This window comes from Mytilus edulis, chromosome 11 (genome assembly GCF_963676685.1).
Source record: "Mytilus edulis chromosome 11, xbMytEdul2.2, whole genome shotgun sequence".
NCBI lineage: Eukaryota > Metazoa > Mollusca > Bivalvia > Mytilida > Mytilidae > Mytilus > Mytilus edulis.
In genome coordinates, this window is record NC_092354.1 from 62,014,888 (window position 1) to 62,086,976 (window position 72,089).

The 72,089-nt window shown below is 33.0% G+C and overlaps 3 protein-coding genes across 3 annotated transcripts; all 3 read left to right on the forward strand.

Annotated features, from left to right (window-relative positions):
* The first annotated feature begins 1,166 nt into the window (after positions 1 to 1,166).
* Positions 1,167 to 5,482, forward strand: LOC139496031 (uncharacterized). The gene is made up of 5 exons (XM_071284461.1): positions 1,167 to 1,297; positions 1,799 to 1,920; positions 2,488 to 2,567; positions 4,283 to 4,397; positions 5,298 to 5,482. Exons 2-5 carry the CDS (start codon positions 1,806 to 1,808, stop codon positions 5,438 to 5,440), a joined length of 453 nt encoding a protein of 150 aa, XP_071140562.1. The 5' UTR covers positions 1,167 to 1,297; positions 1,799 to 1,805; the 3' UTR covers positions 5,441 to 5,482.
* Positions 5,483 to 7,594: 2,112 nt separating this feature from the next.
* Positions 7,595 to 40,849, forward strand: LOC139496032 (uncharacterized). The gene is made up of 20 exons (XM_071284462.1): positions 7,595 to 7,701; positions 8,719 to 8,795; positions 10,053 to 10,186; positions 11,195 to 11,275; positions 12,600 to 12,740; positions 17,379 to 17,488; positions 18,462 to 18,562; positions 18,974 to 19,068; positions 21,276 to 21,388; positions 23,385 to 23,509; positions 24,185 to 24,271; positions 25,714 to 25,886; positions 30,007 to 30,102; positions 30,709 to 30,837; positions 33,385 to 33,531; positions 35,482 to 35,569; positions 36,675 to 36,772; positions 38,092 to 38,242; positions 39,580 to 39,711; positions 40,688 to 40,849. The coding sequence occupies exons 1-20, from the start codon at positions 7,658 to 7,660 to the stop codon at positions 40,696 to 40,698; spliced, it is 2,133 nt and encodes a 710-aa protein (XP_071140563.1). The 5' UTR covers positions 7,595 to 7,657; the 3' UTR covers positions 40,699 to 40,849.
* A 16,543-nt stretch (positions 40,850 to 57,392) lies between these two features.
* Positions 57,393 to 61,032, forward strand: LOC139495969 (toll-like receptor 3). The gene is made up of 2 exons (XM_071284396.1): positions 57,393 to 57,520; positions 58,542 to 61,032. The coding sequence occupies exon 2, from the start codon at positions 58,554 to 58,556 to the stop codon at positions 60,696 to 60,698; it is 2,145 nt and encodes a 714-aa protein (XP_071140497.1). The 5' UTR covers positions 57,393 to 57,520; positions 58,542 to 58,553; the 3' UTR covers positions 60,699 to 61,032.
* The last annotated feature ends 11,057 nt before the right edge of the window (positions 61,033 to 72,089 follow it).

Here is a 72,089-nt window from a genome sequence, read left to right on the forward strand (position 1 = left end):
CCTTATTGGTTTTTAGAGTTTGATATATATATATAGATTATAAAATGGCATTTTTCATATCAGATCTATGTCATGATATTATCCCTGTTTTATGAATGATTATTAACCTATATGAACTTTCTTTGGTTGGCATCAGAACATTAGCAAACTTTGATGCAGTAAATATCCGAAAACTGTTTGATAATGGAATTTTGCTTTGCGTTTTATTGATCATGATAGTTTTACTAAGTTTAAAAGACAAATTTTAGACCCTTTCTTTACAAATAGAATCAGTACAATCTTACATGTAGATATTGGACACGGTCCAGCAAAATAACCAAATAATAAGCTTTCGTCAAATTTCTTCTCAAAAACCATCATGAATGAATACTTGGAAACAACATACCCGAAAGTAATGTGGGAAAATCTTGATAAACATAGTGGAAATTTTGAAAAAATACTGCTGTAAATCACTGAAGCGGTCTGTTTTACAAGACCTCATGCAAATTGTCAAATACAGTGTATGCAAATAAAGTTAGTGTATATATATATATCAAAGAGACAGAAGATATACAAGGAAAACAAGTCTAGGTCAAACTGACAACCCACTAAAAACCGGGGAGATTGCAGGTGTTCCGGAAGGGTAACAGGTACCGATCCACACGTAAAACACTTCACATATTGGAATATGGCAGACACAGGATTCAAATAGACACTAGGAGCATACATATACAATCAACGCTGACGATTTATACAGTGACGTTGACAGACATTTGATTTAATTGATTTTATGTTGTTTGCTTATAAATACGCAAATATTGACAATTATTTTATAAAGGTGACTTCTTGTACTAATTTGTCTGTATTACTCATCTTACCTGTTGTCCAAATTCGTATTATTAAAAGTCAATCTGTCGTCATCCTGTGAAATTGGCCTAACAAAGTTGCATATTGATTGAAACTATTGAATGTTTTAAGTTTGGTACATGTATTACAGTCCCTATTATAATCACTTCATTTAAATTTGATACCTTTTAAGTTTATCAGATGAATCTTATCATTGTAAGCAGATTTATCAATGCAAATATACACCATCTGTATTTGAAACTTCGATCTGTAATTGTTTTACCCTTTGTATAGCATGCTGTGTAGGTGTAACTATGTCAATACTTATCATAATAGGTGCACCATTTATAAGTTGATTCGTTTGCACAGAGACAGTTGACTCTACTCATCATAATAGGTGCATCACTTATGAGTTGATTCGTTAGGGAACGGACACAACAATCTTCAACTCTTTAAGAATTAAGGACAAAACGTAAGTAACTTCTCTAAATTTTATCATCTAAAACATATGCATGCATTAGCTTTTATTTTAATGTTCTATACCACATATATAAAAACAATTGTTTATATATGTTGACTGTTGTTTGTTTTATTTTCGGTAATTTTCTGTTTTGTCATGGTGTTGTCTGTTTTTTCTTCTTCTCCGACTTACTGTTTTTGATTATAAATATACTCGAGCTCTCTATTTAAAAACAAACATTAATTTTTGCTCGAAGGTGCTAGTTTTCGTTTTTTTTAAAAGATGTGCTGTGGCGGATTAATCCGGCGCTTAAATGCATGGGCTTTTAATATATTGACTCTGCAATGCAATGCTTTCGTTTAATTTACATATTGACGCATATATTTTAAAGTAAATAAGGGTACCGGTAAAATTACAGCTAGGTGACATTAGAGTTTAATAATAACCAAAACTTAATATAAATGGAAGTAACATCGTCACCGTCAATTGCAGATGTTCTACTTTTATTTGTAGAAGGAAAATGTGCTCGCTATACGTGTTCGTGTCAGTGATCATCAGTACTATAGCAGTATCAGAAGCATGCGACTGTACTAAAACATCATTGAAAACAGTGCTTAAAGACAACGACTCATTTTGTAAGTAGCCTGCTTAAATGATAGTATTTACTCGTTTTTCAGACACAATCTTGGGTTCACTGTGAAATGTTAAGTTTCGTAATTTTTCGTGATTCATTTTCAAATTCATTTGTATTGATGATTTCTCCTTTCCATTTTATCAATATTTCCCCACTGAGTAAAATTGAGAATGGAAATGGGCTAAAAGGGAATAGAGCAGAAAACAGCCGATGGTCTCCCATTGAGTACCTTCATCTCATATATTCCAGAAAACTTGATTTAAGAATACAATTGAAAGGACTGAAATGGTATCTGCATATTTATATAAAAACAAACAAACAAAAAAACAAGGTATTTTCATATTGTCGTTGAACATGTTGAACAATTTTTATGAGCTATCATCCAACCTTTCAAACGTTTGTTAGATACCAAACACTGGAAAAATATATCAGTTAGAATAAGGACTTATCAGATCAACACGAAGCACAAAAGTCAAATAGCAAAAGACCAAAAGCACAAACACAACATGTCAGGTTAAGACAACTCGGAGTTACTGTTCTTTAATTTTTTTTATTTCTATTTTAACAGTGATCAAAGGAAAAGTTCTGAACTCTGCAGAATGGTTTACAGGATTGAATATTGATTTTGATATCGAACAAGACTATAAAGTGAGTATTTCAGGCAATCATTCTGCAAATTTGTTGGGTAGTTTAAGTAAACAATGATATCAAATGCACTATTTTTTGTCCGAGTAGGCCTACTTTCACGTTCTAAATTTGGGGGAGTAATTGGTGGTGTGACACTTAAAGGTAAATTATGTCCCGGGAGCTGAAATCTTATATAATATCTTTATAAGTTAATAATGTATAAATGTATGATTTTAGAAAGGTTTGTTATAAATCATATCAGTACCGAAATATACTGACCTTTGAGCTGATGATACCGTCGGGGATTGATAGTGAGAAGTATCAGGACAACCGAATAGTTGAAAGTCAATGGTATAAAAGATCCGACACAGTGAAGAACTATATGAGCATACTGGCGTTTTTCCATTTTGTAGTTTTATCCTAATAGTCTATTTCTGTAGAATTCTAATAGAAAATAAAGGATACAGGGTATCCATACTGGACAAAAAATTAGTATGTGTATATACACACAAAAAAAGCAGCAAAAAAGCGCTTCTATGGCCGTTTGTCATCTTAAAGTCACAGTGAGGCTTTCGACACAGAGGAAACACTTTTTTTTATTTGCTTGGGGATTTTTTGATATTTTCTTTTCTTGAGCACTTACTTTATGTTGTACTTATTTCCTACTATTCTCTGTTCTGCAAGAGACCAAGACCCTCTTGCATTAGGTTTCGTGTCTTGATGATTTACACATATATAAAAATGCATATATATACCTACATCTTTTTTTCCTACATAATGTACAGAAGCAAAATTTAGAATAACAGGTACAATTTTATGAAAATAAAAAAAATTAAAATATTCATAGTATACCTGTTTTCTTTTAAAAACAATAAATCAAATAGGAATGAACAGCCCATAGGTTAATATAGTGCTATGGTACTGATATGATTTATCAGATGTACAAATGTACTTAACATCTGGAATATTGCCATTTACATATTTTATAAATAATTAAGAAACTTACTAGGTTCGAAGTCCTTCTGGCAAATCCATTTAAGGTCAATTTTACACACAAATTGAATATTGAATATGGTAGATTCATTAAAAAAGCAAAAAATGAAAGATTATGTATCTTATGTAACCAGGGTGACATCGAGGATGAGTTTCATTTTATTTTAAAATGTCCAAAATATGACAATATTAGAAAAATGTATATAAAAAGGTATTGTTATACAAATGCATCTGTTTTTAAATTAGTTCAATTATTGTCAACAAAGAATGTTTCGGAATTATCTAATTTAGGAAAATATCTAAAATACGCCACAGATATAAAATTTTCATGACAATCTTCTGAATGATTTATACTATGTAGTCTTGCCTCCTATTGCATTTAAAATGTTCTGTTATGATATACATGTACATATTTATGATATACCTATAAGCTGTATTGCTTTTGGTTTGAAATAAACTAAATCAAGTGAGTACCGAAGCACTGACCTATGGGCCGACCAACCATTTTGATTGATTGTCTATAAATTTAGAAAAAAAGGTATATGGATATCCCATATTGAAGTAGTTAATACAGTCTTCGGCTTTCAAATTTCTGTGTTTTAGTGTTTCTGATCAATGTAAATCCAGAAAAGCTCGTCAGGACTGTGAACAGTATATCTGAAATTAATTTATGTGTTCCTAGTCGAACTCACCAAAGTAAAGGTGTCATTTTCATCATTTAAGTTTTTGTTTGTGATTTTCAGAGCAATGTGAAAGATATAAATGGTACTCCTCGTAAACAAGTCGTTTTATTGTCACCAGTTATTCAGATGCATTGTGGCATAAGTCTCGAGGTTGACAAATGTTATTTTATATCGGGTAGGTATACAACATAAAAGCAAATAAGGCAAAATGCATTTATTATTTAATTTGACAAAGATAGCATCTAAGATTGGAATATGTGTGTGGTGATAGTCAGATTGACAATATATATGCACATGATCTGACACTCGTCAAAATGAATCACAAGGAGTTAGGAGTCAAATTCCGGTACAAATATATGCTAGGTGAAATGTTAGATAATGTTAGGGTTTAATAACAAAACAGGGAAGCATAGATACAAGGTGTTGAATAAACTATAGATTAAGAATGTACAGATTGTTTTAGGTTTTTTAGTTTTAGTGAATTTAAATATCAGTATAGCTAACTGAGTTAGGTTGTTGCTATCCGTATTGACTTTAACAAGGCTAGAAGATGCCCGAGAAATCGCGATACAATTGAGCAAGTGTTAAAGCAATAATTTTTGAAATTTTCGCAGGCTTTAAGTGGACTGAGAATGCGCGAAAAGCGTATAAGACAGGGATCGATAACGGTGTCAGAATTTGGATATTTTCTAAAAAATTTGCTTTTTCGGTGGAAAAAAATGTAATTTCAAAGAAAAATTTAGGAAGTACAAAACACTAAATTTATACGTCATATCTCAAATAAAACTGACTTTGTACGGTTTCAGAGGTGTTGCGGCTCCACGAAATAGCTCTCTCCCTTCAGAAGTATAGAAACCCAAAGTTAAAAAAAGAAGTTAACCGTATAATTGCTTACATATAACTTTAGGAAAACAATTAAGAAATATATGGTTACTTTACATCATTAAAGGCTCGTCTATGCTTATGATGATAATTTCTTAAACTTTACGTATATCAGTATGCGCATACTTCGAAGGCGATTGCTTTATGGTCGACAGCTTTGCTTAATACAACAGTTACTGTATTTATCTTGCAGGAAAACTTCAGCGTGAGACTCATGACATTTATTACAGAGTAAACTCTTGTGAGCTTCTGGTTGAATGTGGTAAAGCAAGGAAAGTTAAGAGAATGGAGAAAAAAGTTAAAATTTACCAGGGTTTAGCTAAGCTATCTGGTTAAAATATATTTATGGACACAAACGAACAAAAATGAATGATTATATTATTGCTGTTAAATTATATATAAAATCTGCATCCACGCATTCAGGTACAAACAGGAATAGTTTTGTTATGTCTTAAGATTTTTGTGCGATGCTTTGTTATTATTGGTTTGTCCTTTTCTTTTAAATCATGATATTGTCCGTTTTATTGTATTTTTTATTTCCCAAGTGCATCGTATCTTCGCTCTGTTTTACTTCTACAAGCAACTTGTTTATCTTTTCACTACTCGTCAATACTTTTTTTGAGCTACTTGTTTGTTAACGTTATGCACATACTTTTTCATGTTCCACTCCTAACGGTCCCTAGTTTGCGACCCCTTCAATATTCTAGTCTGACAATCACTTCAAAATAAAAAAAAAGCATGTAATCATTCAAACAAAATGTTCTTCCTTTGTAAATATAGCCCTGAGATTTCAAGTTAATTATTTTTTTTGATTGCACGTTTAATTATTAATGATAATTAAAAGTCACGCTAAATATGAAAAAGGAAGATGTGGTATGTATCCATTGAGAAAACTCTCCGTACAAGACCGGATGACACGGAAATTAACAAATAATAAGGTCTTCAACAATGAGAAAAAACACACTATGTAGTCAGCTAGCTAGAAAGGCCCCTGAATGGGAAATGTATTTGAACGATTCAAACGAGAAAAATTAGCGGCAATATTTTTGTACAAAATAATGAAAGAAAAACCAATATATATATATCAACAAACGAGTTGACAACACTGAATTACATGCTCCTGACCTGAGGTGAGAGTTTGTTTTAAGCTAAGCTGAAGGCACAGACCCTCCCCTTACATGTAATAGTGGTGTAGCAGTACAGCATAAGAACAAGCATATATATAGAAAACAGTTGAAAACGGCCGAACTAATCAGATCAATATAAAGCAAAAATACATCTAACAAAAACACAACCCGTACGTGGCACAGTACTTATACATCACCACAACAAAAAAGGCACCAGGTACATTTTTTTTTAGAGTACTGTACTTGCAACCACTGACAGCTAGTACAAAGCGAAAACAACTAATAAAAATATAATGCATCTAACTAGACTAAACTGATAGTACACATGCAACATCCATGGCAATGTAAAGACGTCATTAACAATTAGACCTTGTACAATGACAATCGACAGATTGTAGACTAGCTAAATGCCCAGTTTGGAGTAAAGAGGCGTATGATCTTTTTGAAACTAATTGGGTGTTTTTCTTTTTCCTTTTTAATATTTTATACTTTGATCAGTACCTTAGTTTAAACAGTAGCTATTATACTATTTAAATCTTTGTCTTGCATCCACTACAATTTTTTTTAAGTCGATGAAAAAAAATTCACTGCGAAAAGCAAACGATTTGGCATTCACAAATAGTTTTTATTTTTGGTTGAATTATCTTTTTAAATTCATATTAAAGAAAATTTGCTTGAAAAAGTAAACACTGAACGGAAAATGAGGTTGACATTAATGTTCAATAAACAAAACAGAGTGAGGGGAAATAAACAAACTTAACTTGAACACTGTGGTTACTCAAACATTTCAAAATTCTCAAATCTAATATAAAATAAAGTTTTCTGAAGCAGTTGAACATGTTGAAATGTTTGCAACTATAATTCTATCATTTCGGCCTTAGACTGTCATTATCATTATTCTTAATTTTGAATTTGTTAGCATTTTCATAAATTGTCAAAAACTAAAATTTTGATTTACTCAATGTAACAATGCGTAAAAACGAAAATTGACAATTTTATTGAATAATTATAGTCCAGTTATAAGTAAAATAAATGTGGTATATATAGATAAGAGTCCAGAGCTCGAGGACATATCTCGAACATTGACCAGCAGATGACATACGGTGAAATTTTAAAATAACGCAATTTAACTTTGATTACGTTCTCCATCAACAGATAAAATCTTATTTTTAAAAACAAAGTACTTATATAGGTTTGTAGGCTATAGTTTTGAAAATGCCTGCGGAAATTATCATCGATACCGCTCTTCTCCGTCAAATGATTAAAATATATTTATGCTTATATATATAAATATACTATGTGGTTTTCGAAAACAAGAATAATTCCGCATAGAGGAAACATGTATCTCTCATTAATTTTCATGTCTTTAATAATTACGAGTTCCGCCGAGTACTCGAGATGGCGATATTGGAGGAGAGCGAAAACAATGGATATCTATGTAAGTCCGTGTGGTTCGGACAAAAATAAAGGGTAAGCAAAATATTCCGTAATTCAAGATGAAACTGCGCAGGCGCTTGTTATATACATTTTTCTTGGCTAATGTTTCTTATTATATTGTATATGTTTTGTCAAATTTTGCAAAACAAGATGTTGAAGTTTGTTTTCAAAAGACGACACCTCCAAATATAGTGGGAACGTCTGTTAAGATTGAAAAGATATAGATATAAAAAGATGTAGTATGAGTGCCAAGGAGACAACTCTCCACCCAAGTCACAATTTATAAAAGTAAATCGTTATAGGTTAGAGTACGGTCTTCAAAACGCAGCATTGGCTCACACCGAATGTTTAACAAGCTTCAAAGGGCAAACAAATAACTAATGTAAAATCGCTTTCGTGTACTTGGGACACATTCTTGTTTCTATCATGTTTTATAGATATTTTTAGATCAGCACCCTTAAGGTCAAGAAGATTTTTCTTTATTGTCCGTGTACATAAAATATCCATTCAAAAATATATTTATTTAAAAGAAGTATAATGGGTATATGCAATATTCATCCACGACACAAAATCAGTACATGCATAACAAAACACTTAAAAAAGCAAAGCATTGTTGTTTATCATGTCAAAGTCACAGTGATGCCTTCAACAAGGAGTAAAAACTGTTAAAAATAAACTCTACCACACTGCAAGTTTTAGACGACCCCAGCATCGAATAGGATGGAATTCGTATTACAAAATGATTCGGATTGACTTTGTCAAACCTTTGTAAATAAATACACACTTCCTATCTACCCTCCTTTTTGTTTAACAGGAGACAGGAACAAGCACACATATTTCATCCTAACCAACAAAATGCATATAGTCACTGGATTATTCTGCACTAGTATTGAAATATTGTCTGAGATGACAGCTATACATGCATGTACAGCAAATCGTGCAGCCCGTATATTGCGCCATTTAAGTTTTTTGCGTTTGTTTTGTCAATAACAACAAAAAACAATATTATATTATTCTATTTGAAATATGTATTTGATCTAATTTACACAGAACGAGTAGCGGGTCCCCTTTAAAGACAATAGAACATGCGCTGTCATTAATAAATACTGATAATTACAAAGGAAACGGTGAGTTAGAATTAAACTTTAGTAAAAAACAAAATAACAACTAATCTATATGAACCTGCACTCTGATAATACATGGGATACAATGGGAGATAACGAACATTTTCCTTTAGGCGTGTGATGTATCATTCGTGGAGCACAAGCCCTTGCTTATGATACCCCCTTTATTTTGGTGTTAATTTAATTCAGAAATTGTAGTTTTTGAATATGCACTTGCTCTTATCCATGCGATATCATTATACATGAGAAGTGTGTGGAACTTACAAACTTAATTTTATTACTATCACTGGGTCGATGCCTCTGCTGGTGGACTATAAGTTCCCGAGGGTATCACCAGCCCAGTAGCCAGTACTTCGGTACTGGCATGAAAATACGTATTTTTTTGTGTTATTGAAATTTGCTGTTACAAAATGATAGAAATTATTATAAATTAAGGAATGTATCTCCCTCATGCAAAGCTCTGATTCCTTTCACGGATTTGGCTATACTTTTTGGACCTTTTGGATTATAGCTCTTTATCTTTTATATAAGCTTTGGATTTCAAATATTTTGGCCACGAGCATCACTGAAGAGACCTGTATTGTCGAAATGCGCATCTGGTGCAAGAAAATTGATACCGTTAATTTTATTAAAAGAGATTTCAAACTCACAAGTCGATTAGAAGTATCACAACTCGGCGAAATACAGAAAAACGACTAATTGACAAATAAAAGTTTGCAGCACACACATAATTCAGAAAAATTAAGAACCCTACCAAAATCTTGGGTTTATTCCGTGTACTATGGTAGGGTTAGAAGATCCAGTTACAAACTAGGTACCTATCGTGTTTCTCATTTAAGTAGAAATATCAATAGTTTTATAGAAGAGGGGAAAAAGATACCAAACTCATAGATAAAAAATAAACTGACAACGCATAAGTTCTACACAAGACACAGCATAGAAAACTAAAGGACTAAGCAACACGAACCCCACCAAAAACTGGGGGTGATCTCAGGTACTCTGGAAGGATAAGTAGATCCTGTTTTTTCTTTGTTGTTGTGCTATTCGTTAAATGATAGTATGACTTTTTTCTTGTATTGATAGTTAAATTTGATAAAAAAAAAAAAAAAGGTATTAAGACAGACAAATATGTTCCGTAGTAATTGTCCACGGTGTAATATGTACTTTTTCGGAGAATAGAACAATGATATATTTTACTCAAGAAAACAAATTGATCAGGTAATGATGAAAATGAGGACCAACTATGCCTTCTTTTTTCAGATATTGTAATAGAATTGATGTGTGGAACTTGTGGATCTACATGTTACTTTGATCTAAAGTCTACTTTAGTCATCACAAACAAGGAGTCCCGAAAACTAACCATCCGAACAAATAAAAAAGATAAAGTTCGAGTGGTGCGTATATTCGAAGACTATCTTGATTTGATTATTTATTTTGATTAAATATTTCATTTAAATAACCTGAAAAAAGTGCAAAAATGCATAATATTGCCAATTTGGATATTTGTTCCAAAACCACGGTGCTCGTTTTCATACACGTATCTTAACGACTAAATACAGCCAGAACAGATCAAAGCAAAGAGTACTCGCAGTTACTGTAACGATTTCATAGCACATTCAGCAACTAGAATTTTATTTGATTTAACTTGGCATTATATTACTTTCAACAAGAATCGATGTGTGCACAAAGCGCGATCCTGTTTCATTTGGTGAGATGTATTCGATTATTTTAACTTTCAGACAGGAGGGCAACGGATACCTTGGAATTTGTAAATTTGAAAAGTGTATTTATGTAACCTCTCTTCCTTTCGAAAATAATGATGGAACGTAAAATCACAAAATACCGATCACCGAGGGAAATTCAAAACGGAACGTCCCAAATCAAAATATATATAAAACACACCAATATAATTAAATTTGGTGTATTTACTGTCTTCTGATTGGTTAAAAGAATTAGCTTTATTTTATTTGATTTAACTTGGCATTATATTACTTTCAACAAGAATCGATGTGTGCACAAAGCGCGATCCTATTTCATTTGGTGAGATGTATTCGATTATTTTAACTTTCAGACAGGAGGCAACGGATACCTTGGAATTTGTAAATTTGAAAAGTGTATTAATGTAACCTCTCTTCCTTTCGAAAATAATGATGGAACGTAAAATCACAAAATACCGATCACCGAGGGAAATTCAAAACGGAACGTCCCAAATCAAAATATATATAAAACACACCAATATAATTAAATTTGGTGTATTTACTGTCTTCTGATTGGTTAAAAGAATTAGCTTTATTTTATTTGATTTAACTTGGCATTATATTACTTTCAACAAGAATCGATGTGTGCACAAAGCGCGATCCTATTTCATTTGGTGAGATGTATTCGATTATTTTAACTTTCAGACAGGAGGGCAACGGATACCTTGGAACAAATTTAAACCAGTTAAATACCATGAAAAAATATCGCCAGCTGCTCTTAAAGCGGTAAGTGGAACAAATTTTAACTCGCTACCAGCCATTAAAAGTTGTTGTCTGTTGCACTGAAAAGGTCAGTGGAACAGGTTTAAACCAGTTACAAGTCATGCAAATTTTTTGTCTGCTACTCTGAAAACGGTACTTATTACTTCGTAGTATCTATAGAGTATCTTTATTTTCGACCGGTATCATACTTTGTGATAGGACGTTCTGGCACTCTGTGAATTAAGAATAACCAAAAGAAGTTTAATCAAGCGGTGCAGTTTCGGAAAAAAATATGTTTTATGTGTTATGTACATGAGTAAATCAAAATAAGATAATTTAAAGATGTCAGGAATGTAGACAAAAAGACTCCAAACAAAAGAAATTAGTCTCCTTAATTAAAACAATGAACAAAAAGATTAATAGGCGTTTGTCTTGCACAGTTATGTTTTATATTCTCATCTTTTTTCTTCTTTGTCAAACTTATATTGTATTACAGTGCTGCTTTATTTACTCATTTCACATATAATGTTTTTTCCAGAGAAGGGACGACAGTCAAGATGCCGTGTGCAAATTTTGTTCTTGTCACGTGGTTCGATTTCAGCTTGCGTTTGGCAATTTCAAATTTTGTAAAAGATCGATTAGGACATATTTTAGAATAAAATGTTCTCTACTACATTGAGAAAGATTAATTGTAAAATCACTTCTACGTAAAAAAAAATTAATGTTTTACTCTTTTTTGGAAAATTTTATCTTTGAAGATTATATTCCGTAATGGCTGGAATTTCATTCGATGTCTTAAAAAATACAAGACTCAGGCTGTTGTTAATATTCCGTTAGCTCGCCAGTAGAAATAATTGAAAATTGTAACAAGTAAAGAATATTGTTCATACAACCTAATACATAAAGGGTCCCCTTAAGTCTCCATCCGTTGCTGACTAGTACGGCACTAAAACGACGATTTTCTAATAAAATCTTCAAATTTATTTGTCAAATACGCGAGTAGAAACAAACCTTTCGCCCAATAAAAACCATGCTATGAAACAGCTTTTAACACTTTTTTAAAATTGTGTATTATTTGTGTATTGGTAGGCTTCTAATAATATTTGTCAGATGATGTTTTACTTATGTTGTATGAACATCAGCATCTTTGCTGACCAAGAGGGAATTGGTCGTAACCTTTAACCAGTGAAGATGCTATGCGCCTGACAAAATCCGCTGCCGATAGATGGAAACGATTAAAAAAGATTGTTCTATTTAGCTCTCATCACTTTTCTTAAATTGTTGTGACAGTAATAACTTATTCCCGTAAGAATATACTTATTTCTGACATTTTTCTTTTTATGTTCAGGTACAGCAGGTGTCGTTACCGGATGTTGGCATTACAGACTTGGGAGAAATGTCTACATTCGGATATTACACCAGGCGTACGTCTTGGTTGGAAATCTTTGAAAATGATCGACCTCTGACCTTAGCAAGATATCCAAATGAGGTATGTTAAATATATCTATTTGTCTCTTGTTTTTATTTTATAAAAGTATTTAGGTATCGTTAAGGCTGCATTTATCTATGCTCATTTAAAAATATTTTAAGGATGTACTTAGGTGAGGTTAGGTGAAAATTAATAAATTAAGAAGTTAAAATTGATACTTTAAGCTGGTAGAGCATCAATTAAGGATACAAATAAGCTAACAATATTGATAGGTCATGGACCTCCTTTTCGAGATAGTTGAGAATTAAAATATGGCGGGAAAAGGCTGACTCGGACTTTTACCCTATATTTGCATTGGTATTATTGTGTCTCAAAACAAAAGAAAGAAAATTAAGAATCTTCTAAAATTTTGGTAAATGACCTTTCATGAGCTATTTAGTCATATTTGAAAAAATAAATGGGTGTTATGGGGCAAAATATTTTACATTGTATTGTATGGAAAAACACCAAGGACTCCGAACATTTGACACAAGTTCCAAAACCTCACCTAAGTACATCCTTAATCTTTACGTCAGCCTCAAGCTAATTTGATATTTGTAATGATTTTCATCAAATGATTATGTATTCCACTTTTGTACGACTTTGCCCCCCGCAGAGCTATAGAAAAACAGTACATTAACGGGTGTTACACGGACTCTTTTTAGACGATACACGGACTCTTTTTAGTTGTTACACGGACACTTTTTATAAATAGAATCACTCGTGCATGATAAGTGAGTTCATGGACACTTTAACTTTCAATTAGATTTGAACTTTTTGGTTCACCGACTTATTTCCTGTCTTTTTATTGAACAAAGTATTAACGTTAGCATCAATATCTTTTTTTTAAAACATTTCCAGTTAAATACTATTCATATCAGTACACTAAGGGATTAGACATTTAACTTAAAAAAAAGGGGGGTATGGTTTTCTCCTAAAATAGATATTTTGATCCCAAAATTTATGAGAAAAAAATTATTATAGTCAAGCAGATGACAAATTAATGTTTTGCATGATTCCTGATTTTCCGAATACCGTTAATAGTGCTAATTTAAACAAAAACATTTGGGTGATGGCGTTGAAAAGTAAATAGTTAATATACTCAAAAAAGAACATACCGCCCCCTTTATGAAGCAAAATATTCGGTCAATAAATTATGGACATGAATAGTATTTTGGACAATGCTGAAAGTAAAGAAATGCTAATACTTACGTGTATATTTCAATAAAAATAAGACAGGAAATAAGTAAATAAAAATCAAAGATCTAACATCAAAAGATAAAGTCCCTATCAACTCACCAACGATTGATCCTATAAACTAAAAGTGTTCATGTAATACACGTCCAAATAAGCAGCAGATCTAGAAAAAATCATTCAACTTATGTCATCAATTTTGGGCGGTAAGCTGCGATTGGATCATATATTAACACGTGTTTAATCCCGATCAACACTTGCAAATCTAGAGACCAGCATGAATTAAAAAAAAATCAAAATATATGCCTGAATATATATAATATTAAGACAAAATCCATTTTTTTCATAAACATTTCATTCACTATTGAAGTAGGAAATTCATTCTTTTGATACATTTATATTGTTATCGAATTTATATCAGTGGCGGATCCAGGACAAAACAGGGGGGGGGTCCAACTTTATGTCTGCATTTAAATGCATTGATCGTCCAAAAAAGGGTTGTTCCAACCCCTGCGACTCCATCACTGAATATTAAATTCATGCATTTTGCAACAAATGGGCGATTTTTACCATTTTTAGCTCACCTGGCCCGAAGGGCCAAGTGAGCTTTTCCCATCACTTGGCGTCCGGCGTCCGTCGTCGTCCGTCGTCGTCCGTCGTCGTTAACTTTTACAAAAATCTTCTCCTCTGAAACTACTGGGCCAAATTAAACCAAACTTGGCCACAATCATCATTGGGATATCTAGTTTAAAAAATGTGTGGCGTGACCCGGCCAACCAACCAAGATGGCCGCCATGGCTAAAAATAGAACATAGGGGTAAAATGCAGTTTTTGGCTTATAACTCAAAAACCAAAGCATTTAGAGCAAATCTGATGTGCGGTAAAAGTGTGTATCAGGTCAAGATCTACCTATCCTGAAATTTGCAGATGAATTGGACAACCTGTTGTTGGGTTGCTGCCCCTGAATAGGTAATTTTAAGGAAATTTTGCTGTTTTTGGTTATTATCTTGAATATTATTATAGATAGAGATAAGCGGTAAACAGCAATAATGTTCAGCAAAGTAAGATTTACAAATAAGTCAGCATGACCAAAATGGTCAGTTGACCCCTGAAGGAGTTATTGCCCTTTATAGTCAATTTTTAACCATTTTTCGTAAATCTTAGTAATCTTTTACAAAAATCTTCTCCTCTGAAACTACTGGGCCAAATTAATCCAAACGTGGCCACAATCATCTTTGGGATATCTAGTTTAAAAAATGTGTGGCGTGACCCGGCCAACCAACCAAGATGGCCTCCATGGCTAAAAATAGAACATAGGGGTAAAATGCAGTTTTTGGCTTATAACTCAAAACCCAAAGCATTTAGAGCAAATCTGATGTGCGGTAAAAGTGTTTATCAGGTCAAGATCTACCTATCCTGAAATTTGCAGATGAATCGGACAACCTGTTGTTGGGTTGCTGCCCCTGAATAGGTAATTTTAAGGAAATTTTGCTGTTTTTGGTTATTATCTTGAATATTATTATAGATAGAGATAAGCGGTAAACAGCAATAATGTTCAGCAAAGTAAGATTTACAAATAAGTCAGCATGACCAAAATGGTCAGTTGACCCCTGAAGGAGTTATTGCCCTTTATAGTCAATTTTTAACCATTTTTTGGTAAATCTTAGTTATCTTTTCCAAAAACTTCTTCTCTGAAACTACTGGGCCAAATTAAACTAAGCTTTGCCACAATCATCATTGGGGTAATTTGTTTAAAAAATGTGTGGCGTGACCTGGCCAATCAACCAAAAAGTGCTACGGCTAATAATAGAACATAGGGGTAAAATGCAGTTTTTGGCTTATAACTCAAAAACCGAAGCATTAAGAGAAAATCTGACAGGGTTTAATTGTTTATCAGGTCAAGATCTATCTGCCCTGATGTTTTCACATGGATCGGACAACCCGTTGTTAGGTTGCTGTCCTGAATTGGTAATTTTAAGGAAATTTTGCCGTTTTTTGTCATTATCTTGAATATTATTATAGATAGAGATAAACTGTATACAGCAATAACGTTCAGCAAAATAAGATCTACAAATAAGTTTACATGACCAAAATAGTCAATTGACCCCTTAAGGAGTTATTGCCCTTTATAGCTAATTTTTAACATTTGTCATAAATTTTTGAAAATTTGTAGAAAATATTTTCCACTGTAATTACTGGGCCAAGTTCATTATAGACAGAGATATTTGTAGCAACAAGAATGTTCAGTAAAGTAAGATCTACAAACACATCACTATCACCAAAACACAATTATGTCATGAATTTATCCGTGTCCATTATTTAATATGCACAAGACCAATGTGAGCGACACAGGCTCTTTAGAGCCTCTAGTTTTTTATGGGGGGGGGGGGGGGGGGGATGGAATGGCATATCCTACATTTTTTTTTTATCAAAAATAAAGATCACAGCCTCTTTATTTTAAAATGAATTAGACCTCCCCCTCTCCGCTTTCCGTTTCATTGATAAAAATCAAACGTTATCTTACTTACCACTAAACTATTTCTGTAATACATTACCTTTTTGCGAAGTTGCATTTTAAAAAGTCTTAAATGCGTACAACATTCACTTTTTACTTGAAATGGTTCTTTTTTTTTATCAAATTATTAGATTCCTGATTTTTTTTTCTCAAATGTTTAGTCTTGCTAAATGTATAATTACTTTCTTGAAACGTCGTACAAGTCAGATAAAAAACAAAAGTAACAAAAGAAACAGGCCGGTTACAACCAGCCGAATAGTTTTTCTGCACTTGTAGTCAGGTCAAGGTCCTCGGCTATCGCCTCGGACCTTGATCCTGACTACTCGTGCAGAAAAACTATCCGGCAACGGTTGTTACCGGCCTGTTTCTTTGTTACCTTTGTATTTTATCTAATACTTAAAACAAATGAAATTCAGGGGACGTGATGGGTGTATGTTATTACTGAACACGTGATAATCTCTGTCGAACCAACATTCAAAGTTGTCTACAGAATGAGGCAATACAATTTTTTTAAAATGATAATTTATGCTTGTTTACTTTGAATTTTCCGACGCGAATGAAAACCAGGCAACAATACAAGTTAGTTTCTGACTATGAGAAGTATATCAAGTTAGTATCGATCATGATCAGACTTTCCATTCGGGAAATTTATCGAAAAGAGTATTTATGTAACCTCTCTTCCCTTCGAAAATAATGATGGAACGTAAAATCACAAAAATACCGATCACCGAGGGAAATTCAAAACGGAACGTCCCAAATCAAAATATATATAAAACACACCAATAGAATGGACATCAACTGTCATATTTTTGACTTGGTACAGCTAGGCATGTTCAAATGCAGAAAATGGTGCATTGAACTTGGTTTTATAGCTAGCTAAGCCTCTCACTTGCAGTTGTATGACAGTCGCATTAAATTTATTGTATTCTATTTGATCTGTTTGATTGAAGGGCTATATTAACATCGACAAACCGGGTGCAAATGGTCAATCGTTTCATTACGAATCAAAAGAACCATTTAAATGGATTCCTGAAGACGATCTCTGGGTACATGGATTCTGGTAAATAATATAATATATATAGAGGCCCTTCATGGGGGTGTCAAAGTAATCACATAATCACAAATGTCTTGCTTTTATAATCACATAATCATATTTTTTAAAATAAAATAATCAAATAATCAACAAATACAGTCCTAGATTATCAAATAATTCGACTTGTAATCAAATAATCACTATATAAAATCCACAAAGTAAATTTACATAATCAACAAGAATGTGTCCCCAGTACACGAATGCCCTACTCGCACTTTCATTTTCTATGTTCAGTGGACCGTGAAATTGGGGTAAACCCTCTAATTTGGCATTAAAATTAAAAAGATCATATCATAGGGAACATGTGTACTAAGTTTCAAGTTGATGTAACTTTAACTTCATCAAAAACTACCTTGACCAAAAACTTTAACCTGAACTTTGCACTATCATTTTCTATGTTCAGTGGACCATGAAATTGGGGTCAAAACTATAATTTGGCATTAAAATTAGAAAGATCATATCATGGGGAGCATGTGTATTAAGTTTCAAGTCGATTGGACTTCAACTTCATCAAAAACTACCTTGACCAAAAACTTTAACTTGAAGCGGGACAGACGGACGAACGAACGAACGGACGGACGCACAGACCAGAAAACATAATGCCCCTCTACTATCGTAGGTGGGGCATAAAAAAACCCATCAGCAAGCTGTGCCGCCCTATGTTACATACTATTCAATTTGATGCTAATGTGTAAAATCGTACCTTGCAAATAACAAATATTTGAACTGTGCTTTCAAATTCAACACAGAATGTTTTTCATTGTTTAATCACGATGAGTTAAAGTATGCAACTCTGAATTTAAATGGACATAGCTGTGTTCTGTTGATATGACTTTTTGTTAGTATGCATTTTAATTCTATCATATTTATGGCAATGATTAATTTTTCTGCGATGAAATTTTGGAAATTATTTATATAAAATTTTGAACGTTTTCCACAGGTTCTGGAGCTGGGCTGATAAAGCTTACAAAGTTGCTAAGTTTGACCCCAAAGGTCAATGGTTGTCAGTCACAGAAAAAGTCATGTACGGACTGAAGAAAGGTAAACATTGACCTTTTGATGCTAAGGAGTCCATTTGTAATTTGTTTTGGGGAATTAATTATTGTGCGGTATGGGTTTTTGCTCATTGCCGAAGGCATATTGTTACCTATAAGTGTTAACTTTTATATCATTTGATATCGGTAAAGAGTTGAATCGTCGTAATCATTTCACGTACTATTACAGATAAAAGAAGATGTGATACTAGTGCTATTGAGACAACTCTCTATCCAAGTCACAATTTGTAAAAGTAAACCATCATAGTCCAAAGTACGGTATATTTTGTCCTATAATAAGCATACCGTGTCATTTCTGCTAGTGTGTATGTCTGAAAAATAATAAAGTTTGATAAAATTCTTATATAAGTTAAACATTTTATTTGTTTCTTTACGATATTTTTGTGTTTTGTTTCAGGAAATTATAACGAGAAAAATCCTGGTATGACAGATTACCATAATCAAGGTGGCTATTTCAGATTTATAAATGTGCTGTCCGAACTTGACCAACCTGTAAGTATAACCTGCTACTTCGTTTCCATGTTAATTTATACACTAATAATGACCACAATAATTTACGCTAGTTACATGATTGTTTAAAGATTCAATATTTTATCAAAGTCTCAACACTCCATTCCGATACATTACAATATAAAAAGCATATAAAGCATTGCGTATAACAACGTTTAAACCGAGGGTATCACCAGCCCAGTAGTCAACACACCGAAGTCAACACTTGTCAACACTTCGGTGTTGATATGAATATTAATAATGTGGTCATTTTAATATCCCAGGCATAGATTACCTTAGCCATATTTGGCACAACTTTTTGGAATTTTGGATCCTCAATGCTCTTCAACTTTGTACTTGTGTGGCTTTATAAATATTTAGATATGAGCGTCACTGATGAGTCTTATGAAGACAAAACGCGCGTCTGGCGTACTAAATTATAATCCTGGTACCTTTGATGACTATTCAACAAGCTTTGTAGGTATCAGTATCACTAAAACAACTATACAAAATAAGGAAAATCAATTAAAGGAAATAAAATTAAATTAAAATAACAAAAATAGTCCGAGAAAAATTCCAAACAGAAAGTCCGTAATCAAATAACAAAATCAATGCGTATTTTTCGATAATTAAGATCCAATAAACAACCTTGTATTTTATATTTCATCTACATTTCTCGATCTTTCATGTATCACGAATGTGCTCATCCGGTTTTTCTGCCACAATGAGGCTGAGAAACGGGGAAATGCGAGGCTGTGCCGAGCTATTTCCCTGTTTCGGGCCGAATCCTTATATCGTTGATATGTCAAGTCAATGCACTATTATTGTCTTTATACTGCAATCTAAAACAACCTTTTCAATGGTTGTTTAATGCGTTAAGGTTATTTATTGGATTTAAATATTGGGGAAAATCCCCTTTAAAAAGGCCTCATATCATGCTCGCGGAGAAATATACAACACAATGAAATGTACATATTTACCGGTTGAAACTCACACTCGACGGTGAACGAAATCGTTTGAGTCTGGACTTAAATAGCAACCATAAGCATGAAACATAATAATTTATAGGTTGCAAACAAAAAATATTAACAAATGAAATATGTTTTCCCAATAATTGCAAAAGAAACAAGGTTTAGTCGATCCACGTGTCGTTGTATGTATTGGAAACAAGAACAGGTTGAAGAGGTCGTATGAATAATTAAATATTATTTCGGCATTTTCTATTTAAATATTCATGAGGAAAAGTGATATCGGGTCAGTGACTGTATATGACATAGAAATATACAGTCAACGCATTCAGATTGCTCAAATAGAACGAGTGCAGTATAAATAGTATTATCCTGCAATTGGGTGTCCTACTATACAGATACAGCCCTACAGATATCGCTATGCTGTATCTGTATACTATACAGATATCGCTTTAAAGCTCCGCCCACTGCCGGACTTAGTATTGTTTGAACTTGTGTGACCTCAGAATGTGTATTCCCGTGCGTATGATTGTGTTACAAAATCAACCATGTCAATTTCAGCATGCATGTTTAGTGAATGTCAAGTCTGAAGCGTTGGACAACTCGTACACTTCTGTTTCAAATTTGCCAATGTTTTGTTATTTGTTTTTACTGTTGAAATTAGTTGTTATGTTAAAATAGATAATTATTCACCTTGAGCGATGTATTATTGTTGACCATTCGAGATTCTTTTTTGCGAACCCGTCTTCAGCGTAATGTGTGATTTTGATATTACTACGCGGGCCTCAAGGGATTACAAATCGAAAATAAATGCTAAATATGTTAGTTTTTGTGTCTTTCAAAACACAAACAATATACAGAATTAATTGCAGGATAAAGACAATAACTGTTTAGTGTCTTTAAATATAAGCTGTATTTGTACTCGGCTCGAAACAGGTGTAGTAGCTCGCTAAAAGCTCGCATACACCTTGTTTCCTAGCCTCGTACAAATACAGCTGATATTTAAAGACACTAAACAGTTATTGTCTATATATGCTCCCGAGTAATTAAAAGTGGCGTTGTTGTATCCATTAGGTTAAATTAACTCCAATTTATTATTTGACAGAACAGTCCCCCCCAAAAAAAAATAAAAAAATAAATAAAAAAAATAATAAAAAAAAGAAAAATGAACACTATCTTATATTATGCAAATTGTTTCTTTATTAGCTAAATATTTGTAAATTTATATTTGATTATTTCTAGGGGGAGTTCTATGTGGATAGGAAGACTAAAATGTTATACATATGGCCCTTGAAAAACGCTCATTATGCCAAAGGTGACGCAATAGAAGCTTCTATCATCGACACGTGCATCTCGTACGTATATATTTATCTTATTTAGCATTTTACATATTTTTACATATATTTGATTCGTTCTGAAGATTCAAATGTCATCTATATCTTCAAAGGTAGAATATAAAAAAGATTCAGCTACCATTGAACGAAGGGAAATTATTTGATAAACGAAAATCAGTGAAATTAAAAAAAAAGAATGTTTTCGTAGAATATTAAAAGATTTGGCTACTATTGAACGAAAGGAAATCTTTTATTTCTTAAATATCTGTATCTGTTTTTAAAAAACATCCCTGAATTATGTCCAAGTACTAGGTACAATTTTTCACTAATGCGGGGTTCACACATTGCCGATTATTGCTCCCGTTTGAGATCAGACAGCGATACGACACGAAAAGTGAAAAAGTCGGATTAGTATCCTCAATTATCTGGAATGTCCTATTATTGTCTGAACGCAGTCGTTTTAGTTCGTAACAGATTCCTATTGGTCGGGAAGGGTCCGAATAGTTCGGCAAAGCACCTCGACAGTTAGGTGCGTCCCGTAACATTCGGGGAAACTCAGCCGATTTTGTCTATTCGGATTACAATCGTGCCTATGTCGTGACAGATTCTGCTGTATCGGATCGAATTTCTAACAATGTTCTGTGTATTCGGGACGGTGTCCGGTGGAACGGGAATGATCTGGAGAAGTCCCGACAATAACAGAATACAATACGACTGAGACCAGACAAAGCCGTTTGCAATGCGATAGAGCGGACCGTGATAGGATTACGTTCCGACAGTACCTGATCATCCCGATTATGCCGACAGTTTTCGAACGGATAACTTCCGTCAGCGTCGGTTCACTGTCTTGTCACTATCTGATCTCTGTCGGATTACATTCGGTAGAATCGGGACGCAGTCGTGACAGACTCGGTTGAATTTTACCTGGCGAAAGATACAAATCGAATTTCCATCCACGATTCACAGGATCTTGATCAGACTTTTGACAAATTTTAATCGGGAATGGTCCTGTCAAGGACGGCAGTAAAAATCGTGAATGTGTGACCCCAGCTAAAAAGCTAAATTTTAATCGGGAATGGTCCTGTCAAGGACGGCAGTAAAAATCGTGAATGTGTGACCCCAGCTAAATTTTAATCGGGACGCTGGGGTCACACATTCACGATTTTTACTGCCGTCCTTGACAGGACCATTCCCGATTAAAATTTGTCAAAAGTCTGATCAAGATCCTGTGAATCGTGGATGGAAATTCGATTTGTATCTTTCGCCAGGTAAAATTCGACCGAGTCTGTCACGACTGCGTCCCGATTCTACCGAATGTAATCCGACAGAGATCAGATAGTGACAAGACAGTGAACCGACGCTGACGGAAGTTATCCGTTCGAAAACTGTCGGCATAATCGGGTTGATCAGGTACTGTCGGAACGTAATCCTATCACGGTCCGCTCTATCGCATTGCAAACGGCTTTGTCTGGTCTCAGTCGTATTGTATTCTGTTATTGTCGGGACTTCTCCAGATCATTCCCGTTCCAAAGGACACCGTCCCGAATACACAGAACATTGTTAGGAATTCGATCCGATACAGCAGAATCTGTCACGACATAGGCACGATTGTAATCCGACTAGACAAAATCGGCTGAGTTTCCCCGAATGTTACGGGACGCACCTAACTGTCGGGGTTCTTTGCCGAACTATTCGGACCCTTCCCGACCAGTAGGAATCTGTTACGAACTAAAACGACTGCGTTCAGACAATAATAGGACATTCCAGATAATTGAGGATACTTATCCGACTTTTTCACTTTTCGTGTCGTATCGCTGTCTGATCTCAAACGGGAGTAATAATCGGCAATGTGTGAACCCCGCATTAGGGAGACAATATTTTATAGTTTACAAATGTGATATTCTGTCCCGTGAACGAAATATCACAGATGAACTGTGAAATATAGTTCAAGAAGACACGATTTCATAGGACATTTGTTTTGCTTACACACGATCTAAAACTGAATATTTTCTTGCAGAATTTCAAAAGATTCGGCTAATATCGTACTTGAAGGGTTTACACTTCAGTGTTGTCGGAAGTTTGGAATAGAGGCACCTCAAGTAAAAAGTATAACATTTACAGGACTTAGAATTCAAAACATAGGTAAATATTTAAGGATTCAAAACATAAGTAGATATTTTAGAATTCAAAACATAGGAAATAATTTAGGATTCAAAACATAGTATTAGGTAAATATTTTAGTATTCAAAACATAGGTAGATATTTTAATTTCAAGATGGCGTGTATGTCTACTGAAACTAAAAGCTCCGCACCGTGATGCGAAGCAACGATGTACACTTGAAGGTTCGTCATATTAGAAACATATCTTTTTTTTATCAATCTCTTTATTGTTTTTATGCCCCATTTATGGACATTATGTTTTCTGGTTCGTGCGTCCGTTCGTTCGTTGTACCGTCCGTTTGTCCGTCAGTTCATTCTTCCGCCTGTCCCGCTTCATGTTAAAGTTTTTGGTCAAGGTAGTTTTTGATGAAGTTGAAGTTCAATCAAATTGAAATTTAGTACACGTGTTCCCTTTGATATGATCTTTCTAATTTTGATGCCTTATTAGAGTTTTTACCCTATTTTCACGATCCACTGAACATAGAAAATGATAGTGCGGATGGGGCATCCGTGTACTAGGGACACATTCTTGTTTTAAAGTATAAGTTTATCGTATTGTCTATTGAATCATGATATTCTATTGTCTCTTTACTATAGTTATACATCCTTATTCACGCTAATCGAATTTCCTTTCATGTTTTTAAAAACAAATTTCAGGATCATACGGTATAACAATAACAGGGACCAATTTGAAAATTAATCAAAATCTGATAAGAAATACAGATGGTGGAATCGATATCAGAGGTTTGTAATAATACTTTATTTCAAAAGCAATACAGCTTATAGGATACATCCACATACTACTAACAATTTTATATGCACTTATATACGAATATTAAAATAGTTACACAATATATGAATATAAAGGTATGTATGAAAAAAATGTAATATTTTTAATACAAAATACGAGCGGTCAATGATATACTAAAATAAAGTGAGAGCAAATATACTATATATTGACTCTTAAGTTTTTCAGCTGATTTTAGAAACATACCTAAGTTATTTAATTTTTTAATATTTCCGACAGAAAAAAAAACCTGGATAAGTTTGTTTGAAAGGCTTCAAACAAAATATATTTTTTGAACGAATTTATGCAAAAATATCTTGTTAATCGTCAAAAACTTGATATAATATTTTTTTGCGATCAAAAGAAGGCGTACTCTTTCTGCGCACCCGCTAGATCCGCCATACTTATCTAAGCAGGTCATTAATTTGCTAGCTAACTAAGTAACAATCCATAGGAAGATATTGGTTACACTGCAAAGCCACACAATGCTAACCAGGTAACAGTTTTATGGAAGAAATGATACCCGTGATGGACACAGTAGTGTACGGCGATCCAATGATACCCGTGATGGACACATTAGTGTACGACGATCCAATGATACCCGTGATGGACACATTAGTGTACGGCGATCCAATGATACCCGTGATGGACACATTAGTGTTCGGCGATCCAATGATACTCGTGATGGACACATAAGTGTACGGCGATCCAATGATACCCGTGATGGACACATTTGTGTACGGCGATCCAATGATACCCGTGATGGACACATAAGTGTACGGCGATCCAATGATACCCGTGATGGACACATTAGTGTACGGCGATCCAATGATACCCGTGATGGACACATTAGTGTACGGCGATCCAATGATACCCGTGATGGACACATTAGTGTACGGCGATCCAATGAAACCCGTGATGGACACATAAGTGTACGGCGATCCAATGATACCCGTGATGGACACATTAGTGTACGACGATCCAATGATACTCGTGATGGACACATTAGTGTACGACGATACAATGATACCCGTTATGGACACATTAGTGTACGGCGATCCAATGATACCCGCGATGGACACATTAGTGTACGGCGATCCAATGATACCCGTGATGGACACATTAGTGTACGGCGATCGAATGAGTTGGCCGCTTTCTTCTGAATCAGTTGAATACATAAAGATAAGGTTCATATTCAATTTTTGAAGCATAGGACATGGAATTTAAAATAGAATTCTTATACCTTGTTAATCAATACGTAGGTTGCTTCTACTAGCCTAGAGTTATTTATATATATATAAAAAATAGGCAACAATTACATGACTTATTTAGGTGTATTGTAGTCTCTTTGACACATTCCCAATTTCAATTCTCAAATTTTATTTTAATGAATTTTTAGGCGGTGATCGAAAATCATTAACTTCTTCAAAGAATGAAGTTGCTGATAATATTTTATCCAATTTTGGACGAGTTGGTTATGTTGGCAGTGATGGAGTCAACTGTGATGGCGTTGGTGCACATGTGCATCATAATATTTTCTTTCAAGGAGCATACACAGGAATAAAATGGGCTGTAAGTAGACGTTTAATTAATTTTTGGTTTTTATGCCCCACTTTAGGGCATTATCTTTTTCGGTCGGTTTGTTCGATCGTTGGTCCGTTCTTCCGTTCGGTAGCCTGTCAGTCCTGGTTTAGGTTTTTTTTTTTTTTTGACATATAAACGTTTTATTCCTAAATGTTTCCTGTGTACAATTACCTTAGTCGTCCAGGATCAGGCTAAGGGTACCCTGTTTACAAAGTGAAACCATCTATCCAGGGGAAATAGAAGGCAATAAAAAAAATAGTCCACTTTTAACCTTGGATTTACATTTAGTGTAAAAAATATAACCATATAATGTTAGAAGCATCTAACAGTTCTATACTTTAATACAAAATAGTAAATAAATAAGTAAAAGATACCCACATAAAAGATTTGCATTTACTACAATAAACATGATAAGCTAATACTTTTTTTATCACTTTTTTTTATGTTTATATAAATTGATACAATCGATATTCTAATACTATAAACCATAAAAAATGTACTTTGAATCAAGCTATATTATACTATATTAAATGTCTAAATTTTCTTTATTACAGACTCCAATTTTGTCTTATCTATGATATCAACGCCTTTCAAAAGAAGAACAAATTTAAGATTAATTTTCAAGTTTTGTTTCCAGGTTTTATAAATATCTTGTGGTGTTTTAGGCGTTTTGTTAAATTTTATTGAATTCCTAGTTTTCCATAGTGTCCATTTAAAATATAAGATAATTATGTTTAAAAAATTATCATATTTTAGTTCTCCCATGTTTTTACCCAATAAAACGTCCTTTTCACCAAACGGATTGTTTATTCCTATGTTTGACTTGATCAGTATTTCTTGGAGGTTTTTTAAAATTAACTGTGATGTACAACAACTGAAAAATAGGTGTTGCAGGGTTTCTATATTATTGTCATTTTGACAAATGTGGCATTTTCCATTTGATATCTTCATTTTTTTAATCTTTCTTCAGTATATAAAATATTGTGCAAGGATCTCCATTGGAATTCTTTTACTTTATTTTCAATTTTCAAATATTTCAATCCCGACCACATATTTTCCCAAGGTATATTTGTTCCAAATATTTCCTCCCACTTAATTTGACATTTTGGAGATACATCTTTATTTAAAACCGTACGAATATAATTGAGTTTTAACTTTGATGGTTTGATTTTATGGTTGTTTAAGTTAATGATCTCAAGGTCATTTGATATCTTTAATTTACTTTCATAATGCAAATTCTGGATTCTGCAAGATTTCAAAATTTGCACGAAATCTTTAGGAATTGCCTGTTTTATTTTTGAAAATTCGGAAATACAATTTCGCCGATTAATCAGCTTCCTATAAATTTCATTACAGCTAATGAAATATGTAGTTTCTGAATTCCAAATGTCCTGGATAGTTGTGATACCGCTTTTTACAAAAGAAGAGTAAAACAATGGTTTATTTTTGAAACGAATAAAATTGTGGTAGTTGGTTCATATCTAAACCATTTAAACTTGAACATTTAAATACAAAAAAGGCATCATTATATTTTTCGTCAAAATTCCGAAGCCAATATTTACCGATCGTATTCCAGCTTTCCAATGGCTCCTGAATTAAACGATATACAAGTTTTGTTTGTTTACTTTTTATAAACGTATCTATAATTACCATTCCCATCCCCTTTTTATTTCATCCAAACAGCAGACATTTCTATCTACCTGGTTCACTTTTCCGTCCCATATAAAGTTCCAAATCATATTATTCAGCTCTTTAGTGTATTTATCCGGAATTCCTCGTATTTCGATCTCGTTAGAACAAAAAGAAAGTATCATATTTTTTACTATAAGTGTTTTACCTTTAAATGTAAGCTTCCTACTTTTCCATACATGTATACAATTTTTAACTTTTTCTATAATTTTTCTCCAGATATCATCGTCATTTATTTCATAACCATGGCACACCCCTAATGTTTTAACATTGTCTGTGATCCATTTGATTTTATCAAATTTAAATCGTTTTCTTTTAGAAGCCCCTAATAGTAAGCCTGTTTCAGGTTAGAGTTTTGATTAAGGTAGTATTTCATAAAGTTGAAGTTGATGCAACTTGAAACTTCATATTTTCCTTAGTGTATGATCATTCTAATTTTCACGTTCCACTAAACATAGAAAGAAATGATAGTGCAAGTGGGGCATCTGTATACTATGGACATATTCTTGTTAATTTCTATGAAATAAAGCAAATAAAACATAAGTTAGGAGAGTTTTATCGGAAAGAAAAAACATTTACTTTAATCAAATTAATCTGGTTTTATGTTTCTACAGCTTCCCAAAATTCTACCTAGACTAGCAAAACCGTTGCAGTCTGCCAAAACGGCAGTTAAAGGAAGACATTGTACTGAATTAAAAGGACACAATTTCAACTCTGTTAATTAAGAATTGAATGCTTCTTTTTGTAACTTTATTTTTTTTGGGGGGGGGGGGGGGGGGGGGGTGGTAAAAGGGTTGACCGAAGTACATTTTCCGCGCTTCATTCTAAAAATGTGCGCACGGCCAACGCTTTTACAACCCTATGAAGTTACAAAAAGAGGCATTCAATACTTATAATTACATTTTTTATCTAGGATCATGAAAACACGATTTTTATCAAGTTTTTTTTTAATTTAATTTACCAGTGCACCTTAGTATGGGACCTGGTGTCATCAAAAATGATAAATCTTATTGTGTAATGCAATTGATTAATGAATAACGCGAGATTGCATTGTAGCAAACCAGAATAACGTATTATAATGAAACACACATCTAATATAATTATTCACAGATATATATTTCAAAACTTGTAGTGCAAGGTTTATCTCTAAAATTTAATAGCCCCGTAGTCATTACACGATACTGACGTGGACATACGAGTATTGTTTTATTGAAATTTATTGATATAAAATTTAGCAATTATTAAAATGAAAGAAAGTTTGATGCTATAAGGCATGAAAGAACTGTACTTTAAATGAAAAAAAAAGAAGTAGAAAGGTCAATTCTTATTCATAAAACAAGGTAAAAATTGTATACCACTGTTCGATTAAGCAAAAACAAATCCGGGAAACAAACTAAAACAGAGGAAAACAACAGCACAACAGAAATACCGAACTACAACAAAAGCAAACATAATATGTTGAAACCTTCCGCTAATGTGGCAATGTCAAAAATATCGCTGAAATGAAAACGCCACGTACTGGAATAGAGTACAAACAAACATAAACACACTCAGCACAGAGAAATACAAAAATAAATAATGTGATAGAACATTAAAAAATGATAATCGCAGAATAAACCGACACCTCCCATGAATTTTATCGACAGTACACCAGAACATAATTAAGTCTCATTCATTGTCTGAATAGACAACTTTCGAGTTATATGCATTTCCGTCAAAAACTCTGGTTTTAGTGAACGTCATTTGTGCGTTTAGGGGCGTCGTCACTTCCATTCCAATGTTGAGCGAGTGGTTGGAAAACTATAATTCTATATTGTACGAATTATACGACAAATTGAATTCTCAAAATTGACAATCAGCATTGATGTCATTAGGGAATTGTCATTAAGTACCTACAGAACAACCATTATTTCTAGTTTATCCTGCACAATGACGATCACCAAGACGCTTGATGAACGTACATAGTGCAGGGATACAGGCGACCCCCTCTATCTGGTAAATGACGTCATAAAGGCGCGTATAATTGACGATTTTTTTCCGGTTACGGATGAACTCGAAAGTGGTCTATTGTCTCATTACTTTTACAGATTTCCATTTACTGTTTGTCCCTTTTGGTTGTATCAGCTCTCCCGTGTTGTATTAAGTTTATTTTCCTTAATTATTTGACATAATGAATCAATGATGATATATTGATTGACCCAATGTACATCAGGTGCTAAAACATTGATATCTTTTTTAATTCTAATTTGTAACATATATATTTGAAGAAGCTTATAGTGGAAGAGAAAACATTTAAAAAATGCGCAGTCATAAAAGATAAAATTAGTTGATTATTTGAAAAAGTACACCCGTCAAAAATAACCCGATATACAATATATATGTTGACTAAAGTAACATTGTGCACTATGTAATTTTGCAGGGAAACGATCATATATTTGAATACAATCATTTATCTGAAATGTGTCGATACACCAGTGACTGCGGTGCGCTCATGAGCGGTCGAGATTGGACATGGGTAAATACAGATATTTTTATAGGATAATACAAATTCATGAAAACGAAAACTGTATTTTAATATTGGGTGCTTCGATAAAAATGAATCATTATGCATAAATTGTTAATAATTTCATAGATTTTATGTCGGCATTTCTTATATCGGTTATAAGTGGTGTTTAAACAGCCAAACCAACAATAAACATGTACCGAATGCATTAAGTAACGTCATTATTTTATACCTAACTTTACACCAGTTGTCTAATAAAGATTCGGCATATTAAACTTGCACGATGAATAAAATAAGTATTTTCTTTGCCATTTATATGTATATAACTAACAGGTTTTCCATGGCAGTTTAATGATTTGTGACAATGGTGTACGTTATTCCTGATAATTGAATATACAGCGCCGAGCTAACACGACATAACACATTTTGCACGATATTATACTGCAAATGTATATATGCCGTGAAAAACATATACCGTTCAAGGTGCGTCCTCCTGGAACCGTCACAATAAGCTATGTAATAAGTATCAATGTTTTTCATCTTACATCTACAGCAATTTATAAGAAGGCAATAAATACACTTTTGGTATATTTGATTTAATCGATTTGATTTGTTCAGAGAGGAAACATCATAAGGAAGAATCATATTCAGCGAACTAAAAAGAATGTTCCCGGAGCAGATGTACGAGGAATTATGTTAGACGATCAGTATTCCAGTGCTTTGATTGAACAAAATGTGTTTCATGACGTAAGTTACTGTATTCAATTTATCCTGTTGATATAAACATCAAATATTGTTTTTTTTTATGCATAACGTTAATTGCACTAAAAAGTCAGATACTTAAGCATATATGTTTAATAGAATTGTCGTTGTTTTATTTCACCACCACAGCACGGCTATACCACAGCAATACTTTCGAAAAATAAGCATGATTTTTTTCTATCTTACTCATTAGGCTTCTGCTTAACAGTTTAAATATGAATAATACAATGTAACTGAATATAGTCGCAAAATAGTTAACGTCAACGAGAGAGCCAAATTATGAACGCCATGACTGCCTTATTATAGATGATAGTCAATATATGCAGTGGTCACAACATTATATGCAGCCGTGACAGGATTATTTACATGAAGTGGTCATAACATCATATGTTGTAACCACCAGAGATGGGTTCGATTACTTTCAATGTAATTGATTAAATTACAATTACTTTGTCATTTGTACTATTAAATTAAATTAATGATTACTTCATTTCTGAAAGTGTCTGATTAAATTAATGATTACATTGACAAAGTAATCATGATTACATCTGATTACAATGAATTAAAAAAAAACATTTGAATGATGAGAATGAATTAACGTTTAATATAACGTTGGTTCTTTTTAGAAAAAAAATTGTTTTATATATTTTAAAATGATAACTTCAAACTTCATCTATTTAATAAACCACAAAAGTTCACTACAGACATACATGAACATTGTGTCACCCATTACACTTTATCATCATTGATCACTGAATCATTTTGACTTCAATTGAATATGAGTTTGCTGTTTGTCTTCTGACCTCTTCCAGACTTTATATGTATTTCAAGTTGCAGTTTTTGGAAGTTAAAATATGGATGAAATAAAGTTAACAGATTAAAATTATGAAAACATTTAATAGAATTGTTTAAACAAATTGTAAACAAAATACAAGTACTATAAGTCAATGCAATATACATGTCCAGTCCAAGTACATACAAACATTTGCTTATATTAAACAAGATATTTGTCCAATTTTTAATTTAGTTTGTGCTAATTAGATAAATTTTCACATGTCTGATTAATCTTTTATCATATATATTGTCCTATGTACAGCTATACTCAAATGGAAATTGCAATAAAAACAAACCTTAATTGGTTTCCTACCTGTCAATTCAAAGTTTACAATAATCACAATATTAACAAAAGATTATAATTCAGGGTTAAAGAAAAAATTAATATTGCTTAAATATAACAGTTTTTTTTTATCAACTATATATATGTACATCTTTAAATTGTGAATATATGTACAACATCTTTTACTAAGGCCTTCTTAGGCTAATGATGACTTTTTTAATATTGTAACAGTTTATTTTTTACTGAAGTATACAAATCAATTAACATGCTTGATAAAGTAAACCAAACTATCTTAACTTGTTAAATATCTATCAAATAAGAATAACAAAAAGGTTCATTTATTGACCATAAAGTTTAACACAGTTCAAGATTTTTTTCAATTGTAATCAGAATGTAATCAAAATGTTATCAGGATTACAGGGCATTTTGAAAAGTAATTGATTAAATTAAATTACATGTAATCAGATTTTTGGCTGATTAATGATTACAATTACAATTACCCCAAGTCTGGTAACCACTGCAAAAAACGTTGTAACCTCTGCGTAGAATTATGTTGAGACCACTGCATATAATGCTGTAACGGGTATATAATGCTGTGACCACTGTATATAATGCTGTAATGGGTATATAATGTTGTTACCACTGTATATAATGCTGTAACGGGTATATAATGCTGTGACCACTATATATAATGCTGTAATGGGTATATAATGCTGTGACCACTGTATATAATGCTGTAACGGGTATATAATGTTGTTACCACTGTATATAATGCTGTAACGGGTATATAATGCTGTGACCACTATATATAATGCTGTAATGGGTATATAATGTTGTTACCACTGTATATAATGCTGTAACGGGTATATAATGATGTGACCACTGTACATAATGCTGTAACGGGTATATAATGCTGTGACTACTGTATAAAATGCTGTAACGGGTATATAATGTTGTTACCACTGCATATAATGCTGTAACGGGTATATAATGCTGTGACCACTGCATATAGTGATGATCATCAACATAAGGCAGTCGTAGCGTTCAATGAAAAATGACAACACAATAAAGCGTACATTGCCAAATTCTTATTCTGTAGCTCAATGGGGCAGTTATTCAAATATGAAAAAGAAGATGTGGTATGATTACCATTGAGACAACTCTTCACATGAGCCGAATGACACAGAAATTAACAATTTTCATAAGAGAGAAAGTGGAAAAAGACGCTTGATGTTAACGTCATACACAACAATTATATATAATGAATGAAAACCTAAATAATTCTAATAGTTGAACCAAACAAGCTATAATAGAATTTAAAATGCTATTAGATGCTAATCATTTCAAAGTTATATTTGAAGTCGATAAGTTGATATTTAGTGTACTACGTCATCAAGTTTAACTTGTGTTATTAGAACAATGCACATATAATCATTGGTGGAGGAAGAGATAACATAGTTAGACAGAACATATTCAACAAAGATGTGCGATACACAATTAAAGTGGACGCCAGAGGGGCTGACGGGAAATCTAATACAAAGACAATGCTGGAAAAACTAGAGGTAGGCAAAAGCAGCAGGTAGGACAGATTTAACAAAAGAAATTTAGAGGTAAGCTAGAGGAGAAGATTGGATAAGGTTTTTCTAAAGTAAGACTGGAAAGAGAAGAGGTAAGGTTGAGAAGGAGATGGAAAAGGTTCTACGAATAGTAATGCTGACAAAATGACAGGTATACCATAAACGCAGATGGGAAAGCTTATACCAAATGTAAAGTAGAAAAATGAGAGGTAAGCTTGAGGAACTGATGGGAAAGGTTTAACTAAAGTAATGCTGGAAAGATAAGAGATAAGCTAGAGGAGCAGACATGGAAGGTTTTACAAAAGTAATGCCGGAACAGGTAACGGTATGTTGGAGGAGCAGACTGACATTTGGGAAAGGTTTTACTAAAGTAATGCCGGAACAGGTAGTGGTATGTTGGAGGAGCAGACTGACATTTGGGAAAGGTTTTACTAAAGTAATGCCGGAACAGGTAGTGGTATGTTGGAGGAGCAGACTGACATTTGGGAAAGGTTTTACTAAAGTAATGTTGGAACAGGTAGTGGTATGTTGGAGGAGCAGACTGACATTTGGGAAAGGTTTTACTAAAGTAATGTTGGAAAGATACGAGATAGACTAGAGGAGCAGACTGACATTTGGGAAAGGTTTTACTAACGGAATGCTGGAAAGATAAGATTTAAGCTAGGTGAGCAGATGGGAAAGGTTTTTAATTCTAGAAGGTTAGAGGTATGTCAGCAGATCATATGGGAAAGGTTTTTCAAACGTAATATTGAAAAGATTAGAGGTAAGTTAGAAGAGCAGTTGAGAAGGTTTGAAAATCGTAAAGCTAAAAGGTAAGAGGTATGTCAGCGGAGCAGAATGGAAAGCCCTTACAAATGATATGCTAGAAAGGTAATCCTTGTGGTAGTGCTTAAAGAAAAACAACATTGAACTTGGAATCTTAAATATTAACTGATATGATATTCAAGTTTAGAGACTCCCGTATCAGACAAAACAATCTTCCCAAAGACCGATATGTGTTATTGGAAAATGTCATTGTTTTTACCAGAACCGATACCGGCGCATCTTTCGAACAGATGACTGTGTCGAGGAACAGAGGCAATAACGAAACTGTATAGTGAAAGTAATAGTTACTGTAATAAAAGTAATAGTTACTGTAATAAAAGAAAAAAGTTACTGTAATAAAAGTAATAGTTACTGTAATAAAAGTAATTGTTACTGTAATAAAAGTAATAGTTACTGTAATAAAAGTAATAGTTACTGTAATAAAAGTAATAGTTACTGTAATAAAGTTTCAATATATTCAACCTCGTCTTCCGTAGGTATCAGATCGCGTCGGTGGTGTGGTTGTAACTCATACACTGGTCATGTTTCATTGACACAAGTTGTTCAAACAGAGTTATAAAGAACGGCTGAATTCCACACTACATAAGTTTTACGATTTTCATTTCGAATCGATTAACGACGCGATGTGTAGACCTGTGTATTGAATTCCTACCGACATGTTTAAGTGGTCTTATGTTTTTATATAGTTATATTATTGTCGTCTTGCCTATAAATGTATCGAATGTATGTTTACTTCCACCTTTAGGGTCATCCGGTCTTCCCGCTTTTGAAATTAATGCGATTGGAGATTTGAACATCAATAAACTACTGTTGCTCTAACGGTCAATAATGATCATTTATCTAAATGTAAGAAATCAAGCGGTGTTTGTTTTGACGTTTACTTTTCAGACGATCTGAGACAAGACTATGGCTCACAACGGCCCATAGGAAAAAATATGATTTTTCATTAGAAATAGTTCTTTGCACTTTCTGTAACAAGCGTCACAAATATCCCACAAAGTAAATTAGGGGCTAAACATACGAGAACATTAGCTGTGTCAGCTGTAGAAAAAGCAATGCTACCATGGATATTTATAAATCAAGATGTGATATGATTTTTAATCATTTCAGAAAATTCCATATAAAGATAAGCTGTGGGCAAATAAATATCCTAAGCTTGCTAAAATCATGGATGGCAATAACCCGGGAAATCCTGTTGGTGAGTAATTATCATGATAGGGGGGGTTGGGGTTAACCTTGATATTAGTATAAATAAGTTTTAGCAGGGGCAATGTATGTATGTACTTCGAGATTCCGCCAGTTGAGACGCACTCCTTGATTGACTGCAAGGGTACAGCGGATCCATGTACACTCCCGAAGGATAAAATGAGATGTGTTCTTTACAATATAATCCCATCACCAGCACAATCTCCACACAACACCCAGGGAGCGTGTATGACACCGGGAGACTGTTATTATGGTCGAGGAGAGGACCAATGGGCTTCTCGGCAATGACCATAGTAGTATTGTTAGATTTGAGCGGGTTCGTGTTGCTAAGTCTTTCGTTTTCTATGTTGTATCTTGTATACTATTATTTGTCTGTTTATGTTTTTCTTTGTTAGCCATTGCGTTGTCAGTTTATTTTCAATCTATGATATCTATCGACCCTCTTTTGTAAGAAGTGTAGCTTATTCCATTGTGTTCAGAACAACAACTTTTAAATGTTTGTTTTATAATACTTTCCACTTCTTTGGTAATGATGGTGCATTTTAACTGTTTGACTGTAGCACCACTGATGCAAACCTCTAGTAGTTCGGATGACGCTTTACCTAATTTCTATATTTCGTTTGAACAATTACATAATCATGCAACTATGAAGTATATTATTTACACTTAAAAAACATCTTTATGGTCACAGGCCAAATATGCTAAGAGTTTTAAATTATGTATTTAATATCCTCTCGGTAGATATTGTCTTTAAGTATCACTCATTCGATTCAAAATATCCCTGTAAAGCAATTTTCTTTTAGTAGTGACTACAAATATTATATTGATTCTTAACAATGTTAACGTCGTCGTTTAGAAATATAAATTTTGTATTCCTAATTTGTTGTTCGTTTCGTTTTTTAACAAATTATTCATGTGTTATTGAATGTTATAACGTCTCACACACACATGATAATGAATTAGAACGATATCAAAATGCGACGATTTAATATCGTCTAATGTTACATTGTATACCAGCTTAACAGAGTCACATTTTGATATCAGACATCTCCTTTCATTGTTTATAAAAATATAATTATTATTAATATATTTTGTAGGTAATGAAATCAAAGGAAACATATTCTGCTCTATAAAACCAGGTGTTGATGGTAATAAATTTGTCACTGAATGGTACAAGGTCGATGGTAACAAAAACGTAAGAAAAATAAATTACACATTATCATTTTGTAGGTCCTGAAAGCTTTTCTGGATAAGTCATCACCAGTATTGCAAATTTGATAAACATACAAACCTTGCCACCATGCTTTACTTATTTGTCCATGGATTTATGAGTTTGAACAGCGGTATACTACTGTTGCCTTTATTTACTTACAGAGATCTGACAACCCCCGTCCTATTTTCTGGCCATGTTTACTTTTATATGAACCAAATGAAGTGAATGTTTCCGAATTTGTGAACGTATGTATCATCACACCAAACAAAAGACCCCGATTAATTGTTCAAATAGAAAGTAGAATGGCTCGTTTTCTGATCTCTGAAAGCGAGACTTGGACAAAGGATCAACATTTTTAAGTCATATTATGGCAACGCCTGACACAAATTTCAAAAGGCAAAGATATAAAAATACTTAAATACCCAAAATATAACATACATTTCAAACCAATGTTTATATCATTGAAATACTTATATAATTTGCATGTGATGGAATAAGTTTATATAATAGGTCGAGAGGGCTTCCGGTGGTGGCTCTTGTCGATATTTATTTTTCGATTGACTGAGAGAACTACTTTTTAAAACCAATGTAAACAAGATGACGGCGACGTTCAAAATATTTATTTTCACTTTGAGTTCCTTAAATCAAATTATATACACAAACCACTTATTGTCAATGTGTATGTTTTTTTCTTTATCATATATCCAATTCCATGGAGTACCTTTTTTTGCGCTAACAAAAAAATATATTCATGCACAAGACCAATTCAGTGACGAAAATACACGTTTGATATATATTATGAGTGGGTAAATTGAATGCCTTCTCTTAAATTTCAAAGAATTATAGGGATTAAACGCCTTTATTAAATAATTTATTGGTGTATAACCTGGACCAAAGAAATCATAAACATATCATAACAGTCCTTTGGACAGCTTTATCCTATATCCATGGAACGCTGAATGTGAAATGTGATAAACATGCAAACCTTGCCACCACGCTTCACTTACAGAGATCGGACAACCTGTTCATGTTTACTTTTATATGAACCAATGAATCTAATTGTAATGTACACAAATTACATACAAAAAACACTTTTATAGAAAAATAAGTATATCTACACAATAGGTTAAACAAAGTAATTTGACTGTCATCACATGATTCGCGAATCGTCTTTTGATGAAATCAATAACGTTTAATGATCATTAAACAATAGTGTAATAGTTTCTGACCTATGATGTGACATAAAGAATCTGTATGAGTAAAAATCATCTTATTAACGAAAAAGATTTTCTTTTTTAAAGATTACCAGCGACAACAACTTTTATGCACCTACTTACGGAGATTTTGATCCGAGATGTGACCTGAACGATTACGCCTGGGACACAAAGTTTCCACATCCGGTTCTACCAAAAGAAGCAAAACCAAGATATCACGTTGGGCCTGCAGCAATACGTATGTATATTTGTCGAGGTGCTGTCAGTTTTCTTTAACTGATGAGTTTGAATATCACCTCTGGTATCTTTTGCCCCTTGTCCTCTAATATCACCTCTGGTATCTTTTGCCCCTTGTCCTCTAATATCCCCTCTGGTATTTTTTGTCCCTTGTCCTCTAATATCCCCTCTGGTATTTTTTGTCCCTTGTCCTCTAATATCCCCTCTGGTATCTTTCGCCTCTCCTCTAATATGGTTTGGTATAACTCGGTTACCATTTTGCTATGATTTTCTTATATGCTATGTCCTACCATGAACTAGTTTTTTTATGTTTAGAGCATTAAGTTATATCTACCTATATTTGACACAGTGCAGTGGTTGACATTTACTCGTATATTTATGCCTGCAATAGTTTATATTTTGATCAGCTCTGTAAAAGTCCGTAATAAAGCTAGTTCACCACTTGTGTTGTTGTATGTATATTTCGGTCGCTTTCTGATTGACTTGTTACTCCACTTCTAAGTTCTTTTGTTTTATATTTGTTGATAAAAATTGTTACCGACAGACTCATAAATGTTAACACAAAATGTTCGTTTTACTCACACAGAGACCCACGTTATTTGATATTTTCTCATACGTAGTTATAACTACCACAATTGTTAAACAGTTAAGTGCAAATAACAAATCATTTCCAAGCCTTTTGTATAGAAAAGCACTTATAAGAACATGTGCTGTACGGTTACCTATAATTGTTAATGTCTATGTCATTTTGGTCTCTTGTAGAGATTTGTCTCATTGGCAATCATACCACATCTTTTATATGACTTGTTTTTGATAATGGATAAAACAGTAATCAGTGGTAAACAAGGGATTGCATCAAAGGATAGGCTTAACATTCCTGCTGAAGATAAATTGTCATGTGCTGTCTTTAATAATACAACACAATTTACAATTAATTGGCGTGGAATAAATACAAACTGATTGTAAAATGAACTGGAAAAGAATAGATGTAATAACAAAAATGTAGACTTTTATATAAATGACCAATATTTTGAAAGTGGTTTCCAGTAGAACTATAAGTATATAATACAGGACAGTTGCGCAATGTGTAGAACATATTCAGGACGGTACTCGTGTTATTTCATAAACAGGGAAAGTTCTGCGAGAGATTAAATATCGCTATATAAAACATTCCCTCGCAAAAAAATTTGATCTCTTAGTTAACATCAGTAGCAAGAAAAGTGCAAAAATTAAACCTGGCAAAAAAACTTATTTCTTAGCTATAGAAATCATGAAATAAAAATTATCCAAAGTGTAATATAATGTCATTTAAACTATACTGGTCCCTGCATATTGCAGCTGAAGAACCACTACCACTAGGTTATAAGACAGGAAAGGAACCTGCACCTAAACCTTGTGAAGGAAAACGAACAATAGACACGTTCAACGATAATAACTGGTATAAAACTTTAGAAAAACTTCTAGATGAGGGTAAGTACAGTTGGTTTAACTATGTAAATTAGTAATGTTACACCTAGCACAGAGATTATCTTGACTGTCTTTATACAACACTTGTATTACTAAATGTAACAATGAGAAAAAAAAACAACAGGAAAATTAAGAAATAAAGATCCATCAGAATACAACTATAAAGTGTTGCTAACGAAAATACTAGTACGAGAAAGACGGTATAAAAGAGAAAGACTACAGTGTGACTGAATATATTTATGTCGTCAACATTCACATTCATAAGTTTTAAAATTTACATACAGTCACTCGGTTTAATTTGTTTTTGCAACTCCCTAACTTAATGTGGTTTACAAAACTACAAGGAGATAATTCTGTAAAAATAAGCTGAACGTTTTATCAGTTTCTATTATGGAGGAAATAGCTTCTCAACATCAAAAATAGTGTTTGTCCAACTGCTATGTATCTATTGAACTGTTTCAGAGAAGTTTTTTTTAAAGGTTTATTGAATGTTTTATATATCTTATAAAATTTTTATGAAATAAAACAAGTAAATATGCTCTAGTGTTCATTACAAAGTACGTCAAATAATTCGTTATACGAGTTGTAACAATGATATAAATATGTTCCACAATCATGACTCATTTTACGTTAAAGGCTGATTCCCTTAAAATTGTGATAGCTATACGTAAACACTTAAAAGTAATACACATTTTACGATACGTCATCCCGAAATTGGCGATTGAATTCTAATATGAGTTAGTGCCCTTAAAAGATAATAGGAACTCATGTTTAGAGTTGATTTATTTGAGACAGAACATTTACGTGATTTGGATTAAACTTATTATCAGTCTCACTGAGAGTATGAAAGATGGAAGTCGAACACTGTTGCTAATACTATTGCGTATATTGTTTTTTTTATGCTCATTTTTGCCTGAAATGCAAGTAGTAAGTTTTATGTAAGTCTTAAAGTTTCTTTACAAGATATATTTTGTTTCAGATTGGTATTAGAGAGGTACATAAAAAGCTTTAGGACAGCTAGTTATCGCCAACTTTGCAGTAATGACTTCATTATCCAACTCATTTTACGTAGTGAGATTGCAACTTTTATTCATAATTCAAACCATCTTTTTGAAACTGTACTTATCATCGTCAAATATTTACACATGTTCGTGTTAAATAAATAAATGATAAAAACGAACAAACATATACAGCGTATTTTCTCTATTTCGCCTTCTGACAAAGACATTAAAATGTAGTCTGGTTCTTCTGATGAAGAATGAAGAAAATGTTTAAATGTTTAAATGACTGTTTGGATTCGTTACACCTAGGGCTTGTTATTAATCTAACCTCTTCCTTTATACTTTAAAGTATCCAATCCAGATTTTTTGATTTTTGATGCAGTTTTCGAGAATGATAACACTCAAAGAGTATATGGTTATAATGTGCTGTTTTGTTGTGGCTTCTTGGTATTCATTTTCAGCTCAACTGGCCCCACAGGCCTAGTGAGCTTTTCTTATCATCTAGCGTCCCTCGTCCGTCGTTTTTCGTCGTCCGTTAACTTTTACAAAAATCTATTTCTCTGAAATTACTAGTCCACATTTAAAAAACCTGGCCACAATCATCACTAGAGTATTTAGAAAATATGTGCCCCATGATCCAGCTAGAAAACCAAGATGGCCGGTATGGCTAAAAAAGAACATAGGGCGTAAAATGCATTTTGTTGCTTATATCGCTGAAACCAAAGCATTTAGAGCAAATCTGACATGAGTTAAAAGAAAATATCAAAACCAAGGAGTAAACAAAGACTCATAAAACCAAAAGACATTTACATCAACAGTTACAAATAATAAATAAGAAACAACAAGAACTCCACTAAAAACCGGGAGTGAAATCAGGTGCTCCAGAAGGGTAAGCATTTCCTGTACCGTATACGGCACCCGTCGTGTTATTTCTTTGTTCACTTCGGTAATGATGGAAGGTTATGATGACTGAGGAAGAATAGCAGATATGATTTCTGACACAAATTTGTCATAATGTCCAATCAGCTCATGATGGCGACCGTAAAATTTCTTGAGTGATGACCTTAATTTGATTGATTCATAGCCCTGTCTAATCAACTTTTGAGAAAGCAGTATTACTCCATCAAACAAATCAAGCTTTTTAGAGCTTACTAACTCTTATCTGAATCAATGACCTCACTGATTTTACCCACTGCGAAAGAGTGTCAACTTCAACCTTTTCCCGTTTTGCCCAGTCTTTTGCATAACCCTCAACAGAATCCATTAGTAGTTTGAAGTTTTGCTTCCAATTGATTAGTTGTGGCTCTTTGTATTTAGGACCCTTGGACAAAAGTTGTCTCAACTTGTAGTTAGTGACTATGTTTAAATGTCCAGAAATTACATGGCAAGCAGGATTATACACGAAATGGGAATGTGAACAGGCACAATCAGGTAGCTTAGCCTTGAGGTCATCAATATTTATATTTTGCAACACTTTTTTGTGATTAAATTTTTTAGATTCAACACGGTTGGTGTAGGAATACAATGCTAACGGAGAAGAGTGGTCATTAAAATAAGAAGGAATGTTGCTTTTTACTCTTTTATGGTGAAGAATATTACTAATATTTATATATTTATGTGAACTTCAAATTGAAAAATGAACGTTTATGCAGTTCCTCCGAATGTTCAAAAACGGGTCCAAATAATCTTTGGTTAGCAATATCTATCACAATGGCAACTATTTTATACTTTGTAGATCGACTATTTGTAGTGGCATTCTTCACAGGCTTTCAATAGAGAGTTAAGTCTAGAAAACGGAAGGGAGTACAGTTTAGAGCGAATCGATGACTTCCAAGAGGTTTATTGATATATTCGGCAAGGCCATCTATAAACTTTTCATGCATTTATTTCAATAAATCGTTGTCAAAGCCTATCACAGGAGCCCAACTCCATAGATCATAAGGTGTTTCGAACATCTATTTAGAACAATTAGAATGAACTAATTGACCATGGCCATGTCCATCGTCAGGAGCCCAAGCCATTGAATAGTGACACTTTTTTAAAAATACTGTAATTTTTATTAGGGGCTCGACACCTCATGATCTGTCTGACTAATATTTTTCTATACTCTTTATCTGCTTTAACTTGTTTATTAATTTAAAGAATAAAGTATATAATCTATTTTCATAATCTGCAACATATTAATTACCTAGAGTTGCTGATGTTACTGTGTCTTTCAAGTTTTTATGCCTACGGAAATCAAACGGAGGTCTTTTATCAAATAAAAGTTTTGCCTCTTCGTCATCCTTTAATTTATCCAAGTGTTTTAAGATATTGTTCTTTGTGTGTTATTTCTGTCTTGAAAACACTGTGGAGAATACCAAGGGAGGTGACTGTAATACAGATTTGGGCTTTACCATTAATGTGTCTTTTCTTTGTTTTGCAGTCACTTCCTGCATAACAGTTTTAATTTCATTTTTTGGAGATCCCGTTTAAATAAGGCGCTCAGAAAATAACGCATATTGTGTTTGCAAATCTACTGGATCGTTCGTACATCTGTTAAAGCGAAGCATTTCGTTTTTAATTATGCCTCTGAAAGTAGAGGATGGGTGGCACGAGGACCTCTCTAAGTACTGATAATTTTCAGTCTTTTATCGGAATGTCGTGAGGTCTAGGATTCCTGTTTCTCAAGATCTTCGGCCTTTGAATGCCAACATATCTAAAAACTGAATTTTAGTTTGTGATTTCTCGTGTGCAAATTTTAGAAGTGCATGTTGTCTTTTAGCATGTTAAAAGAATTGGGCTATTTCATCATCTGTACCTTCATTGTAAATAAAAAAAAGCCATCGTCCCTCAATCTATAGAGGCTTGATGTTTTCTGTTTATGTTGGAAAGTCCATAAAATACTATTTAAGACTTCAGAAACTCTCAGATCCGTAATTTCAGGTGATAAACTATTTCCCATTGGAACTCCAGTTTAAGTTTTATAAAATTTACCATTGAACATAATTTCATTATTTTCAAGAACTATCTTTAGAAGTTCCAATATATATATATATCGCAGCGGAGGCAATAATATCGTATGTTTACATTTATTATCGTAGGCCAAGCATGCTTGACTGCGTCAATCATTTCTACACGGGACATATTGTTGTACATTTCTTTTATGTCAAAACTGACTAACTAGGCGTCAGGTTTTACCTGCAATTTCTCAATAATATTCATAAATTATAATGAGCCTCTTAAATGTGTTTCTTGTTTTACTACTGCTGGAAGCATGAATTTATCCAAATACTTCCCTATTCTCTCTAAAACAGTACCCGATAATGAAAGAATAGGCCTCCCTTGAATTCTGACACTTTTAAACAGCGTAGGATTCTTTTGAACCCTTTCTATTAGTTCAGGATCAAGTTTGTGCAATTTAGGCAGAAGATACAACCTTCCTGGTTTGAGATCTCGCTTAGCAGAAAGATATTTAAACGTGATTTCATCCATGAACCATTTTCTATGCATTTCAAAGATAATAGTATTGATTTTCAGGTTGGTCTCTATTATGTTTAATTTTGCAATCTCCCATAAAAAGTCGAGCATTTGGAATAATCTATATGCATGATGCTATTACACCCAGTAGAACCAAATAATCCCTTGCTTTGTTGTGCCCTGTCATTAAATTTTGAATTGACATTTCTAATTTGGTCAGCCTCTCTGAACACAATTTCCGTTTTGAAATTGAAAAGGGCTCCTATGTATGTTATTGACTGAGCTGGGATCAATGAAGATTTTTCTAGGTTGACAATGAACCCCAACCTTGTTAAAAGATTGAGTGTTTTCTCTCGATCTAATACAAGACTGTATTTCTGTATATTTACTAGTAACCAGTCGTCTAGATATGTCGCTAGCTAGCCTTACATTCTTAATTCTTAAATGAGCGGCTATTATTGTTACAATCTTTGTAAACACCCTTGAAGCCTGAGATTGTCCGAAGCATAGTGCTACAAACTGATACATTTTGCCCTGTATACAGAAGCGTAGGTATTTTCGATGTGATTTGTGAATGGGTACATGTAAATATGCATTCTTCAGATCGAACGCCCAATCTTGAGGTTTTACTAAATTTAGGACTTTTGTTAAAGTGTCTTTTTTCAAGTGGGGTTTCAGGTTGATAACTGGCCTCAAGTCCCCCGTTTTCTTTGGAACTAGAAAAAGAGCACTGTAAAAACCTTGACCTATTTCGAAATGAGGTACTCTCTCTATTGCACCCTTTTCTAACAATGCGTCTACCTCTGATTAAATAATAGGAAGACTCTGTGCATTGGCCTGTGTCTGCTTTACGCCTGTTCAATGAGGTTCTGTTTGAAATTCCAATTTGAAATCTTTTTTTAGAATTGTTAAAATCCATTTGTCGTCTGTTATTTTTTTCCCATTCTCTTACAAAAAACTTCAACCGTCCTCCCACCGGTATCTGGGGAAGCAGCGCTTAAATCTTGGCGTCGGGAACAAAACTTATTTTTGGCATTAAAAGAAAAACTTATCCTAGGTTTATTTGTTGAGTTCTGCTTTGCTGTATATGTAGCCCCTGACTTGAAATCAGATGCCGGTTTCTTTGGTATTTTGAACCCACTGTCAAATTTCCCTTTCTTAAAACCACTGTCATTTGTTTCAATGGTACAGCAGATATCAGGGGTAATATTGGTCTGCGAGCAGCACTACAAGCCTCGTCTGTGACTGTTACAGTTTTAGACATAGACTCTCCCGCTTCGGGTTCTGTATGCCTTTCAACTGCCAATATGTTCAGATGTTGACCTAACTTGTCATTCAAAGATGAATACTGTTGCTCTTTATCAGCAGACTAAGCATTCATACGACCTTCTAAGTCATGAACATCTTTTTTCTTTGAAGACATTTTCTTACCGCTACGATCTTGTTTCTTTTCGTCCGCCATGTTGGAAGTTTCTATCTTAACAAAAGCGCTTTCTTTGTCTGCAACAATATCAGAGCCACGTTTTTAAATCAAATCTTGAAACAACAGAAGTTGTTCAGGAACGTCTGAACTCTTTCACGCAAAATAAAAACTGATTTGGTAGGTTGACGAATTCGTCTTGGTACCTGTATGAAAAAATCCAGGCGTATTTTACATGGATTCTAGACGGAATTTTTAGAGGGATTCCGTTTAAAGTCCACCTTTACACGAAGAATCTTTCTTACATGCAGTGATGTCGTTAGAAGCCGGCAGCCGGCGATTTTCGCCGGTTATTGTCCTTTTCCCGCCGGCTATTTTTGCATGAGTAAAAAAAATTAATAAGATGAAAAAGATAATCAGGTTAATATTAAAAAATAATTGTTCAATGCATCAGCTTCCACGATTAAAGTCGCGATAAACAAGGATGTAAATCAGTGTTTACCTTTGACTAAATATAGTTCACGTAAATGCAGTCCGCTGATTGGTCGTCTATTTAAAGTCGGTAAGTATTGTAATGTTTGCAAGGATAAAAAGAGAGACGTTCCGATGGACATTATGACCCTGTTTGGTTTTTGCTTCAAGAGAAGGAATAAGCCAAAGATGACAATAGCATGTTATGGAAATTAATATATCAGTCAAATAAAAGAAAGCATAATATATATAATGTTGTCAAGAATCTGGAAAACAGCACCTTTTGAAGTTCACATTTCAAAGCCCACGACCACGTGGTGTCCAGAGAATGAAGGTCAATAACGAAAGTAGAATATTGTCGACCACAAATAATTTTTAAAAATATCTTTTATAGTTCAAAAGGATTTTAGTTTACTGATTACTGAACAGTTAACAAATAAGAGAAAATAAAACGACATAGCTTGACAACATGTTTGAAATACGTGTACAAGTCTTATATGAGAAAAAAGGGGGTCAATTGTCACTAAGTACGTACGCAAATAAATCGATCAAGATATTTAATAAATTCGATTATTTTTGAAATAAAATTATAATATTTCACCTATTATTTCACAGGCACTTGCCTGTGTATTATTTACATATATTCAAGAACAGACTTCCTTAGTTGTCTTACAAAAGACACCTTCCTTGCCAGGACTACGGATTCTCATTTAAAAAAAAAATCAATGTGATTGAAGTCAACAACAAAAATAAGAGAGGGCCCTCATGGGGTTTTTGATTATGTGATTACTTGGCCGTTTTTTTAATGATTATTTGATTATTAAGCCAAATATTTCATGATTATTTGATTACCTAGGACTGTATTTTTAGTTTATGATTATTTGATTACTAAAGATAAGCAAATATTTAATGATTATGTGATTATATTGGCAAAAAAATGGTGATTATGTGATTACTAGGACCCCCCCATGAGGGGCCTCATAAGCATTCTTGCAAAGAAAAACTAATACGTCATACAAATTAAATACTAAAATTGTTATCAAACTTGATCGACTGTATTAAGCAACTTCAATTCACGTACAATATGTATATAATTTTGACATTTTTAGTTCTTCACAATTTCTTCATCATGTTCATTTTCAGTCATTAGTCATATTATAATGTCTTTTCAGTGTTCTTCGAATATAAAGTACTATCACAACTTCCTTATTTAAATTTCTTTCGTGCAAAACTGATTTGCTCTGAAACAGCATCAATAATCTGACCATCTTGCATGGATCTGTTGTGTTTTGTAAACCAAGCAGTAACATAATCTAAAAAAAAAATTAGGACATAAATTAAAATTGTAACCATGCATTATTGGTTAAATTAAAATGAATTTTCCAAATTCGTCTATGTTAAACAGGTAAATTGTGAGCTGCATAAGTAGGTGGGTGTCTTTTTTCCGAGCATTCCTTCATTGGTTTATTTGGTTATGTGTAATCCACATTTACTACAGAAACATCTAACACTTGAAATTATAAGATTAAACTATACAAATTAAGAGTTGTTAATTATAAGCATGTTTAAAAGTTCCAGTATTTAAATTTTTAGAAAACAAATCCTTGTCAAATCAAGGGCGGATAATTATAATGAATTTACTAGGACCTGTTTTGGGGATTTTCTGAATAAAATAAGACCTGTGGGCTGTGACCCCCTATTTCAACTTGCTAATTTGGATTTATGTGTATTTTAAGCATCACAGATTATTTTAAATTGTTATGTGTTTAAATAAAAGATATATATATCATGTTTATATCTAAAAAAAAAAAGTGAAAGATGGTTTTACAGCTTTTGATTTTTTTTAAAATGTTTTGAAAGTCCATCATGTGCAAATTATACTTAAAGAGCAGTAATAAGGATGTCTTCTGTATACAACTACTTACTCAAAGCTTAAGTCTAATTGTATGTCCATTTTTCAGTCCTATCAGAAAACATTTTGAAAAGATGTATTAAAACTTATAGTCTGCACATACATCATTCTTTAAATTTTCTTTTCACCAGTTCTGAAATAAAAAAAATAATGTCAGATTATAATTAAACTAAATATTATCATATATTCAGGGCATGAAGTGTATTATATTATTCTTTACTTTGATTAATATTTGTTTTTCCTTTTACTTTAACAGCATAGGCCTATATTTACATGTAGGTCTTTCCCAGTTTTAAAATCTTAAATTTGATCCATAGCTGAGTACTAGTTTTAAAGATAATACTTTTTGCTTTTTGTAGATGGAAGTCTATATATTTAATTATCGCAGTCTTACCACAGATCTCCAATTTTGCCAAAACTAGTATTAAATAATATTTTATAAGAGATTGTCATAAAAATATAAGGCTTGTGTCGTACACAATACCATGATAATTATTCATATGAAAATAAATGCATGGTCTTATAGGTATTTTCTTGATCCATAACATGGTTAAGAAGATCCTTTATATATGTCTCAATTATTTGAAGGAAATAGCAGTTTCATAATATTCAAAATGTTTGAAATACTTATTTATTTATAATTAGTACTTACCAAAAGATTTAATTCAAAATATATGAAAACATCAATCTTCCTAAATCCAATAGTCAAGTCATCAGAAGAATACATCTAAAATTGAGAATGGAAATGGGGAATGTGTCAAAGAGACAACAACCCGACCATAGAACAGACAAAAGCAGAAGGTCACCAACAGGTCTTCAATGCAGAGAGAAATTCCCGCACCCGGAGGCGTCCTTCAGCTGGCCCCCAAACAAATAAATATACTAGTTCAGTGATAAAGAACGCCATACTTAACTCCAAATTGTACACAAGAAACTAAAATTAAAAATAATACAAGACTAACAAAGGCCAGAGGCTTCTGACTTGGACAGGCGCTAAAATGCGGCGGGTTTAAACATGTTTATGAGATCTCAACCCTCCCCTATACATTTAGCCAATGCAGAAAAGTAAATGCATAACAATACGCACATTAAAATTCAGTTAAAGAGAAGTCCGAGTCTGATGTCAGAAGATGTTACCAAAGAAAATAATCAAAATGACAATAATACATACATAACACCAGACTACTAGCAGTTAACAGACATGCCAGTTACAAACTTCAATTAAACTGATTGAAATATTATGTCTTCATCATCTGAATATCAGACACAATCCTTCCCATGATGGGTTTAGTATCATACCATCATAATATATATGAGAAGAACATAACCCGTGTCATGCCTACAACTGGTTTTTAAATAAATGTGTTTAGTTCCTATGCAAAGACCCTATAAGTGAATCAATATTAACGCCAAAATATGCAATCTTTAATGACCTGACAACAGTATCGTAACTATATCCCTTCTTAATGAGTCTATTTAAAGGTTTTGTTAGCTTCTGTTGTGAATACTGACATTTTTGGGCTTTATAAAGAATATTTCCATAAGATATTGGATGTGAAATACCTGAACGTATGAGAAGTCTGCATGTTGAGCTATATTTACGAATGATGTTCGTATACCGATGATAAAATTTAGTAAATGTTTTGACTAGTTTGTGATATAGAAAACCATGGTGTAATAATTTTTCAGAATACATAAATTTCTCTCGTTAAAATCTAAAACATTGTTACATACACGAGCGAATCGTACAAGTTGAGATATATAGACACCGTAAGATGGTGACAAGGGAACGTCACCATCTAAAAATGGATATATATAATTAACGATAGGACACATTTTTATGTTAATAGAGTACTTTGGATCGTTTTAGTACACAACTCTACATGGTAACATCCATTGTAAAATTCATATTTTGTTGATGATAAATTAGACATATTTGCTTTTAATGTCTGCAAGTTCAAATTTTGAATCTGACCAGTGTTGGGGTTGTTAAGGGAGTTGTCTGATTATTTGAAATGTTTTCCTTATCATACTATTAATTACCTAAATCTTCAATATTTGATATAATAATAATAAATAAAAATTATTCACAAATTTTTGTCTAATATCTTTATATTTTGAGTTGTAGAAATTTAAGAGAAATGTCCAAAGCCATGTGGTCTCCTTCATTGGGCCCCAACTCTTGTATGCAGATAATGTCCTGCCCATTTCACAGAGATAAATGGAAACAGATGGACAGAACATTTCTATCTAGATAAGAAAGAAACTGCATGACAGGAAATAATATTTGTGTATTATATTAATTAAATAGAGATACATGTGCTTGTAAATTATCAAATTATTACCTGCAATTCTTGAAAATTCAAAAAAAAAATTCAAAAAAAATATTGTCTTAAATACTGTTAGTGAAATAAGTATATATATTCTAGTCACTTAATATTTGTTTCAGTGCATAGAAATAGTAACACATTTATTAAATTACACAATCAAAATTATAAATTCCCTAACAATGCTATCAATTTATAGACACTATTTTGTATGTAAATATTTAAAAGTAAAATGATTATATTCGGTTATATTTTTTATTTAATTTATGATTGAATAATGCCTTGTCTAAGACTCTTTACAATACATGTGGGATTTTAGGGTGGTGATAACACTGCCTGTATTGACCAAATAATCATCACTCTCTCATATCACTATCAAATTTAAAAACAATACTTCAGTAATGATAATTTGAAAAAAAAAATCCAGGAAGAACAATTTCTGCCACATGCATGTCAAGTTTGAAAAGAAAAAGTACAATTCACGCCTGATAAATTTGAACAAAATCGTCTATGTCCAATTTCCTCCTAAGAAACTTGAACAAATTTACTAAGTCCAGCATTCCATCTATAATATTTCTTTTACTACAGAAATCCTGTTAACTTAACAGGAACGTAGTAAACATTTCGCCTTAGGTCTATGAAACTTAAGACGGATGTTTATCAATATTCCATGTTCGCCTTAATTCCGTCTATAAGTCTTAATTTTTAGGTGGATTCCACCTGGGATCCTTCTATTTTTAAGCGGAATCCACCTTCTATTCTCATACGGGTGACTATGATTATATGATTGAGATGAGGGTCATCAAGGCGTTTTAATTTTTTGCGAGTCTGAACAGTCAAAGGGAGATAAATACTATATGTAAAGTATCAGGTGGTAAGTAGAAAATAAATGAAAGAAAATTGCATTTCCGGTAATAAAAAAGATAAAGAATGAGTGTCAATGTGTAATAAAAATTCAAAAAGCCCAATAACACGCTCTATTAAACTTATTGTAATTTTAATTACGATGTTTTAAAGAGTATAACTGAATTGTTTCCTTGTTGACAGTACTTATAATGTGGAAATTGTATTATTAGAAATCATCATATGAATGTCAATAAGTTCAAATCAAATAAGGAAGAATTAAATTTGAAAAAAAAACCAAATTCAGTTAAAGGATTGTAAAGATTCAATCGCCATTATCTATAAACTTAGTTCGTCATACAATCTGAACAATAAGACGTCCAATTTAAATTGGGTTTATCGATCAGTTTGGAACTTCGTAATCCACTACTTGTATTGAACAAGGTATGAACTCTTTTAATTAGTTTCTGATTCTGTGCAAGTCTTCTTTTTCACTAAATTTGATTTTTTTTATCTCATTACAATAGCTACAGTGTGAGTCGTCCTATGATTTATTTGCAGAGACTATTTAAAAAAAAGTATTTAAACAGGCAGCGAAATAATAAATTGTTAAATTATGCAAAAAGGATAAGTGTAACATAGGTAAAACACAATTTCGGGAGTGTTATGAAGTAGAAACAACCCTCATTTAAAATGCAAGACCGATCATAGTATAGTGATCACAAGTACCGTGTTTCTTACAGAAATAGTTCAAAGTTAAATCAAATGGAAAAACATTCAAAGAAATGTTACCAAAAACGTCTAGTTAATAAAGATAACAAAATACATAACTTCAAAGTTAATGTGAAAAAAAGAAAGCTATACAAACTACAGAAAGTCGAATATTATCTACCAAAACAAACGTCATATTCCTAATCGGTACAGAGCAACACAAACATACATGGTAGGTTAATATGACAACAAGTTGGATTAAGAAACCAAAACTGTATAAACATATAACACATATAACACAAACATGCTACTGACTTAAATATTAAAACAAACAAACAAACAAATCCAACAAGGACAACAACAAAAACGTTTGTGTAGTTGAAAGTTTATGCAGAAAGACGCCGAATAAAATGTTTTTGTAGTTGGTAGTACAAACTTTGTACGGTGTAAACTTTCTCAATAAAAGAAAAAAATAGGTAAAATAGAAATACGGAGGTAATTAACATTAAAATAACACTGTTAACACGTATTAAGTCCCAATCGCACATCAAGAAACACCTGCACCACCTATTATCGTCAAAAGTCGTATGACGAATGCAATGAAATAACAAACATTAAAAAAATACGCTTTGACGTTTTATATTTGTTAGTGAGATGTTTGCTTTGGTTTTTGTTGTGCTGTGATTATCAGTTCGCTGACGCCTTCACCATTTCATATATAAGTTTCTTTAAAGGCTCATTAGCTACGAGATCTTTTTTCTTTGAAGACATTTTCTTACCGCTACGGTCTTGTTTCTTTTCGTCCGCCATGTTGAAAGTTTCTATCTTAACAAAAGCGCTTGCTTTGTCTGCAACAATATCAGAGCCACGTTTTTAAATCAAATCTTGAAACAACAGAAGTTGTTCAGGAACGTCTGAACTCTTTCACGCAAAATAAAAACTGATTTGGTAGGTTGACGAATTCGTCTTGGTACCTGTACGAAAAAATCCAGGCGTATTTTACATGGATTCTAGACTGAATTTTTAGAGGGATTCCGTTCAAAGTCCACCTTTACACGAAGAATCTTTCTTACATGGATTCCAGGCGGGTTCAGGGCGGAATAGGGCCGAAATATGCAAATTTATCCGCCTGTCTTAGGGGAAAATAATTCCGTCTGATTAAAAGGAAAAATGTTTCTAAAATAAATATCCGCTTAAAGAGACGGTAAATATACCCGCTTAAAGAGACGGAAAATATATCCGTCTATGGAATTTGGAAAAAATGCGCCTTAAGAATTGGAAAAAATCAACCTTAAAATATGAAAAAAAAAATCAGGCTTAAGAATATGAAAAAAAGTCTGCCTTCATTAAAGGTAATTTTTCCTTCCAGAGATTCAGGTTTTTACCATTTCTAAGCTTCTTGCAAAGAAAAACTAAGACGTCATACAAACTAAATACTAAAATTGTTAGCAAACTTGATCGACGGTATTAAGCAACTTCAATTCACGTACAATATGTATATAATTTTGACATTTTTAGTTCTTCACAATTTCTTCATCATGTTCATTTTCAGTCATTAGTCATATTATAATGTCTTTTCAGTGTTCTTCGAATATAAAGTACTATCACAATTTCCTTATTTAAATTTCTTTCGTGCAAAACTGATTTGCTCTGAAACAGCATCAATAATCTGACCATCTTGCATAGATCTGTTGTGTTTTGTAAACGAAGCAGTAACATAATCTAAAAAAAAAATTAGGACATAAATTAAAAGTGTAACCATGCATTATTGGTTAAATTAAAATGAATTTTCCAAATTCGTCTATGTTATACAGGTAAATTGTGAGCTGCATAAGTAGGTGGGTGTCTTTTTCTGAGCATTCCTTCATTGGTTTATTTGGTTATGTGTAATCCAATATTATTTTGATTTTTTTCACTATTTTGACATATTAACTTGAATTTACTACAGAAACATCTAACACTTGAAATTATAAGATTAAACTATACAAATTAAGAGTTGTTAATTATAAGCATGTTTTAAAGTCACAGTATTTAAATTTTTAGAAAACAAATCCTTGTCAAATCAAGGGCGGATAATTATAATGAATTTACTAGGACCTGTTTTGGGGATTTTCTGAATAAAATAAGACCTGTGGGCTGTGACCCCTATTTCAACTTGCTAATTTGGATTTAATGTGTATTTTTATTCATCACAGATTATTTTAAATTGTTATGTGTTTAAATAAAAGATATATATATCATGTTTATATCTAAAAAAAGATGAAAGATGGTTTAACAGCTTTTGATTTTTTGTTTTAAATGTTTTGAAAGTCCATCATGTGCAAATTATACTTAAAGAGCAGTAATAAGGATGTCTTCTGTATACAACTACTTACTCAAAGCTTAAGTCTAATTGTATGTCCATTTTTCAGTCCTATCAGAAAACATTTTGAAAAGATGTATTAAAACTTATAGTCTGCACATACATCATTCTTTAAATTTTCTTTTCACCAGTTCTGAAATAAAAAAAAATAATGTCAGATTACAATTAAACTAAATATTATCATATATTCAGGGCATGAAGTGTATTATGTTATTCTTTACTTTGATTAATATTTGTTTTTCCTTTTACTTTAACAGCATAGGCCTATATTTACATGTAGGTCTTTCCCAGTTTTAAAATCTTAAATTTGATCCATAGCTGAGTACTAGTTTTAAAGATAATACTTTTTGCTTTTTGTAGATAGATGTCTATATATTTAATTATCGCAGTCTTACCCCAGATCTCCAATTTTGCCAAAACTAGTATTAAATAATATTTTTTAAGAGATTGTCATAAAAATATAAGGCTTGTGTCGTACACAATACCATGATAATTATTCATATGAAAATAAATGCATGGTCTTATAGTTATTTTCTTGATCCATAACATGGTTAAGAAGATCCTTTATATATGTTTCAATGTATTTGAAGGAAATAGCAGTTTCATAATATTCAAAATGTTTGAAATACTTATTCATAATTAGTACTTACCAAAAGATTTAATCCAAAATATATGAAAACATCAATCTTCCAAAATCCAATAGTCCAGTCATCAGAAGAATACATCTAAAATTGAGAATGGAAATGGGGAATGTGTCAAAGAGACAACAACCCGACCATAGAGCAGACAACAGCAGAAGGTCACCAACAGGTCTTCAATGCAGCGAGAAATTCCCGCACCCGGAGGCGTCCTTCAGCTGGCCCCTAAACAAATAAATATACGAGTTCAGTGATAATGAACGCCATACTAAACTCCAAATTGTACACAAGAAACTAAAATTAAAAATAATACAAAACTAACAAAGGCCAGAGGCTCCTGACTTGGGAAAAATGCTAAAAATGCGGCGGGTTTAAACATGTTTATGAGATCTCAACCCTCTCCTATACCTCTAGCCAATGCAGAAAAGTAAATGCATAACAATACGCACATTAAAATTCAGTTAAAGAGGAGTCCGAGTCTGATGTCAGAAGATGTTACCAAAGAAAATAATCAAAATGACAATAATACATACATAACATCAGACTACTAGCAGTTAAAAGACATGCCAGTTCCAAACTTCAATTAAACTGATTGAAATATTATGTCTTCATCGTCTGAATATCAGACACAATCCATCCCATGATGGGTTTAGTATCATACCATCATACTATATATGAGAAGAACATAACCCGTGTCATGCCTACAACTGTTTTTTTAAATAAATGTGTTTAGTTCCGATGCAAAGACCCTATAAGTGAATCAATACTAACGCCAAAATATGCGATCTTTAATGACCTGACAACAATATCGTAACTATATCCCTTCTTAATGAGTCTATTTAAAGGTTTTGTTAGCTTCTGTTGTGAATACTGACATTTTTGTGCTTTATAAAGAATATTTCCATAAGATATTGGATGTGAAATACCTGAACGTATAAGAAGTCTGCATGTTGAGCTATATTTACGAATGATGTTCTTATACCGATGATAAAATTTAGTAAATGTTTTGACTAGTTTGTGATATAGAAAACCATGGTGTAATAATTGTTCAGAATACATAAATATCTCTCGTTAAAATCTAAAACATTGTTACATACACGAGCGAATCGTACAAGTTGAGATATATAGACACCGTAAGATGTAAAATTTTTATCTATTATCTTTATATTTTGAGTTGTAGGAATTTAATAGAAATGTACAAAGCCATGTGATCTCCTTCATTGGGCCCCAACTCTTGTGTACATATCATTTCCTATCCATTTCACAGAGATAAATGGAAACAGATGGACATAACATTTCTATATAAATAAGAAAGAGACTGCATCACAGGAAATAATATTTGTGTATTATATTAATTAAATAGAGATACATGTGCTTGTAAATAAACAAATTATTACCTGCAATTCTTGAAAATTCAAAAAAATAAAATATTGTCTTAAATACTGTTAGTGATATAAGTATATATATTCTAATCACTAAATATATGTTTCAGTGCATAGAAATAGCAACACATTTATTAAATTACATAATCAAAATTATAAATTCCCTAACAATGCTATCAATTTATAGACACTACTTTGTATGTAAATATTAAAAAGTAAAATGATTATATTCGGTTATATTTTTTTATTTAATTTATGATTGAAAAATGCCTTGTCTAAGACTCTTTACAGTACATGTGGGATTTTAGGGTGGTGATAACACTGCCTGTATTGACAAAATAATCATCACTCTCTCATATCACTATCAAATTTAAAAAAAATACTTCAGTAATGATATATTTTTTTCATTTGAAAAAAAAATCCAGGAAGAACAATTTCTGCCTCTTACATGTCAAGTTTGAAAAGAAAAAGTACAATTCCCGCCTGATAAGTTTGAACAAAATCTTCTATGTCCAATTTCCTCCTAAGAAACTTGAGCAAATTTACTAAGTCCAGCATTCCATCTATAATATTTCTTTTACTACAGAAATCCTGTTAACTCAACAAGAACGTAGTAAACATTTCGCCTTAGGTCTATGAAACTTAAGACGGATGTTTGTCAATATATATTCCATGTCCGCCTTAATTCCGTCTATAAGTCTTATGTTTTAGGTGGATTCCACCTGGGATCCTTCTATTTTTAAGCGGGATCCACCTACTATTCTCATACGGGTGACTATGATTATATGATTGAGATGATGGTCATCAAGGCGTTTTATTTTTTTGCGAGTCTGAACAGTCAAAGGGAGATAAGTACTATATGTAAAGTATCAGGTGGTAAGTAGAAAATGAATGAAAGAAAATTGCATTTCCGGTAATAAAAAAGTTAAAGAATGAGTGTCAATGTGTAATACAAATTCAAAAAGCCCAATAACACGCTCTATTAAACTTATTGTAATTTTAATTACGATGTTTTAAAGAGTATAACTGAATTGTTTCCTTGTTGACAGTACTTATAATGTGGAAATTGTATTATTAGAAATCATCATCTGAATGTCAATAAGTTCAAATCAAATAAGGAAGAATTAAATTTGAAAAAAACAAATTCAGTAAAAGGATTGTAAATTTTCAATCGCCATTATCTATAAACTCAGTTCGTCATACAATCTGAACAATAAGAAGTCCAATTTAAATTGAGTTTATCGATCAGTTTGGAACTTCGTAATCCACTACTTGTATTGAACAAGGTATGAACTCTTTTAATTAGTTTCTGATTCTGTGCAAGTTTTCTTTTTCACTAAATTTAATAAAATGGTATCTCATTACAATAGCTACAGTGTGAGTCGTCCAATGATGTATTGTCAGAGACTATTTAAAAAAAAAGTATTTAAACAGGCAGCGAAATAATAAATTGTTAAATTATGCAAAAAGGATAATTGTAACATAGGTAAAACACAATTTCGGGAGTGTTTTGAAGTAGAAACAACCCTCATTTAAAATGCAAGACCGATACTAGTGATCACAAGTACTGTGTTTCTTACAGAAATAGTTCAAAGTTAAATCAAATGGAAGAACAATCAAAGAAATGTTACTAAAATACGATAAGAAACATCGATGATACGTATGCATGTTAACTTAAATTGTACCTCTTAGGTAGATTGGAACATTCATGATGGACTTGTTAGACTTTTAAAAGAAAAGAATGTCACCTAATCAAAGTTAAACGCTTTGAGCGTTCCTGATGAAGGTAAATCCAGAAAAGCGCTTCGGACGCAATAAATTATAAAACGTGTTGTTTTCCATATTTTTTTAAACAAAGGTAAATCATTTGATTGACTGATTCAATCCACAAAACAAGAATTCTTATACAATTAAAACCAAAATATCACTTATTTGTTAAACCTTAAAATTGAAATAAAGCAGACATAGACAGATCCATGTGTACGAGTTCCATTTACTATCTATATGTATTTTTGTTTATGTTTATATCGTGTGATAAGACCGTCTAGGGTAATTTCGATAGTTGATAAGATGGCTTCTAGACTAAACTTCACCCAAAATGAAGGTACATAGTATCGTACCCTTGCCCTGTAAATGGTTGGTTTTAGACTTTTGGAATTTTGGAATTTGGATAAATGTTTTACATTGTTATCAATCTAATATGAGCATTGAAGTCAAATCGGTGAACATACATTTGACAACTAGTGCCCCTTTAACTTTTAATATGGCGAAATGACATTTAATATATTTGATTGATCTTTATTTCAGGTAATTCTTGAAATGAGAATATACATCCTTTTTGTGTTGACGGTGTGTTTCCTAAATATAGGCAAAGGGTATGTAATGCAAAAGGAATGCCACAAGAATTGTAAATGCACAATTAGGCGTTCAAAGAAACGTCAAGCTGTATGTAGGGGACGGGATTTGCATTACATTCCACAATTTCCAGAAATTATACTTTCTGTTATTATGAGTGGAACAAATTTGACGAATATTGATAAAAATGGATTCAAGAATTTGACCTATATTAGGCTGAAAGAATTAACATTAGATAACAATCTTATTACGTTTATTCATGAAGATGCGTTTGTCAATTTAAAATATCTGGATAGTTTGAGTATAGTTCAAGAAACAAATCTAGCAGTGAATGTAATTAAGGTATCCGTTGGGAAAATGAAAACAAGAAATCTTCGATCTTTATATTTTAAAAATAATAACTGGCTTTTTCTTCCAGTCGATATGTTTAGAAGTTTTTCATACAGTGAAATACGAACTATTGGAATATATGGTAACAGTTTGTCCGAACTACAGAGTGCGATATTTTCACCATTAAAAAAGTTGCAAAAGCTGTATATGAATAAAAACGAGATTGAACATATTGATTTAAATGGCATTTCGAAGGATTTAGTGGATTTGCGTTTGAATGACAATCTTCTCCCAAAGGTTCCGGAATTGTGTACAAAGGATAAACGAGGTATCAGTTTAGTAAAAAAATTACATACTTTAGATTTAAGCGACAATAACATTGGGGACATACGAATACAAGCTTTTCAATGTTTGCCAAATGTGAAAAAGCTTTTACTCAATAGAATACCAATGAAGAGAATTCGGTCAAATATATTCGCATCTCTCCCAGTTTTGTATTCTCTACAACTCTCGAAGATAGGATTTCCTTTACAAAAAATAGACGATTATGCGTTCAATAGTTCATCTCTTTCACGTCTGCTTATGGACGTTGCAAATTTTCATTTTGATAGAGAGGAGTTTAATCCACAGACTATTTTTTCCTTGTCACCAAATCTAAGTTTTCTAAACTTAGACCATAATTTTTTTCCTAAAAACGAAACAAAGATGCAACAAATACTTTCACCTTTAGTGAGGCTGAAAAATTTAATAATATCCTCAACAAGTCTTTTTATTCTTCCAAAAAATGTCTTCCCGTACTTAAAATCACTCGAAAATTTGACACTAAGTTCAAACAGATTGTCTGATTGGAATGACGGAAGTGAAATATTTCGGAATATGACGTCTCTTAGAAACCTCAATCTGAAAGATAATTTCATCAAAATTATAAACAAAAACACTTTTCCTGCAGCCGTACTTAAATCGTTAAAAGTTCTTGATTTGAGCTATAATTCTTTTGTATGCACGTGTGATCAACTATGGTTTACAGAATGGATTAAATCAACTAAAGTAAAGCTTCTCAGTTATCCAACGCTATATAAATGTAGGTCGCCACCATCGCTTGATGGAACGTTACTTCAAAAATATGTAAACTCGTCTAAGGAGTGTCCCCCATGGAATCCTATTTATACCACGGTAATAATCTTGTTATTGTCAGCAACGGTATTAGCTGTGATATTTGCGATAATAATGAAGTGTCAAACAAACATTAAAAACTATTTATACCTATGGAGAATCAATTACAATAGAAGAAAAGGCTATCTCCCCTTGCAGGATGCAGATGATTTCGAATATCATGCATTTGTTGTGTATTGTGATGCTGATCGCCAATGGGTTCACCAAAAATTTCTAAAGAAACTAGAACAAGATGAAGGAATGAAACTTTGCATTCATCATAGAGATTTTGAAATCGGAGAATCAATTACTGCAAATATCAATAACTATCTAGAGAAATCATGGAAAGTGGTTGTTATTTTATCAAATGATTTTGCAAAAAGTGAATGGTGTCAATGGGAGGTTGATGTCGTTCAAGAGCGGAGGCGCAGACAGGGAAGGGATGTATTTTTATTGATTATGCTTAAAAATATTGACTCTAAACATATGACGAACCAACTAAGAGCCCTTTTAGACAGTGCATCAAGTCTGAAATATCCAATTGGCGTAGGCGAAGAACTGTTCTGGACGGCAGCAGTAGAAACACTTAGAAAGCCATTGGGGCATCCACCGACAGCACTGTTATGATAACTGTAAAAATGAAACAACCTTGTAACACTTTGATTGTTTAATTTGAAAATTGAGGAAAATTTACTATGAAGGTTATTTGATTAACGATCAAATTCAAATGCATTGTGTACTTGTGTTTCTGGTAATGCAGATTTCTACATGAAATGATAGTTATTGCATTGTTAGATAAAAACATGTTTAATTAAAAATATATCTGGTTTTCAACCATGTATCTTGAAAAATAAACTATTGTTGCTAACTTCTATGCCAATTTGTCTTTGGTGGAGCGTTGTCTCATTTGCAATATCCTACAATATCCTTTTTTAAATATTTATTAAAGCATTCAAAGATTGTTCTATTGATTTTTAAACTCGTCTTTAAAATGCACACAATTTACCGTCGGACTTTAAGCATGCCAAAATCAATCATGCTTCCTGTAAGTATGAAATACATAAAAAATAAAATTGAGAATGGAAATGGTTAATGTGTCAAAGAGACAACAACCCGACTGAACAGCAGAATCAGTACAAGGCCACCGATGGACCTCCAATACAAACATTTAAGACTCCAACCGAAGTTAAACCGAAGATAAACTAACAATGCCATCATCCCCTCCACAATAAAAAACATACAGACAAAAAAAAAAGACGAAAAGACGAAAAAGTCAACAATACACTTCAAAAACAACAGACTGACCAACAGGAGATATACCAAAAAACCAGTGGCGAACTCATGAGCTCGGGAAGGTAAGCTGTTTCTGATTCACACGTGGTACCAGTCGTGTTGATGGTGTTAGTACAACACATAATTCGTCCTTAAGTTCTAAGTTGTACACATGAATATTAAACAGAAACGAATTACATGCATAAAAAGAATATGAAATTTTGATTTCTCAACTGACACAATTCACATCAATATATAGTGTTCAAAACTTGTAAATATGAACTTACATTCATAACCTAGGAGTTTTGCATACGAGATAAAAGAGGGACGAAAGATACCAGAGGGACAGTCAAACTCATAATCGAAAATAAACTGACAACGCCATGGCTAAAAATGAAAATGACAAACAGACACACAATAGTACACATGACACAACATAGAAAACTAACAACACGAACCCCAACAAAAACTAGGGTGATCTTAGGTGCTCCGGAAGGGTAAGCATATCCTGTTCCACATGTGGCACCCGTCGTGTTGCTTATGAGATTACAAAACTGGTAAATAGTCTTATTCGGTAGTCACATTTACGACAGGGAAGGGGATTGTAGTTACGACGTAAGGAACATATCCGATATCATTTGTGAAACGGTTATTCCATAACGTGATGGCGTCCGTAAAATTTACGAAGAGATGATTTCAACTTCACCACTTGGAACTCTTGATTTAATAGCTTGATGAGCTACAACCCTTTATCAAGAAAATCATGGTAGGAAATGCAAGCACGGGAATATCGTATCAAATGGGAGAAATATACACTGTATGCATGTGCTGCTGGAATGTTGCTACTTAGAAATGGAAAGTTCACAATTGGAAAGCTGAAATCATCTCTTTTGTCGTAAAGTTTTGTAAAAGTCATTGTCAATTTCTAGATGTAAGTCAAGATATGAGGCCGACTTAACTGTATCTGTTGTATCCTTTATCTCTAGTTCAATGGGATATCTGCGTTCGACATAGTCACCAAATTTTGAATTATTTAGTGAAAGAACATCATCTATATAGCGGAGAGTAGAGTTAAAGGATATTGCTAACTTCTTATCTTTCTTCCTAAGAAGTTTCTGTATGAAGTCAGCCTCATAATAATAAAGAAACAAGTCGGCAAGAAGAGGGGCACAATTCGTTCCCATTGGAATGCCGATAGTCTGTTGAAAAACACGTCCTCCGAACGTAAGAAATATGTTTTCAATCAAGAAATCAAGCATCTTGATAATGTCAGTTTCAGAGAATTTTTTGTTTGAAGCAGAGTGATCTTTTACAAAGTAGGATTTATTCCTTCCTAAGACAAGATACATGTATCTTCGTTTGCCATTCTTTTTTATGAAACAAAGCAATACCGACTCTTTCAATTTGTCTTTTAGCTTGGAATGTGGAATACTTGTATAAAGTGTAGAAAAGTCAAATGTTTGAATACTATTATAAGATGAAAGAGAGTTAGATTGTATGTACTCTAAAAGATGTTTGGAATTTTTAAGTATCCACATCTGATTCACACCACCTCTAGAATAGGCAGTTTCACAATATCTTTGAAGCCCGTCTTTGATTGCTGATGAAGTAGATGTTAATAATTTAGAAAGAGGTTTCGTGGAACACTCGGAAGACCCAGAAATATACCGTTGTTTATAAGGACACTTATGAACAGCCCAGTAGTCAGCACTTCGGTGTGGACATGAATATCAATTATGTGGTCATTTTTATAAATTTCCTGTTTAAAAAATAGAAAACTTTGAATTTTTCGAAAAACTAATGATTTTCATGTCTCAGGAATAGATTACCTTAGCCGTATTTGGCACAACTTTTTGGAATTTTGGATCCTCAATGCTCTTCAACTTTGTACTTGTTTGGCTTTATAACTATTTTGATATGAGCGTCACTGATGAGTCTTATGTAGACATAACGCGCGACTGGCGTACTAAATTATAATCCTGGTACTTTTGATAACTATATATTATGCAGTTTAGGTATCCAATACAGTGATGGAAGATCCAGTTCATCATCTTTGGTTGAAATTCCAAAGGAACATAGAACAGACCTATGATTTCCTCTTTGGTAAGTGTCGTGAGGGTATATGTTGGGTTTCCAAGTGAATTGGCAATACCTAATTCGTTTATCAAGCAGTTAATGTATTGAGTTTTACACACAAAAGCGATGTTGTTTGGGGCTTTATCTGCTGGGACAACAACATATTTGCCATGAAGGTAGGATAAGTGTTTTGCAACATTAGGTTCTCTAAAGATTGACGAAGAATGGGTATTGAAAGACCCATTCAGTTTTTTAATTCTGATTTGTATTAACGACCTCACTGCCTTAATCCATTCGGAAAGAGCGTCTACGTCTTCCTTCTCACGCTTAGCCCATTGCTGGCATAATCATCGAAATTTTAAAGTTTTATTTTCAATTTATTGATTTCGGCTCACGATATTTTGGACTTTCGATAACACATTTCGTAGGGAAGTGTTATTAACAATGTTGAGGTCACCGGTAATAACGTGGCCAGCCGAATTATTTGTAAATTGGGAACTAGCACAAGTGCAATCAGGAGGTTTAGACTTGAAGTCGTCAATACCGAGATCCTGCAAAACGTGTTTGTAATTGAAAATTTTAGTTGCTATAGGTTTGGTATAGGTATAAGAAATGAATGGTACAGACTGGTTTTTGAAATAAAGAGGTATTTTCGATTGAACTGATTTATGATGAAGGATATTGCCTAAGTTGACGCCATCGAGACCTTTGATGACAAAGGAAAGATTAAGGAAATATCTTTTCTCTTTTTCATCTTTTCCCATGCGGCCTGGCTTGAAAAGTCTGTGACTTGCAATATCCGAAATTAAAGCTGTAAGTTTGTACTGGTTTGAATGAGGGTTTGTAACATTGGTTTCCAAACATAAATTGAACAGAGAATGAAGTTTTTAACGGGGGAGTTAATAAAGTTTCGTGCGAATGTGATGAATACCTAACGGCTATTGTATGAATGGCAGCAGGTCATTAATAGAGACATCATGCAGAGTAGGTGATGTATAATGACGATGACCATGACTGCGTCTACGTCGAGGAGTAGAGTTGAAAATATTCATCACATTCACCGAGCTACACGAAGGACTAGATAGAATACCTATACCATCAATGTTGTCATTGCAACGATAGAATCTGGTACTGGAATCACCATGTATGTGAAATTCAAGGTATAAATCTTTAAAGGATAGCCCCTTGTCTATCATTTCTTTAACTTATATAGGATATACAATTTTAACCCAATCACAAACGTAAAAAATAACAATTAAATGTATTAACATTTAACGAAAAATAGTTATGAAATTTCACTTTTAACAACTCTAAAGATGGGTAAACTGCTTTCCAATGTTCAGATACATAATGTTGTTTAAGCTTTAATTTGTATAACTTTGTTTTATGTAATGATTTTAATAATAAAAGTAATCGTTCAATGTTGAATAAAAAAGGCAACAGTAGTATACCGCTGTTCAAAACTCATAAATATATGGACAAAAAAACAAATCGGGATAACAAACTAAAACTGAGGGAAACGCATTAAATATTAGAGGAGAACAACGACACAACATTAAAAGAGCTTATTTTAAATCTAGGAAAAGACAACTATATTTATCAATAAGCTTATTACCAACATGGTCTTTAGGGTTATTTCTATTCATCGAATGAATGCGAAAACATCATTGTTGTATTGAAAACTTACACAAGGTACATTTTTTATTAAGTTCCGAAAGAACGGGAAACTCCAAATACCACTTGAACAAAACATATGTACAAAAATACTGACATTACAAATTACACTTGATAAATCGCGTACGTCTGAAGCGCTGATGCTCAAATTCAGCATCACCCGAGATGGTGTATTATTCGTCTGTTTTTAAACTGTCCAATAATATTTCAGGTAGAAGTTGTGGTCTTAATGTAAACTGACGAAATGTTACCACCATTAAGAATACATTCCATTCCTTGATGGAGTGAGATAAAAGAACTGGGTGCCAATGACGTTAGAATCAAACTTTGTAAAAATCGTATAGTGCAATATATAACGGTTATGATTAAAATGATAAAAAGGCAGTGGTAAGTTTCGAAAGAAAACTCGTTATCTGCGGTTATGTTATCAAACCAACGAAAAAAATAGCAACTGAAATGAAATATGCAATACAGAAACCGATACATAAAGTAACATTGTAATCTATAAAATAGAGATATTGCACTTTTATTGTTATTCAAATAATAAACTTATTTCATTCTGAATTTCCCATCTTTACTTAATTCAAAGGCACCAAAAATGTTCAAGTATTGTACATTTTGCTTAGGTAGATGCAGTTCTTTATTCACAACAGACGAATTGAACATCATTAAGTGCAGTATCGTCGACATACTCTCCTTGGATGGCAAATATTGTAGTTTTAACACCCATATGGCACTGTTCGCTGAACAAATGTCACTGCGTTCACCATAGGAGCCATATGTGCCATTTCCAGGAGAAACGCTCGGTTCAAAATCAAAATATTCATCTTTGAAATATCTGCATTTGAATCTAATATAGTTGGCACCTGTACAATCTTTATTAATCTACAAAAAAAGTATAAACCTGGAAATGGCACATTGGGAATATAATACGTATCCAGCAAACAGAAAACCTGGCATTGCTATTTTGTTTCATACTTGGTCTTTTTATTTCATGATAAAGGACTCTTTCGTAGTATTCGTAACATATATGATCCAGCTTTATTTTAAGGTTGATCATCCCAAATGAATGAATACCTCTGTACTATTTATTTGCCGTACCATATTGTCATCTAGACGTGCAATTGACACGAACGGTTGATTCAATTCTAATATTATTTAAGATTTCATAATGGTATAATTATTACTTTTTCGTCGAATTGAGTAAGTGACTGTTTTCTTTATTTATGTTATATGTTTTTCGATTTCTTACATTCGATGAAAACAACTTAGATTTAAGTGCCAATAGTTTAATATTCTGTCTAAATCTACCCAAACATGTGCCAAATAGTTTGAAAATACTGGAACCCCATGTTAGGCCCCAATTTACATGCATTTTTGTCTTGACTACGCCATGCATGCCTATCTATTTAACATTTGTTTTGTCTAACTTCATTTCAATCTATGAACAAAATTAAGCATATTAATTTGTTCTCCTCTACACCTCTTTCATGTTCACCGTATCTCATAATGCATTGTTAAATATTCTGTTAAAATTATTTGAATCTTCTCTTCTATACGTATTCAGTTTTATGTAATGAAAAGTGGTATTTGAACTCATAAGGATGTCAAATATTGAAGATGATTAGTTACATCTTATATTTATATTTTTCTGTTAAACTTTATTTACATTCTATTATTATTAGATATAATTAGTATTTTAACTTTTAAGGATACTGTTATGGTATAACCATACAGTATTAAACACAATATATCAGATTGCCTTTTACAATTCACTATGATTACCACAGTGAACTGTAAAAGGAAATCTGATATATTGTTTAAAATACTTTATGGTATTACCATTACAACATACATAAAAGTTCAAATACTAATTATATCTAATAATAATAAAATGTAAATAACATTAACAGAAAAATATAAATATAAAATGTAATTAATCATCTTCAATATTTGAATCCATACGTATTAACTATTAAAATGTATTATATAACCGCTTTGTTATTACAAAAATCAATCTAGCCTTTAACAATGTGATGTTACAATACTGAAAATCAAGAACATTAGAAATTGTGTATGTTTTATTCCTCCTTCTACTTGATGGTAAAAGACTACAAAAATAGAAAAATAAAACCATGTAAATAACAAGCAAACAATCATATTGACTATAAGTCAGGTGAGTACACAAATAATCACAAATTAATATCAAAACAGAATAATATTGAGTGTCACTTAATTTTCAATAGTCAACATTATGACGATTAACACATTCTATACAGTGACTTTTACAAAATCCTGCGTGACCCGTCGGTAAATAATTTTACCGATTCGCATAATACATACAGTTAACTCAACAACGTGTTTGTGTATTAAATAATTTGCATGTTTACACTATAAAATCAGTAAACATACTATGTAAACTTTATCTGACAATAGTTTTATGATAATGAAATATAAAGAACTTATTCTAAGAGGCTTCAAACCAGCAAATATGAATATAATTGGCACGGTAAATTTGACAGGAAATATGTCTGACATTACAAATATGCTTAAAAAAGAAAACAGATCTGGAATAGATTCCAGTAACACAACACTCCCCTTCCGATATTTCTAACAGAAATTCGCCCTGAACTTTAACTATTTATCTTTAATCAAAATCAGGCAAATAAGCAAAAGGTTTCTCCTCCTTAATTTTAAAAAGATAGAGAAAAATATGTGTCATACAGTTTCAAGAACAATAGTCATAAAGATAAAATAATATAACTATATTGAGTTTCTCAAAAAGTCTCACAATGTACATATACATCACTTATCAACTGCATAGTTTAAGATGCTTCGACTAATCGATCCAATTCGCTTATTAGTCTCACATAAGACTTTCTTTGTCCATCAACGATTACGGACACTTGGACCTTTCAAACAATAGAATCATCACTGATGCATACGTTGTCAATAACGCCAAGTGGCCAATGACTTCTAGGACAATCGGTCTTCCGCATGAGAACGACATCACCTTAAGAAAAATTATCTACACTAGACTTCCATTTCGGGCGTGTTTCAAGACTATCAATGTAGTCTGTTTGCCAACGAGACAAGAATTGATCGGCTAGATACTGAACAAGTTTCCACCGGCTACGCATCGCATCCTTTGTTCCGACTTGTCCATGAGATCCACTTGACAAAACCAGACAAACGGCGAAAGAACTGGCGGTTTTTTAGGGTCGCTATAAACTGGAACCAATGGCCTTGAATTGACAGTAGCACAAACTTCGCAAAACAATATAGAAAGTACTTCATGCGCTAAATCCTTGAACTTATTTTGCAATAACAATGCATCACGAGTACGTGTACATGACCCTATCATGCGCACAAATACACCTACGAAATGAGATGCATGAGGGGGGTTGAAAATCCAGACGATGTCATTGCCTGTTAAAAACTGTTTCATCCGACTTCAACGAATTCAGATACAACATTAAGTTCCTGTGCTGCTCCTATAAAATAAGTACCATGGTATGATCTCAATTAGTTTATGGTTCCACGTAAGGCAATAAACCTACACATAGCGTCAATAAAAGAGGCACTTCTTAATTCCTCGATAAGTTCCACATGTATCGCACGAGATACTGAGCATGTCAATAATAGACCCTGACGTTTATTTGAAGAACTAGCTGCGCGTGTTCGGCGCACAATAACCTGCCATAGATCAAAAACATCTAAGCCTACACACGTGAAAGGTGCATCAACTTGTAACCTATCAGCAGGCAGGTCTGCCATTTGAGTCCAACCTACTTTCCCACGTAATTTCCTGCACACTACGCAATTATTTATTACACTACTGACTTTGCGCTTAAAGCTAATATCCATAAACCAGCGGAACGTATCGCGCCTTCAGTCATTGTTCTGCCCTGATGATGAACTTTTGCATGATAGTGTCTTATGAGAAGAGTTGTCACGTAATGGGTTTTCGGTATGATATACGGGTGTATGTCTAGTGGCAAATCTGCTGTGTAAAGACCCGTATCAATGTTCATTATGTCTAATACGGCCTCCAGCGCACAAGATACCATTGTCATTTAAGATTGGGTTGTGGGATATCAACGAACTATTCTTCGGTAGATTTTGACCAAAGTCAATACCTTCTATTTCATCGATGAAAATATCGCTTTGCACATTTCTTAATATCTCGCGTTCCGCTTCTTCTATCAAAACAACTGAATTGTCACCACCTTTTCTTCGCAAACAAATTTTGATGAGTCGAAACCACACCTACTAGTTTTTACCACACAGAAAATATATCAAAACGGTCGCATAAGAGAAAGGATGTAGATACGCTTGTTTTAGCTGTCGCTACGTCAATCTTCAGTTCTTTATCAATTTCGGGATCAACTAACGGGAAACGTTCCTGATCATCATTAACTTCTACATTCGTTGTTAAGCAACTCGGTCCTCCTATCCATTTACTTGACGGTAAATCACTAGCTGAGAATGGCCGTGTCACTAGATCAGCTGGATTTTCTTTTGTCGGAATATGATTCAATTGTTTCGGTGTACTAAATGCTCTGATTTGACCTACGCGGTAAGCAACATGCACAAACAATCTTTTTTTTCATTTGAGATGTAGCCCATTACTATTTGGCTATCTGTATAAAAATGGAAGTGTTCATAATCTATGTCTAATTGTTCTTTGATTATCTCTGCTATGTCAGTTGCAAGAACAACGCCACATACTTCACGACGGGGTATAGGTTGCATTTCTGTAAATATTGACAATGCAATTTCCCATAGAAACTCCTTTTACGGCTAAATCTGTACCACTTTAACTATGAAGTTTTGAATAAAATCTTATCCTAGAATTGAAAGTACATATGCACAACAATCTTCTTTTCAAAGGTCAAAATATAGGGCTGTGCGACATATTTTCAACGTTTATATGCCCTGAACTTCTCACAGTTTAAACTAACGCTTATTTTCTTAACTACCCCTACCTCGAATAAAAGGTTACCACAGAGTTCAATATAAACAATATGCACATGCATATTTACTGGTAACATTCCCAAGTTATATCTCTGTATGAGATGGAAAACATAGATCATAACTGGAAACCAGTATGTAAACAAAATCAATTTTCTATGAATATTCTCAATCTCCCCAAAAGAGGCGTGGTTTGAGAAACAGTTGTATTTACAAAGTGCAACCTATAATCCGTGCTTCTGGGCAGCCTTTGCTTTTCCAATTGAGAATCCAATATCACTAACTTCTCATGAGAACACTTTTAAGTATGCAACCGCGGCTACGGCTTCTTTGGAGGCATCGCAAAAATTATGAGCTTCTAACCTACTCGCATTATCAACTGAATGAACACAATACCTTCTCGGAATACACAAATCACAATGGCGCTTTAAAGAGTCAACCCATATTTTCCAGCGTTCATAAAAAAAATCCTCTAATGGATCGTCCCAGTCAATGGACGAAAAACATGACATAATCTAGCGAAGCAATAACTTTCCTTCTAGAGTAACTGGTGCGGTAAATCCGTTTTGGTCGAATATACTGTTGATAGTTGATAGCACGCCACCACGCGTGCACGGTGTCTGTACGGTATTGGCACTAAATACGAATGCATCTAGATTTATTTCCCATTATATGCCCAGACTTCTTTGTATTGAAAAACACTCTTCATCAATGTTAACATTTTTTAAATCTTTCGCAAGATCATCCTCATCAAAAAGTAAAATCACAATAATACTGAACTGAGAGGAAAATCAAATCCGAAAGTCCATAATCACATGGCATAATCATATGCCAAAACACATCAAAAACGAATGGACAACAACTGTCATATTCCTGACTAGGTACAGACATTTTCAAATGTAGATAATGGTGGATTAAACCTAGTTTTAAAGCGTACTTTGTACGACAGTCTCATCAAATTCCATTATATTTACAATGATGCGTGAACTTAACAGACATAATAAATAAAATAGTCAAAATATGGGTACAGCAGTCATCATCGTGTTACAATTTTCAAAAAAAAATTTCGCGTGTCTGACGTCAGAAAATTTCTACCTCACATATTTTTGTCGTTCAATGTTTATACGATTAATTTTAAAATTTCACATGGCAAAATTGCTAAAGTACTGCAGTTGAGTTTGACGCGATTTTATGTAATCTAAGTCTGCCACCTCTCACAAGTTCACGTTGTGTATTTTTTTTATTATCAAATCTACCTCATTGCACTCAATTAAACAACTTACAAGTCCGTCATCAACATAAAAGTTCTTAGCCACAAATTTCTGCTTATCCGGAGATGCACCTTGCACCGATCTACGCACGCAGCCCATAAGTCGCTACTGCTGGCGAGGGGCTGTTACCAAAAACATGTACTGTCATTCTAAACTTCTCAAGTGGTTTACTCAAATCACTTTCGGGGTGCCATAAGAACCGTAAATAATTTCTGTGATCAGTCTTAACGGAAAAATTGTGGAATCGGTGGAAACTGCATCATGGAATCAATTTTGAGATTATTTAAGATTTCATAATTTTCAATTTTTCGAATTTGGTAAATGACTTAAATTCGAGGTAAACATTTTAGATTTAAATGTCAATAGTTTAATATTCTGTCTTAATCTACACAAGACATTTACACATTAGTTTGGAGGTACATTTAGCCAATGTAGCAAAAAAACAAACACACAACAATACGCACATTAAAACTCAGTTGAAGAGAAGTCCGAGTCCGATGTCAGAATAGGAAAAAGTAACTTAACAAAATGACAATGATGCATAAATTAACAAAGATAAAATTGAGAATGGAAATGTGGAATGTATCAAAGTGACAACAACCCGACCATAGAACAGACAACAACAGACGGTCACAAATATGTCTTCAATGCAGCGAGAAACTCCCGCCCCCGGAGGCGTCCTTCAGCTTGCCCCTTAACAAATATATATACTAGTTCAGTGATAATATATGGTCGTTATACTAAACTCCAA

What these genes read in the sequence shown, in the direction of transcription:
- LOC139496031 (XM_071284461.1), top strand. Translation starts at nt 1,806, where the DNA reads ATGTGCTCGCTATACGTGTTCGTGTCAGTGATCATCAGTACTATAGCA. An exon ending in TAAAGACAACGACTCATTTT is followed by an intron (nt 1,921 to 2,487) that starts GTAAGTAGCCTG and finishes CTATTTTAACAG; the next exon opens with TGATCAAAGGAAAAGTTCTG. An exon ending in ATATCGAACAAGACTATAAA is followed by an intron (nt 2,568 to 4,282) that starts GTGAGTATTTCA and finishes TGTGATTTTCAG; the next exon opens with AGCAATGTGAAAGATATAAA.
- LOC139496032 (XM_071284462.1), top strand. Translation starts at nt 7,658, where the DNA reads ATGGATATCTATGTAAGTCCGTGTGGTTCGGACAAAAATAAAGG. An exon ending in CTCTGGGTACATGGATTCTG is followed by an intron (nt 17,489 to 18,461) that starts GTAAATAATATA and finishes CGTTTTCCACAG; the next exon opens with GTTCTGGAGCTGGGCTGATA. An exon ending in TGTCCGAACTTGACCAACCT is followed by an intron (nt 19,069 to 21,275) that starts GTAAGTATAACC and finishes GATTATTTCTAG; the next exon opens with GGGGAGTTCTATGTGGATAG.
- LOC139495969 (XM_071284396.1), top strand. Translation starts at nt 58,554, where the DNA reads ATGAGAATATACATCCTTTTTGTGTTGACGGTGTGTTTCCTAAATATA.